Source organism: Tiliqua scincoides, chromosome 3, assembly GCF_035046505.1.
Source record: "Tiliqua scincoides isolate rTilSci1 chromosome 3, rTilSci1.hap2, whole genome shotgun sequence".
NCBI classification, from domain to species: Eukaryota; Metazoa; Chordata; class Lepidosauria; order Squamata; family Scincidae; genus Tiliqua; species Tiliqua scincoides.
Window position 1 is genome coordinate 239,087,697 of NC_089823.1, and position 62,500 is coordinate 239,150,196.

Below are 62,500 nucleotides of genomic sequence, written 5' to 3' on the forward strand. Positions count from 1 at the left end.
CATGATGTTGAGGAGGGTGCCAAAAAATAATATCAGAGGCCTCAACTTTGAAAAGCACTACAAATATCTTGGAATTTTGGAAGCATGATCAAGTTGAAAAAAATACAACTGCTGAATATTACTGATAAGTTAAAAAGATTTTATGAACAAAGTTAAATGGTAGTAACACAATTAAAGGAATTAATACTTGGGCTGTGCTGTTCTTCACTATACTGCTGGCATTGTTGATTGGACACAGGTGGAAGTGGAAGCAATTGACCAAAAGACCCAGATTAGGACCATGTAGCACTTGATACAGCCTAGAAATCTTGTTGATAGACTTGACCTACCAAGAAAATCAGGTGGAGGAAGCTAAGAAGAAGTCGTCTTTCACAAGCTAAAAAAACATTTGGGGAAGAAAAATGAGCACTGAAGAAGGACTACAGGTTGAAGTTTCTGAAGGTAACCTACTGAAAGTCAAGAAGGGGGCAAAAAGGCTGAGGTTCAAACATGTCTAGAAAACTGGAAAGGAAAACAACTTCATGGGCGTTGTTTGAAAGGCATTGAGAATTGATAGGGAAAACACCTGAAAATGGCTGCAGAATGGGCACTTAGAGAAAGAAATGGAAGGTCTCATCCTAGCTGTACAGGAACAGGCACATGCAACAAATAACATTTATTTATTTATTTATTTATTTATTTATTTATTTATACAGGTATTTATATACCGCCTTTCTTGGTCGTCAGATTTCTCCTCAGACTTTAATCCAAGGCGGTTTACATAGGCAGGCTGCTCCAAACCCCGTAGGGATTTTTACAATTGAACAGTTCTAGTCTTTCATAGAACTCCTCGCTCCAGCTGTATTCCTTCCCGGTCTGGCCTCTCTCTGGCCCTTGGCCTCCCACGCTCCACTTGACGGCAACTCCTCTCTGCCACCGAGGGTCAGCTCATCAGTATATCAGTGTCGTCAGTTCTCGGGTACTTCCGGTTGTTTCGAACTGGCAGCCTCAGATCTTCAGGCATACAAGGCGGCAGCTCTACCAACTGAGCCTGACCTCCTGCCCTTCATCGAAGCAAAGATTCAAAAGACCAGTGATAACAGCAAATGTCAACTTCGTAAGATGAAACTGTTGACCATCTAGTCCACTGGTTCCCAACCCATGGTCTGGGGACCCCAGGTGGTCCGTGAGATTCTGAGAAGTGGTCTGTCTTCACGGCAGAAGACCTCGGGCAGATACCGCTGCCCGAACGGCCCCTCCTGACCGAGGAGTTAAGTCAGATAGAGGTTAAAAGAGAAGATGTTTCAGACCTCATTGATAAATTAAAGATCAATAAGTCACCGGGCCCTGATGGCATACACCCAAGGGTTATTAAGGAATTGAAGAATGAAGTTGCAGATCTCTTGACTAAGGTATGCAACTTGTCCCTCAAAACGGCCACGGTACCAAAAGATTGGAGGATAGCAAATGTCACGCCTATTTTTAAAAAGGGAAAGAGGGGGGACCCGGGAAACTATAGGCCGGTCAGCCTAACATCTATACCGGGTAAGATGGTGGAATGCCTCATCAAAGATAGGATCTCAAAACACATAGACGAACAGGCCTTGCTGAGGGAGAGTCAGCATGGCTTCTGTAAGGGTAAGTCTTGCCTCACCAACCTTATAGAATTCTTTGAAAAGGTCAACAGGCATGTGGATGCGGGAGAACCCGTGGACATTATATATCTGGACTTTCAGAAGGCGTTTGACATGGTCCCTCACCAAAGGCTACTGAAAAAACTCCACAGTCAGGGAATTAGAGGACAGGTCCTCTCGTGGATTGAGAACTGGTTGGAGGCCAGGAAGCAGAGAGTGGGTGTCAATGGGCAATTTTCACAATGGAGAGAGGTGAAAAGCGGTGTGCCCCAAGGATCTGTCCTGGGACCGGTGCTTTTCAACCTCTTCATAAATGACCTGGAGACAGGGTTGAGCAGTGAAGTGGCTAAGTTTGCAGACGACACCAAACTTTTCCGAGTGGTAAAGACCAGAAGTGATTGTGAGGAGCTCCAGAAGGATCTCTCCAGACTGGCAGAATGGGCAGCAAAATGGCAGATGTGCTTCAATGTCAGTAAGTGTAAAGTCATGCACATTGGGGCAAAAAATCAAAACTTCACATATAGGCTAATGGGTTCTGAGCTGTCTGTGACAGATCAGGAGAGAGATCTTGGGGTGGTGGTGGACAAGTCAATGAAAGTGTCGACCCAATGTGCGGCAGCAGTGAAGAAGGCCAATTCTATGCTTGGGATCATTAGGAAGGGTATTGAGAACAAAACGGTTAGTATTATAATGCCGTTGTACAAATCTATGGTAAGGCCACACCTGGAGTATTGTGTCCAGTTCTGGTCGCCGCATCTCAAAAAAGACATAGTGGAAATGGAAAAGGTGCAAAAGAGAGCGACTAAGATGATTACGGGGCTGGGGCACCTTCCTTATGAGGAAAGGCTACGGCGTTTGGGCCTCTTCAGCCTAGAAAAGAGACGCTTGAGGGGGGACATGATTGAGACATACAAAATTATGCAGGGGATGGACAGAGTGGATAGGGAGATGCTCTTTACACTCTCACATAATACCAGAACCAGGGGACATCCACTAAAATTGAGTGTTGGGCGGGTTAGGACAGACAAAAGAAAATATTTCTTTACTCAGCGCGTGGTCGGTCTGTGGAATTCCTTGCCACAGGATGTGGTGCTGGCGTCTAGCCTAGACGCCTTTAAAAGGGGATTGGATGAGTTTCTGGAGGAAAAATCCATTATGGGGTACAAGCCATGATGTGTATGCGCAACCTCCTGATTTTAGGAATGGGTTAAGTCAGAATGCCAGATGTAGGGGAGAGCACCAGGATGAGGTCTCTTGTTATCTGGTGTGCTCCCTGGGGCATTTGGTGGGCCGCTGTGAGATACAGGAAGCTGGACTAGATGGGCCTATGGCCTGATCCAGTGGGGCTGTTCTTATGTTCTTATGTTCTTATGTTCTTATGGTCCGCAAGATCTCAGGGAAAAAGAATAGCTTTTGATCACTTCCAGTGTCTCACTGAGTGAGCAGACCCCCAAGGACCACCAGAGAGGCCAGAGAACGGACTGCCTGCAGCTGGCAGCAAAAGCAGCAAACCACAAATCTTCTCTTTAACTAATAAATTTTACAGGATAAATAAATTAGTCTTACAGGATGCCCATGTAACCCGTGGTGTGGGCCTCTGGCTGGAGCCTCTGGAGGCAAAGGGGGCTGTGCTCCTCTCACCTCTGGAGGCTCTTCTGAAGCCCACAGAGGCTGTGTGCATCTGCCCACGGCCTCTGCCAAAATGAGTCCTTTATGTCACCTTTAAATGAGTCCGGGCTTCATTCTGAAGCCTGCAGAGGGTGCGGGCAGATGCTTATGGCCTCTGTGGGCTTCAGAAGAGCCTACAGACTGACTGGAGCTCAGCTCCAGTTGAGTTGGGGGGCAACCACAGGTTTTGAATACCCACAGTTTTCCTTATCTGTGGGGGTTCCGAAACCCCCATGGATGATGAAGGCTGCCTATATTACAAATTTTAATGTATTTTTTGTGTACGGGGGTGAGGGGTTGCATGTGGTCTGCGACAATTCCAATTTTTGTCTCAGTGGTCCACGGTCTCCTAAAGGTTGGGAACCACTGATCTAGTCGGTGCCTGTAGTAAGATCGCCCAAACTGACTAGAAAAAACATCATGGAAGAGTTGCAGCTCTTGTGCACTGAAATCTTTGAAAATATTACAATTTTCCTTCACACTGAAATTCCTGGGATCAGAAACCTGATAAAAACATAGAGAACAACTAAGCAAAGATCCTTTGAGACTTCAGACTGCAGACTAACAAATATCTAGAACAGGGGTGCCCAAACCCTGGCCTGGGGGTCACTTGCGGCCCTCGGGGGCTCCCAATCCGGCCCATGGGGAGCCCCCAGTCTCCAATGAGCCTCTGGCCCTCCAAAGACTTGCTGAAGCCTGTGCTGGCCCAACACAACTGCTCTCAGTGTGAGGACAACTGTTCAACCTCTCACCTGAGCTGTGGGACGAGGGCTCCCTCCACTACTTGCTATTTCACGTCTGTGATGCAGCAGTGGCAGCGAAGGAAAGGCTGGCCTTGCTTTGTGCAAGGCCTTTTACAGGCCTTAAGCTACTGCAAAACCTTCATTCATTCATATAAGTTCCATGTCTAATAAATTCATTTATATAAATTTATTCAAATTTGAAATGTAAATTAAATTTTTTTCCGGTTCTTAGTCATGGAGTGGGGGGAGGGTCCAAATGCCTGCATTCCTCTGTCTAGTCTGGGGGAAGTAGAGTGGCATCTGTGTGTGTTTCAATCAGGGCGTTGTGTGAGCCCTTTGGTGGTGGGTTGTGGTCTCACACTGTCATCTTACCCAAGGATCATCACCATTGTCTTCTTCCTTCCACCCCCAAAAAGAAAAAAGCCACACTTGATCAGTCAAGCTTTGTCTCCAAACATGATTAAAAAATAAAAATACACATTACTTTTCAGCCATCCCCTTTTTTTCTCCTGACTTTTCTCTTTTTGGCATCCCACATTGGCTGCTACTATAAGACAAACGGTCTCTGGAAGCATGATCCTATGCATGCCTACTCAGAAGTAAGCCCCATTGTGGTCAATGAGTCTTACTCCCAGGAAAGAGTTTTTAGGATTGCAGCCTGGGTCTCTTTTTCTCATCAGTTTGCAATAAGCAGAATCACTCAAAACAAGTCCCCCCCAGCAAGTTTCTTCACTTCTCCCCTCCCCCTCACAAGAAACAAAAAAGTCCCTTTCCAAAATCCTCCAGGTTTGCTGCTAACAAGCCCAGGGTCCTGGCAGCTCCACTGCAGATTTGACTTCTCCAGTTTTTTGTTCCTTGGTGCCTTCAAATTCACTTTTTCTATGGCTGTCTGTATAATTATAACACCTTTATCCCAATCTGGGGGGGGGTAATTGAAGTGGGGTGATGTAATGGGGAGCTGTGGCCAATGGCCACAGGGATCATGGGAACCACAGGCTGAAAAAGTCTGAAAACCACTGCCTTAGAGCAATGCTTAGAAGTCCGAAGAAGCACCTTGACATTCTTGGCCTTGGGCAAATTACACCAGCTCAGGTCCAGAAAACAAGGTTGCTTGGAAAATCAAGAATAATTCGACAATATCTCTGTGGTTCCCAGGATCTTGGCTAGATTCTGAATTGCAGAGTATAACCAGCCCAGTATAGGTTGTAATGAAGTAAGACAACAACAGCAACAAACAGAAGGGGCTTTATAAATTAAAAAACAAACAAACCCATATTCAAATATACAGAAAATCCTGAGAGTTCCATGAAAGTCTGATGGCATTGTGGGGGGCAGGATTTCTGGGGCAGGCATCTTAAAGATGAATTAAACTATTGTGTGCACCAATTGCCTCTTGTTTTAAAAAGTTATTTTTAAAAGTTGTACCCCACTTTTCTTACAAACCATCGAAAGCAGCAAACAAGAAAATGACTAAAAACAATAAAGCATCAAACAAAGTGGGATGAAAACAAAGAGTGGCGGAACAGATGGATATGATCACCTTCACAGAAACTCAAATGCCTTCAACAATCCACAGCCCAGAGAGGATTCCCACAAAACGGTCCAGCAGAATCAGCCCAGGCAGATTCTTCCCTCTCTGCCCCACCCTGAGGCAGCACAGCTGAGAACAGTCAGGTCAGTCAGTGGGACCTCCTTTGGGACTTCGTCTGATCTTCTTTCAAGGCATCCAAACTGGGGGCCATCAGCACATCTCCTGGCTGCACAGTACACCTATACAGTACACCTTGCTATACAGTACACCTTCATTTATTTAAAAGATTTATATGCCGCTTTTCCTATGTTCAAGGCAGTGTACAATTAAACATAAAAATGCAACAATAAAAGTATATGAATAAAAGGGATTAAAGCAATTAAAAAATACAGGGTTAAAGAATACAAATATTAAAACAGCAGCAGCAGCATAAAAACAATGGCATAAAAGCAGGGACAAAAGGGTCCCTGGAGATTCCCCCTCCCTCCTTAAAGGCCAAGTGAAATAAATCAGTTTTTAGACCCCTCTGGAAACAATACAAAGGGAGACTGTTCTCAAATATCCTGGTAACAGCGTCCAGAGAAGTGGTGCCACAACAGAAAAGGCCCTGCACCTTGCCGCCATCGTCTTGGCTTCAGATAGGCGTGGTATCCTAACCAGGGCCCTCTCTGATGATCACGAGGGGGGGGTGCAGAATTATCTGACAGAAGGTGGTCCTGAAGTTGTCCTGGATTTATGCCATATAGGCTTTATGAAGTCAAGACCAACAACTTGAATTGGGCTTGGAATGGAATAGCAGCCAGCTTAGCTACCAGAACAACAGCATGGCAGGTTCAACCCACCGGGTCCTGGCAACCACTAGCTGCAGTTTCTGAACCATTTACAAGGGTAGCCCCACATAGAGTGCATTACAGTAGTCTAATGAGATGCTACTCTAGGGTAGTGATTTTCAACCTTTTTCATCTCATGGCACACTGACAAGGCACTACAATGGTCAAGGCACACCATCCGGTTTTCGACAATTAACAAGGCACATTGTACTGCCAGTGAGGGGCTCACATCCCCCATTGGCCCGACTAATTAATGACCTTCTCCCAAATTTCTGTGGCACACCTGTGGTCCACTCATGTGCCATGGCCCTGTGGTTAAAAATGGCTGCTCTAGGGCATGGACCAGTCCTTTTGGTTGCCCTTTTCTGACCCCCCTCCCCTTTGTAGAATAGGTTTTCCACTTAATATTACAAACTGGCGCCCTCTCCAGCATATGGAGTCCTGGTCTCTTTGAAATCTGCGGGATTTAGGAACATGGGACTCCATGCTGGGTTGCAGCCATCTAGGAGATCTGCTAGAGATCTCCTTGATGTCTGCATGATCTCCCATGTAGCTCTTTCCTGCCCTTCCGTATCCTGGCCAAAGCATCTAGTTCAGTTCACCAGTGACAGTAAGGAGACTTCTGAGCCTGGTGTGGCCCTGTTTGATTGCGGCACTTCAGAAACAAGGCCTGCTCTGAACGGCAGCCTTGTGTGTTGCATTTCTGGGCAGTTAAGAAACTGGGTGTTGCGCTGCCCTCACCTGGACATTGGGCCACATAGCAGGTGTTCAACATTTCTAAAATTGAGGACCAGGAGCAAAGTTCTGGGGAACTGGACAACCTGCTCAGGACTTTGTGATGGATTCATTGGCACTAGTATGGGTATCCAGTGTCACTGTAGCTCACACCATGACCTGCAGTTTGGGTCTGCTTTGGAGAATGGCCAATTTAGCAGTACAGGAAAGGAGAACAAGAGGAAGATCATCTGCTGCTACCTAATCAAGAGACTTTGTCCCAGGGAAAAATAGGCCCTCCTGAAATGTTGCCTTCTACTGACTTAATGCACCATCTAAAATTAGTCTCCAGCTTTGCTGATGTATGGAGGACCTTGTTTCCCCCTCCCCCCTTAACTACTGCTCTCTGCTTTACCAAGGAAGGGGCCCACCTGTTCCGAATCCATGTTGATGGCAGATCAAGATAACTGCTGGCTTTTATCTTTTGTAAGACAGACCCTCCCATTTCACACCCATCCTGGAAAGAAAACAGGATAATAAAGCAAACATGAAAAATAGTGCAATGATAAATATTGCTGAAAGCTGGGTAAAAAATTGGAAACAGGAAAACTGGAAACCTTTGGCAAATGGGTTTCTAAAATTGGGCCCTTTTGCTTCTCCGTTGGTGCCAACAAAGGCCTGGTCTGGGGCCCATGGATGGGTTTCACGGTCCACAAACCAGGTGCAAAATGTGTGTGTTTATGACCATTTTACCAGGGAAGGGGTCACAGCTTTCATTCTCAAAGGGGCCTGTGGCCAAAAAAAGGTTAAGAATCCCTGCTTTGAGGCCTGCCAAGAAGTAGCATTGGCTACAGGGGGTGGGAGAGGCACCACAAGGTGCCATGTAAGCAGCCCCTCCCCCTCACTTTCAGAACCACTCTGAGTTATGGCGCTTGCAGTTCTTAACATGCCACCCCCCCATAGCTATGCTACTGCTGCCAACTGCTGGTCTGACCCCTCATGTATCTTGTACACAAGCACAAACCATGTCCCGTACCAGGAGGATCAGATGGCACACAAGCCTCCCTACTAAACTAGTCTCAACCTTCCGCTGGGGCCGGACAAATCCATAAAAGACCTATTTGGGATTCATTGGTTGTTGGGGACTCAAATCTTGCCCTAAATCGCCACCTTGTGGTCGTTTTAGAAATCACTGTTCTCTTCAGCAGCTTATACAATCCTTTGGTTTTTAAGATGAAAGTTGTTGAAAGGGATTTGTCATAAGGCACACATAGCAGCGATGCCTGGTCAGTGAAACTGGGCATGTTTATTTTACGGAACAAGGTTACATGGAAACAAAACATATTTCCTACAATAATATGCTCCGGATGAAAGGTTAGTTTGGCTTGAGGCAACAAGAGATCAGAGTGATGATCTTGATCAGAGTGATGGCCCATTCCTTCCAGCTGCCTGCTTCCTGGAATGGCTACAAGCAGGGTGTGAGGGCAAGAGCCTTCCCCTCCCAGCAACTGGTACAGGTTAGGGACGTGGGGTGGGTGGAGAGGCAGGTGAGGCAGAGCCTCCCTGCTGGAGTCCTTTGAAAAGCCCCGCTGCCGCGGGAGGCATGCAGGCTTTCACAACCAACATGCTCCTGCACATGGGTTGTGAGTGCTTGCGCACTTCCCACGACAGTGGCGCTTTTCGAAGGACCAGCAGGGAGGCTCTGCCTCACCTGCCTCTCCACCCACCCCACGTCCCTGGTACAGATGGCCCTGAAGTGGAAGGTTCCATTAAGCTGCTGCAGATCACAGTCACTCACACACTATCTGTCCCCCAGCGTTGTGTCCAAGCCCCTTTTAAGGCCATCCAAGCCAGTGGCTGTCAGCAGGCTGCTTCTCTGCAGGGACCGAGGTCCATATGTGGCTTTTGCAAAGACAGGAGCACCGCGAGGGGTATTGTGTCTTGTAGCATGAACTCAAGCCTGATTCTCATGGAGGGGGTGAACTTCTGTCCCGGCTGTGCTGCTACCATGTCAGCACATGTCAAAGTAGATCTCGAGCAGGAGTCTTTCAGTCTGGCTCCTGTTCCCCAAGCTGCTTGGTTGGTGTGGTTATTTTTCATACATGTATATCCCACCTTTTAGGATAGCATCTTCCCCAAGAGGCAACAAAGTGCAGAAAATTCAAAATGCACGCACAGTTGTCCATACACAGGGGCCGTTATGGACATACAGCCACCCGTGCATAGAGGCGTCTGTGTGCCCCAGACTCCTGCATGACCAGGGTTCTAGATGGTGTGGGGATGATGGTGTTCATACAACTGTGCATGCACACGAGGTCTCTTTCATGTGCCCAGGTCCTGTTGCATGTGGCCCTTCCATGTGCTCCCCAAGAATGTGGAAGGAAAGAGCGAAGGGGTGTTGAGGCAGAGCTTTCTTCACTGGATGGTAGCAGCAATTTCATTACAAAGTCCTGGGCTGAGGTCACACGCATGGATGGGGAGGGTGTTAAGCTGGGCCTGATGCTATACCAACATCAAAGTTCCAACCTTTGGATCCCAATTAGGATCAGCCCTATTTCCTAGTTTTAGTAAATCTCTGTTCCTATAACTAGCTCTTCAGAATGAACAGAAAGTGAGTTGGGTAAACAAGTCAAATCATGCTGGAATAATAAAATTTCAAAATATAAAACTTCCCCACCATCTAGAGCATGGGTCTCCAAACCCTGCCCCAGGGGCCAGATGCAGCGCGCAGCAAGCCTCTTTCTGGCCCGTGGCCAGCCTTTTATCCCCTAAAAACCTCTGGCCCACTTGGCCAAACATGACTGGAACTGTGCTCTGGTTGCGTCTGGAGGGTGTTCTAAGGGCCAGAGAGTTTGAAGGAATGAGCCCATTCATTTATTTATTCACTCATCTAAGTTTCCTCTCTAATTTATTTATATAAATTTTATATTTAAATTTTTTTTCCAGCCCTCAACATGATGCCAGATATTTGATGCAGCCCTCTGGCCAAAATGCTTGGAGACCCCTGATCTAGACACTTGTGTCCCGCTGCCTGGTGTCAAGCTATGTGGCAAACCCCATTAAGAACATAAGAACAGCCACACTGGATCAGGCCATAGGCCCATCTAGTCCAGCTTCCTGTATCTCACAGCAGCCCACCAAATGCCCCAGGGAGCACACCAGATAACAAGAGACCTCATCCTGGTGCCCTCCCTTGCATCTGGCATTCTGACATAGCCCATTTCTAAAATCAGGAGGTTGCACATACACATCATGGCTTGTAACCCATCATGGATTTTTCCTCCAGAAACTTGTCCAATTCCCTTTTAAAGGTGTCCAGGCCAGACGCCATCACCACATCCTGTGGCAAGTTCCATAGACCAACCACACACTGAGTAAAGAAATATTTTCTTTTGTCCATCCTAACCCTCCAACACTCAATTTTAGTGGATGTCCCCTGGTTCTGGTGTTATGTGAGAGTGTAAAGAGCATCTCTCTATCCACTGTCCATCCCCTGCATAATTTTGTATGTCTCAATCATGTCCCCCCTCAGGCGCCTCTTTTCTAGGCTGAAGAGGCCCAAACGCCGTAGCCTTTCCTCATGAGGAAGGTGCCCCAGCCCCGTAATCAGCTTAGTCGCTCTCTTTTGCACCTTTTCCATTTCCACTATGTCTTTTTTGAGATGCGGTGACCAGAACTGGACACAATACTCCAGGTGTGGCCTTACCATTGATTTGTACAACGGCATTATAATATTAGCCGTTTTGTTCTCAATACATTTCTAATGATCCCAAGCATAGAACTGGCCTTCTTCACTGCCGCCGCACATTGGGTCGACACTTTCATCGACTGTCCACCACCACCCCAAGATCTGTCTCCTGATCTGTCACAGACAGCTCAGAACCCATCAGCCTATATCTAAAGTTTCGATTTTTTGCCCCAATGTGCATGACTTTACACTTACTGACATTGAAGCGCATCTGCCATTTTGCTGCCCATTCTGCCAGTCTGGAGAGATCCTTCTGGAGCTCCTCACAATCACTTCTGGTCTTCACCACTCGGAAACGTTTGGTGTCGTCTGCAAACTTAGCCACTTCACTGCTCACCCCTGTCTCCAGGTCATTTATGAAGAGGTTGAAAAGCACCGGTCCCAGGACAGATCCTTGGGCCACACCGCTTTTCACCTCTCTCCATTGTGAAAATTGCCCATTGACACCCACTCTCTGCTTCCTGGCCTCCAACCAGTTCTCAATCCAGGAGAGGACTTGTCCTCTAATTCCCTGACTTCCTCTGGCCTCCATATCAACTTCAAAACAACAATATATATAAACAATATATATAAATGCAAACTTATTCAGACCCATCAAATCACCAGGACCGCTGGCAGAACCCCCCACAGCCCCACTGCAAAAGGCACTGCCAGGAAGACCAAAGTTCCAAGGTCCAGGTGCATGGCACAGAGCTGCACCTGCTTGGCCTTGTGTCATGCGCACCTAGAGCACATACAGGGGGATGAGGGAGGAAGGTGATACTTCAAGCCACAGTGCCGACTTGGTACCATTGCATGTGCATGCTGGTGGCGCCACTCTCCCTACAAACTCAAAGGAAGTTTCTCCATTCAGTGGACATGTTGCTGCTGCTGCTGCTCCTTGTTACTCTTTGTGTGTAGCTTTTTGCCCCCAGTGATGCTGCACAGTCCCCAGGGGAGCCCGCAGCCTGCCTGCCATGATCAGTGCTGCTGTTCTTTGAGATTGCTGCCCACCTCCTCCCAGACAGTTACTTGTGGTTTTGCAAACTCCAGGACAGACAGTGAACCAACTGGTGTAGCCAGACTCCACTAGCGGCTGTCTGTTGGATCACTTACAATGGAGCAGATGGTGGAAAAATCACACTCACATGTTTCATTTTCAGATGCTGCTCTATTGTTGAGACTGCAGCAAAAACTTTGCCTTGATCACACTTGTTGTCCTTTTATGAGCAGACAGGAATCCTGTCTTCCTATTCCGGTTGCTTCTCACCGCAGCTGGCCTAAGGGTGGAAGCTGCAGAGGAGTGGGGGAGAAGCCTCTCTACTTGCAGGGCTTGAGGTCTCCAGCATCCTCGTGCTCCTTAGTCTCCACTGGTGGTGGGGGAGACACACACACTCCCCATTGGTCTGTACTCTTGCTGTCATGGAGAAGGAGGGAGGGCAGCATCATATCAACCAGTTAAAAAGAGATAATTAGAAAAATGCAAGGAGCATAAAGGGGGAGAACAAAATGAAAGCAAAGGAGAAAAAGTGGAGCAGCAAATGAATGATTTTTTTTTTTTAAGCTAAAACACAAAAGTTTGTCAACTGGATGTAGAAAGGCTAGGGAAGCCAACAGAGATCATCGAATTAAGTGGGGGAGGGGATCCAGGTGTCTTGCTGGTACATACAGATAGCACTGCATGGAAGAATGCAAAGGAATTCATGTAAAGAATCCATGAATGAACTAGTGAGGTAACATTTTAGAAAGTTAGGAAATTGCTTAGAGCAAAAATCTTTTGAAGAACTCAAATCAAAGCCCCTCAGTTTTCCCAGTTCTGTTCCTTTGCCGTTCCCTGGGATCTTTCTGGACTGCATTCCTCTCTGCCCGAATTCCAGTATTCAACCTGGTATTTGGCAGTGGTGTTCCAGGCTGGGGGGGGGGAGGAATGTTAGGTTTTGTAGGGCACCTTGACGCACCCTGTAAGCTGCCCCTTCCCCTCACCAGCGGTGCCATTTGAGCCCTGAATGGCGCTGTTGGCAATGGCAGCTTACAGGGACGTTGAGGCACCCTGCAAAACTTAGCACTTTGCCCCCCTCCCCACAAATGCCACTGGTATTTGGAGCGGGATATGCAGAGAAACTGGAACCACCTTTTGATCTGCCCCATTTGTGGAATGTGTTACATCAAAAGTTGAACAAGTGCTCAATAACCCTTCCCAGGCAACGCAGCTCTTTGAGGGCAGGGGGAACTGGGGAGAGAAGAAAAAGAGTCAGGTAGAGGCTCGGCCAGGTCTGCTTTTGGCCATTTTATTCTTGGATTTGTACAGCTATATTTTTACAGAATGCATGAATGCAGTTTGTCACAGCCCAAACCCTGTCACCCGAGATCGACTGATTGTAACACAAGTGTATAAAAGAAGACAAAAAAAGTTTTTTAATAAAAGAAAAAAAAAAAAACACCTGACAGTCTCCATCAAGAGTCTGCAAAGACCCCTTTTTGCAATTTCATCCCGTACCTCAAACTGGGCTTTCGTTTTAGTCCGTACGCTGAAAAGAAAGGCACTGCGAGAAAACAAAAATAAAACCCCAAACATTGTACATATATACAGACTGCAAAACAAAACAAAAAATACCCTTTATATTATTTTAAATTCCTTCCGCACCTTTGTTGGTTTAATACACACTTTTTTTGTAAATTGTAAACCGTCACTTGCAAAAAAATACAAATACACACTCAAATGCTCTTAGACAAAATATTTTCTCACTAATACGGATGCAATACTTTAAAATATCTTGTTAAGTGCTCTGTCACAATAAAGGCTCTTAGACAGTTGTCTGCCTGCAGACACTGACTTGAGACTTTAATGCATTATATATATATTTAATATATCTTTTTAAAGGTTTATATTTTAATATAATTTTAATATATATATATTCATATATTTACAACTCTGCCATAGATTCCTTCACCTTTGGTTAAAAAGTTAAAGCCCTCTCCACTTTTATAGCATATACAATCTCTTTCTCTTTTGTTAAAATGTACAATTTTGCATAAAAAGAAATATTTGTTCCCATAAAATAATATACATTCCTCATCTTCTGGTCATGAAGGGTGAAAGAAAGGTCTTTTTCCCAACCTCTCTCTCTCTCTCTCTCACACACACACACACACACACGCCCCTGTTTTTTTAAAGAACAAAATTCACATAATTGGGAAACAAAGCATAATAAAATAAAACCCGTGTATTTTTTTCCCCTCTCCACCTGTCTGCACTCTGGGCTTCTAGAGGCACTCCATTGTGTGGCCAAAAACAAACAAAACACAAAAACGCAGCCAAACAAGTTCTCTAAAGTGTTATGAGTCTCCTTTGGACAACATTTCTCCCCCCCCCCCCATCGTCCTTCCTAGGCCGGCCCTCCTTGTCCAACAGAGGCACAGTTCCCTCCTCTTCAGCAGGCCTTGGGGAGCTCCGGGGCAGGTTCTGCCTGTGAAACGCGGTATTGCACCTTGGTGTTGGTGATGGCGCCGTGCTTCTGGCGGAGGTGGAGGCGAAGTTGGCTTTTATGGCGAAAATGCAGATTGCACTTTTCACACTGAAAAAGGAGGGGGAGGGAGAAATGGAAAGCAAACAAAAACAATGAAGAAAGAGCTGCAACATTTAATTGCTTAACTCAGTATTTCTCAAACTATGGGTTGGGACCCACTAGGTGGGTCATGAGCCAATTTCAGGTGGGTCCCCATTCATTTCCATATTTTATTTGTAATATATTAGGCTTGATGCTACCGTGGTATGTACAAATGTTCCAGACCTGTACTTTTGACAAGCTACTTAAGATTCTCTTAAGTCAATGGGACTTGCTTCTGGGTAAGTGTGGGTAGGATTGCAGCCGAGGATTGTTAAAACTTTCCCTGCTTGGTCATGTCACTTGCGGTCATGACATCACTTCTGGTGGGTCCTGACAGATTCTCATTCTAAAAAGCGGGTCCCAGTGCCAAAAGCAGCTGATAGTCACTGGGATGGCCAGCAGAACACAGAGGACCAACTTACATGGTAGGGCTTCTCTCCAGTATGGATCCGCAGGTGACTCTTGAGTGTCTGCAGGTGCCTGAAGCGTGTCCCACAAATCTCACATGGGTAGGGCTTTTCGCCAGTGTGGATCAGCACATGAGCTCTGAGATGCGCTACCTGGCAAACAAATGGTGGAGTTAGGGATACGGTTCCCCCGGCACGCAAGGCTTTTGAGGGTCAGTTCTGTGGCTGGAGACAGGCAAGGTGATGCTCAAACCACTTGCCCTGAAAGGCAACAGGCAGGTGGCCAAACCCACCTCTGCCACACCCAAGAATACAGAACTGAATTCAGCCAGCGTTTCCTGCTGGGCGTCTAGACTTCAGAGGGTCTGGAGCCAAGAAGACATTGCCTGCTCGTCCATCAGAGCTGTTGCCTTTCAGGGTTACACAGCTCCGAACAGGAATCAAGAAAGAATCCTTCCAGTGGAAGAGACACCAAGACAAAGATCCCACAGGGCAAACCCACCCTTCTGCCCAAACATGAAACTCCCCATAAGAGGCACATTAGGGCAGCGATTTTCAATGTTTTTCTTTTCATGGCACAGAGGCACTGACCTATACGGTCTTCTCTGTGGTTATTGCCTCTTGTGATGTCACTTCTGGGAGACTCTTCTGGTTTCTGAGGGCAACTGTCTGTAGTAATGAATTGTCAGCAGAGCCGGTGGAGGAAGATGGGCTGACAATTTATTATTACAGACAGTCGCCCTAAAAACAGAACCCTGAAGATTTTCAGTGATTTTCTACTGCTGTGCTCCAAACTCCCACGGCACACCTGCAAACCTTTTGCAGCACACCAATGCACAACAGAACCCTGGTTGAAAATTGCTGAGCTAGGGAGCTGCCCTATCTGTGGTTGCACCCACGTGGAATGCTGCTGAGCTGTAGTGACTGATCAAGTGGGCCTTATCTCCCCTTGCTACTAGCCAGGGGAAATTGTCCAGCCAGGGATTGTGTGAGACAACATCATGAGAAGACAAGCACACAAACTGTGGTACAAGGTGCAAAAATCAGATTCTCAAACAGCTCTGCTTTCAATTTCAAATAATAACAAGCCTCTAGTCCTGGAGGCTATAGAGAAATGACTGACAGTTTGTGGAACAATGATTGGTGAAATCTGAGTAGCAGGAAGGGTGATGAGTGACAGGATGTGCCCTTGAGTGTCATTCACTCTCCATGGAGAGCAGAGCCAGAATCAAATGTGCATACTGGAGAAAAGACAATAGAGTTGCAGAAACTAATGCAGATTTTTTTGGTGCAACATTTTAACTGCACAGATAGTGAAGATCCCTGAATAGGTAGCTTTGTTTCATGGTCAGTGACAAGACGAACCAACTTTCCACCTGAATGAAGCCACACCATGGCAAGAACAGGAGAATCACTGGGTCAAAACAGTTGACTCTCACTGACTCTGACTCTCCAAGGTCTCAGGCAGAGGTCTCGCCCTGGCCTGCTATTGGTCAAGCCAAGACCCTTCTGCCTGTAAAGCAAGTGCCTGCATGAGCCTGCCACCAGGTTATAGTCCTCCCACCACAGGTGACCATTCTGGAAGACCTTCTGGAAACCCGCCTTTGGCACCGTGCCAAATAAGTTTGGCAGCAACAACTGAGCCTGCCTCACCTGCCTCCAGGTCCCTCCTCTCCCTCCATCATTATCCCCGAGTCAAAAACGAAGATGGGAAGCCCCTGGAGCAGGAACCAGCAATTCCCTCAACAAAGTGTCAGGTATGTGAGTGGTGCTGTTCAAACCAAACACTGATAGGAGCATCTTCTCCCTCCAGCACACGAACCTGGACAAATCTTGCACCACAGGTCTCACACTTGTAGGGCTTCTCTCCAGAGTGGATCCGGGTGTGGGTCTTCAGGTTAGCTGGCCGGTTGAACTGGGCTCCGCAAATGCTGCAGCGATAAGGTTTCTCGCCTGTCTCAACAAACAAACAAACAGGGCCTGTTTAGCACCATCAGAGATAGACACCGGGCAGTGCATCCACAAAAAATCCGTTGGCATTTTCAAGCAAGCAGTTTAGAAGTTTTACACAGCCTCAAGTTCACAGAGCACACAGAACATGAGCACCTGAGCTATGACAGTTTCAACTGAACACGCTATCAAGGAAGGGTTTCAGTTCAGTCCATTTTAGAGGAAATGTGGAATTATTAATATAGCAGCAGCTTTTTTTTGGGGGGGGGGACGCACATAAGTTCCAATCCTCAGTGTTGAGACTTGCTGAAAACACAGATGCATGATGATGCAGACTTGCAGCGGGCAGTTTCATTGCTTTCTGCGCATCTCCCAGACCACCCCCTCTACAGTATCCAACTTCTTACAACTTGCAAAACAGACAAAAAAGCCCATCAGCCACATCAAAATCCTGCAGGGCAGCCCATATTTTGACATTGAATTGATACCATTTGCTGAACATTTGTTTTCCCCGATAGTTTTAACTGATTGTAATACCAGTTATTATTGTTGTCCTGTCTTAATGCAGGAAGGTCCTCCTGCATTAAGCAGCCAGCACTCAAAGTGCTTCCAGCAAGGGGACAGCAGTTTCTTTTTGGGGGACCAGCAAGATATTTGCTTCACTCATTTACTACACTTGGCCCTGCTGTAGCCTGAAAGAAGGGGTACCCACTGTTCCTGTTTTGCACGGGAGGGAAGGGACGGCCAGACTGGCATCCTAGTGGTGGTGTAGCTGGAGGGGGGCAGAGCGCCCAGCCTGGCGGGGACCCTCAGCGGGAATGACCCCAAAGGGAGAGGCCACTTGCCCACCCCACCGAGGGTCCCCACCAGGCTGGGCGCTCCGCCCCCCTCCAGCTACACCACTGCATCCTAGCCCGGGCCACACAGCTCCTCAGTTAGTTTCACTCCCCACAACGGACAGCAGCTCTGGGCCAGTTCCTTGGGTCACCTGAAGCACATTTCATGAGGCAGTACCTGTGTGAACGGTTTTATGGCTGGCTAGGTTCCCCTTGTAGCGGAAGGAGGCCTGGCAGCGGTCACACTTGTAGGGTTTGTCGCTGTGCATTTGGAGGGAATGTCTCTTGAGAGAAGCCTCTTCCGAAAACCGGCAGTGGCACTCGTTGCAGAAAAAGGTCCCGTTTTCTGTCAAAGACCGAGAGAGGAAGAGGGGACGGCACGTGAGAGGAGCTCGTCAGAGGCACACAAAGGGGACACCTGCACGCTTGCTGGGGCGGCATTCACCGAGCTGGAGTTCCAGGGGAATTCCAGAATAAATACTCAGTGGCACTTGGAACACTACTCGCAGAAGGGTCAACCCTGCTCTCCCATCCTGGCCAGTGGCAAACGGTGTGCTGTTGTTGATGTTGCTTTATACACAATAAGCATAGGACTCAGCAAAGCAGGAAGTTCCTGTTCATGTTCTGCTGGCGTCCCCCTAGTATGCAGGCTGCCTGCCTTATAGAAAATAATCTATAAATTTCAAGCTCATTGCATCCTGAAAAGCAAGAGACATTCATTCTTGGAGCTCCTGGTATGAATAAAAATGAAGGTCGGGGTGCAGCAGGCACAGAGATAAGGTTCCCCTGCATTCGCGGTTTCTATATCTGAAGGGGACCCTGGAACGTATCCCCCATTGATAAGGGGGGGGCACATGTACATGCAGAAACATGTCTGCCCTGGCAAGAGAGGTTTGTGCGGCACCTTGTGATCTAGCAGGATTGCAAAGGGCTCTGCCACCCCACCACCCAGCCTGTTGCGCCTGGTCCGAGAGCAAAGGTCAAAGATTTGGACTCTTCAGATTGGACTGAACAGGCGCACGTTTCAATGTAATTAACACATTCAATGTGATGGATTTCTGTTACTTTAGCTTCAAAAGGCTCCAGACCTCAAAAAGCATATTTGGAATGTGGAGAAAAAACCTGTGCAGGACGCAGGCCGGGTGGGTGGGTGTTGGGCAGCGGTTCCCAAACTTTCGTGTCGCGTAGGCACTCCTTGGCCCGCTACGTATGGCTTGCGGCAGCCGCCGTGCATCCAGCATCCCATGTGGGCAGCAAGTTCAGACTGAGATTGGAAAATATAAGATCCCAGAACATTTCTGGGTCCCCTCCTTTGGCTCCTTTTTTGACCCTAGGCCCAGGTACAAATTACCCCTTATCCCCAATGGGCCCTGCCTGCAACCCCCACCCCTTCACATAAAAAATACCATTAAATGTGTCAAAATGAGAGATTTATTAGATGTATTCTTTACAGTGAAGATTTGAGGGTTGCTGATTTTGTTGCTGGCTGTGAGTAGTTCATTCTCTGCGGGTCCATGGGGGGGCACACTGGAAGTAATCAAGGGCAATCTTTTTTTTCTTGGGACTTTGCAGACCACTTCTTGGGGTCTTGCGGTTGGGAACCAGAGTTGTAGCGGAAGATTATTTTCCAGCAGCAAACCAATAGGATTTTGCTGTTTCAAACTACTGCATAGAAAAACCCTCCAATGTTAACATTTTTTCTCCACCCACAGAGGTGGTGCAGGAGAGCGGTTCCATCTGGGCACAATTCTGTTCAAGAACAGGGATTCATCTGTGGGTGCTGGTATGTTTGGGAGAACAGGTGGGAGGAGGAAGAAGAGGGTAAAATCAGGGTAGGTCTGCTCAGCAGGGAAATCACACTAAACAGAAAGGCCTAAACAGTCCCTGGACTTACCACAACTGGAATCCGAATATTCGGACTGAGTTTCCCCCATCTCCTCTCCGAAGTTTGAGCCAGGGGTATGAAGGCACATCTCAGAATGCTGGGGGGATTGTGAACCACAGGAACTGCACTTGGATGAATGCAGGTACAAAGGGGACTGACCCTCACTGCTCCGAGGGGACCCATTGAGTGACCTGTGCAGGAAATAAGGTCATGCAATTAGAGTCTATAAGTAACTTGCTGCAGGAGACTGGAAGGTTGTCATCCAGTTAAGAAATCTTCAGCTCTGATCCTAACCCTTCCCCACACACATACTGAACTTCCTTCCAAGCACATACAAGACTGTGCTTTCAAAACTCCATTTGATTAAAAACCCAATTTGCATACATGCGCACATGAAGAGGACACTTGTTCCTCTGCTCAATGGTGTATGCATCTCTCCTATTTCGATGCATCTCAGAAGCATTCCCTCTGGTGAGCAAGTAAAGGACAAGGAAATGCTTCCCATTGCTTATTACTACATAACAAATTATTCATTAAAAATCAATCGTTAAAAATCAATCGTGTTGCCTGATTAATGGGGGAGTTGTTTTTATCACTTTGAAAAAGTTTTTAATCCAACAATTCATATGTTAAAGGTTAAATACCCTCAGAAGGCCACAGCATATCAGGATAGGATTTGAATTCAATGTAATAATGGGGCAGGCATATTCATTTTCTCATTCCTAGCCTGCCTTTGACTGACAAGACTGGAGGGACTAGGCCGACCCTGCTCCAGGTCTATGGCCCCCATGATGGGAGGAAGAGGACTCCTGCTCTCTGTCCTGTTCCAACATTGGGCCTTGCATGGCATCCCTATCTACCCCCTGAAGGCATGCGAAGCACTGGCACCTGAGGTTCCAAGGTCAGCCTGGTCGGTTGGGCCTTTTGATGGGTGTGGATTCTTGGCCAGCGCCCGTCCTAACTACCCCCAACACCACCCTTTCTCCATTCTTCTGCTTCATGCCAAAGTCACTGAATTTTCAGCCAGTTTAAACCCAAACAACTAACCACATTTGTACCTGTTGACAATGTTGTTCAGCCTGCTTGCTTGGGGGATGGTTGAGTCTTCTCCACCGACGCTCATCTTGGTTGGCGACTGTGCATCCAAGTTCTCTGGCTCTGTGGGCTGTTGGCAGGTCAGGGAGGGCATGTAGGGAGAAAGAGTCCCTGGCTCATTCTGCTCAGGGCTGTCTTGCTTGGCACTCTGGTTGAGCGAGTTGAGGACAATGAACTTGTACTTCTTCCAGTTGCAAGCCTTGGGGTCCGTGGGGCTCTTGGCAGAGAGAGAGCCAGCACTCTGACCAATGCGGGCATTCTTGCTGCTGCTGGATTCGGTTGGCGAATTGGGCTGGCAGTCAGACTTCTGGGGGCTCTGGGGGCTGATGAGAACCTTGCGGTTCATCAGTGCGTTGGTTTGTTCAAAATGCTGGCCCATCTCCTCCTCCGTTGGGGGTCTCTCCTCTTCCTTTCCAGCTTTATCACAGGCAAAGTAGACATTGTTGCAGGCCAGAGGGGCAGCAGACTTTGGAGCAGCAGAGGTGCTGTAGCGCAGGTCACTTTTGACTTCTTCTGCAGCAGTTTCTTTGGGAGAGTAGACAACGGTGTGGCACATGCTAGGTGAGACGTCAGTGACAGCTCTGGTGTACTCGGTGACACTCACTCGGGAGCCAGTGCAGGGTGGCGCTCGTTCCCGGGGGAAAGGGTTGGCTCTTGAAACATCCGATAGGGGCAGTCTGGCCTCTCGGAGATCCTCATCAGAGAAGAGGTAGCCGCCGACAGGCATGGGGCTGTATCCAGTGTAGGCGATGGGGGAACCTGACAGGCCACCGTACAGGCCAGGGGCAAAGGGTCGCCCATCGCAAATAGGCCCGTTCCGAAGGGGCATGCTGGTCTCTGACAGTTCCCTGGTCCTGTAGGTCATCACGTCTGGGTGGCTCAGCATCCGGTTGGCCAAGAACTCTTCCCGGGGAGCTTTCGCAGCAGAGATCATCTCTGCTTCACTACATCCACCAAGAGAAAAAGAAGGCGGGGCAGGGGGGACGGGACAGCAAGAAATGTATTAGTCACAGCCCTTCTGTAGACCAATACAGGCATTTTTGCCTTCCTGCTCTGGGGAAGGAATGGTGGGAGAGGCCAATCTCAGTAGCTCAAGCAGAAAAGGATTTGGTAAATCTGAACCTGGGAATACAAGGAGCACAAAACACTCTCCAAAGATGTTCCTTGATGCAGTTTTTGTAACTGAGCCAGGGAATATTTTAGAATGCCCCAGATTCGTCAGTCCACCCCTAAATTTAGACGCGATGGGCAAGAGGAACTCTAGAAGGGAGAAGAACAGCCTGTTCGCTACTGTAGGCACTGAACAGCTGGAACATTAACCCCTGCTGGTGTTACAGCTGCTCTGCATCCCAAGTCCCACCCAAGGGCCCCACCTCAGCAAACCGGTCCCCTCCTCACAGGCAAGGAGTGATCCAAGGCCTGAGTCATTGGGCAGCACACGGGGACTGACACTTAGAACAGAGTTCTTGTCATTCCATTACATGCTTTCCCAACTCTTAAGGCTGATGCATAAGAACATAAGAACATAAGAACAGCCCCACTGGATCAGGCCATAGGCCCATCTAGTCCAGCTTCCTGTATCTCACAGCGGCCCACCAAATGCCCCAGGGAGCACACCAGATAAGAGATCTACAAGGCTTCCTGGGAATTGTAGTTAAGAACATAAGAACAGCCTCACTGGATCAGGCCACAGGCCCATCTAGTCCAGCTTCCTGTATCTCACAGCGGCCCACCAAATGCCCCAGGGAGCACACCAGATAAGAAATCTACAAGGCTTCCTGGGAATTGTAGTTAAGAACATAAGAACAGCCTCACTGGATCAGGCCACAGGCCCATCTAGTCCAGCTTCCTGTATCTCACAGCGGCCCACCAAATGCCCCAGGGAGCACACCAGATAAGAGATCTACAAGGCTTCCTGGGAATTGTAGTTAAGAACATAAGAACAGCCCCACTGGATCAGGCCATAGGCCCATCTAGTCCAGCTTCCTGTATCTCACAGCGGCCCACCAAATGCCCCAGGGAGCACACCAGATAAGAGATCTACAAGGCTTCCTGGGAATTGTAGTTAAGAACATAAGAACAGCCTCACTGGATCAGGCCACAGGCCCATCTAGTCCAGCTTCCTGTATCTCACAGCGGCCCACCAAATGCCCCAGGCAGCACACCTGATAACAAGAGACCTCATCCTGGTGCCCTCCCTTGCATCTGGCATTCTGACATAACCCATTTCTAAAATCAGGAGGTTGCGCATACACATCATGGCTTGTACCCCATAATGGATTTTTCCTCCAGAAACTTGTCCAATCCCCTTTTAAAGGCGTCTAGGCTAGATGCCATCACCACATCCTGTGGCAAGGAGTTCCACAGACCAACCACACGCTGAGTAAAGAAATATTTTCTTTTGTCTGTCCTAACCCGCCCAACACTCAATTTTAGTGGATGTCCCCTGGTTCTGGTATTATGTGAGAGTGTAAAGAGCATCTCCCTATCCACTCTGTCCATCCCCTGCATAATTTTGTATGTCTCAATCATGTCCCCCCTCAGGCGTCTCTTTTCTAGGCTGAAGAGGCCCAAACGCCGTAGCCTTTCCTCATAAGGAAGGTGCCCCAGCCCCGTAATCATCTTAGTCGCTCTCTTTTGCACCTTTTCCATTTCCACTATGTCTTTTTTGAGATGCGGCAACCAAATGCATAGACTACATAGGATGCATAGACTATGATCCCCCTCCCACCACTGGAGCCCTGTGTGCCAAACACGGGGTCATCCCAATGGCGCCGATATAAGAGATGCAACCGAGTCCCAAACCACCTTCTGCAAGGCTTCAGAAGCAGCCTTGAAATCTAGAGGGCTCCATCGGGCAAGGCTTTCTTTGATACTGGGGAAGCCTCCAAAATGCACCGTCCTGTGTGCCCGTCCTTGGGGCTTGAACTTGTTATAGCAGTAGTACAGGCAGCAGTACAGCACCATATCAGCCTTCTGGGTCCCCAAGTGTATACAAGGCAGGAGGGCAGTCTTTGGTCTACTCTGCATTTGGGAATAAGCTGCATTAAAGTTCATGGTGACCACCACCTGAGGTGCCCAAGCTGCAGCTCACCTGGAATTGACCAGCTTCCGACAAGTGTCCACAACGTGTTCCATCTGCAGGTAGAGGGCAGTGGTCATGACAGCCATGATGTTGCTCTCCCTCAAGTTGAGGCGGGAGGTGTACATAAATTCCAAGAGGATGCCAAATCCTTCGGGGTTGATCTCAGGGTCCAGATTGACAACGCTCAAATTGCACTTCAGCTGATCCGTGAAGATGCTGTAGAAAAGGCCACTGGAAGGACAGAAAGACAACATCCTCAAAGCATTTGGATTTATGAAGGAAGGAAAGAAGAAGCAGGACGCAAGATTATTCTGAGTGCACCATTCACATGATTCCTCCTGCACGGGAGCAGTTAACAGCCCAAGCGTAACTGGGCTTCGTGATAGCAGAATAGCAGTTCCGCGGTTGTAAAAGGTCATATGGTGGCTGGCGCAGTGTGCCACCAGAGGCCATACTGGACACGCTGCCACAATCAACAGCAGTACTGGGACCTGCTACAGGCTGCCAGGAGGAGTGCAAGGAAGGCTCTGCGGGAGGTGGGCAGCAGGACAAATGGGGCAGGGAGAGGCAGGGAGGGGCGGATACTCGCAGCTTTGACATGCATCGTGATCAAAACCCCATTCCTTCCCCCATTCCCTCACCCTTACTCTCCGTGAACCTGTGCCAGCAAAATGGCTGGTGCAGATCTGAGGAGACCCATTGGGACAGTAGAACCTTGCCCCAAGGTAAAGGAAGAAATGCTCTTTTACCTTGAGGAGGTTTCTTGGGGAGTGTTTGGATCAAAAAGCAACATATAAGATGACAAACAAAAGAGACACCGGTTGACACCGGAGTCCTTTTGGCTATCAAGACTATCACCTCACAAGACAGCTGGAGCAGGTTCATCAACTGGCACCCCCACAACTGGCCACCTCAGTCCAACTACTCCACCCACCATTTCCCTGGTCAAGACTGGTCCTTTGCCGCTCCTCACCTGCAGGCCATCAGGACAGTTTTGTGGGCTCTGAACTGTTCCCGGTTGACGATGATCACAACATCAGTCAGGATGTCCCGGCTCCTCAGGCGATTGAGATTTAGCAGAACGTCACTAGCATGTCGGGTGAACTGGATGCAGCTGTCTGCCGGAGAGGCCATCTTGTGTCTGTTCTGAGGGCCGACAACAAGGAGAAAAGGGAAGGCCGTGAGCAGGCGGGCAGCCCTGAGAAGAATCTTGCCTGCTGATGGACATGGGCACATGTTTATCAGAGTAAACCAGCCCCTCTTTCGCACCGCAGCGCTCTCCACCGCCTGCCTGGGCTCTGGGTCTCTCCACCCTCCCCCAGTCACTGGAAGCTTCTAGAAGCATGGCCATTATTAGTACCCCTCAGCTCCACCCTTGTCATGAGCACTTGGAGGACAAGCAGCCATTTGCTAGGAATGAAACCCAAAATGAGCCTCCCATGCACAGAAGCAGGATACTCCCCCCAACTATCATGCACCGATGTGGGAATGCCCTGCCTGACAGCCTGCTCAGCTGGACAGAGCTGTGGCCTCACCCAGGAAGGTTGGGCCATGACAGAGGCCAGCTGGCAGCCTGGGAGCCGGGCGCTTTCAGGAGTGGGTCCTCCACTGGCTTCCAAGTACCACTTTCCTAGACCCCTACCCTGCCCCGCTTGCTTTGTGCATTCAGGGAGTCATTCAACCCTTTTTGTCTTCTTCAGCCCTGAACTGGGTGGCAAAAACTGCCAGCTGGGCCTTGGTGGTGCTTCAGTGCCTGCTATTTTTCCTGTTTATTGCTGGTTCCAAACATTCCACATGCTTCTTATTAGCCATATTTTTGTTTGACTCTGACAGTTGGTTGGAGATGAGAACCACGTGGGCTGGAGAGCGGCTTCTGAGCGCAACCTCAGCAAGGAAGGTGCTGCCAAGCAGATCCCTTCAAGGAAGAGCCTCCTGCAGCGGAGCGAACGTGTGCCTGGGAAGCAGCCGAGATGCCACGTTGCTCAGCAGCACACATCACACCCGCCCATGCAGCTCCCACCAGACGCGCCGCGCCTTGTATCCAACAAATGCCCTCCACAATACAGCTTCCAGCTGGGCCCAGTGAAATATTCCAGGCAACACACTTCTTAGGGAAGCCACTGACATACCTCGTGCTTCGATTCACAGTCCAAAAGTTACTTTCAGACCTGCAGAGGCAAAAGGGAAAAGAGAAGGGAATGAGCAAGAGCCACACGAGATCCTGGACTCTGACTCAGAAGCTGAGCCAGGACAGGCCATAGAGAGTGCAACAGTGTTTAGCGTCAACAGAGCATCTACCGTGGGGCCATAAGCCAGGGAGCCAATGTCTTCTTCTGGACCTTTATGCCAAGAACATGATGCAGCATCAAAACCATGCAGTACCCAGTTACTAGAAGTTCCACCCACAAGTTCCATCTCTGGTCAGAGAGCGGGGGGGGGGGGGGGGATTCAACACCTCGACACACACATTTCCCAATTTCTGTCAAGCTGGTGCCCCCCCCAAACCCTCTAAAATAATACAAGTCCCAACAGACATGAAATGATTCCATAGACTTCCATACATGGAATACATTGCTCACAACACCCGAATGTTCTGATCTCAGGCTAAAGGGGTTTGGAAGAAGTCTCAACAAGGCACCGTTCCTTAAGCTGACCAATTCCATGTGCAACGAGTGGGAAACAACCAGACTGGGTGACCTCAGATCTGACCAACTGGACCCTGAACTTGCTCCAGCCGTGTGGAGGGCTGCAGGAAGAATGCCGGGCATCACATCCTGCTTCAGGGTTGCAAAGAGAGTGACAGCTCACAGTTCTTAAAGCCTGCCTTGGGGCAAATCCTCTCTCCCCAGTATTAACTTTGCAAATCTTGACTGCCACCCCCACCACACTGGGAGGACATCAGTGCAGCCTTCTTGGGTTAGCAGGATCCCCCTCTGACCCCACACATGTGGGTCACAAATTGGTGCGGTCCACCAACAATATGACCTACATCTACAGGCAGGCCTAAACCCCTCCACCCAACATGGTTTCATCACCTGCACTGTCAGTGTAGCTCATGGCCTTCCCCACAGAAGCCTTGGGATCCAGCAGTATCTCTGGCTACAGGAACTGCATCCTGGTCACCCTGCTGGGTGACTCTTGTCGGGGACTGGATGGGGGAGTGCATCCGCTCCTTCTAGGCTCAGACAGTGGTGCTGAAGGGCACCTGTTCAACACTCTGGCCACTGGCTTGTCTTGCTATTTAACATCAGTGTGACACTGCTGGGAAAAGTCAGGTGGGGTGTCACCAATATGCTGATGATGCTTGGCTCTCTCGCTCTCTCCTTTCTATCACATACAAAGGGTCCTGGAGTGCTGCCTGGAGGTATTAACAGGTTGGATAGGAGTGAATTTACTGACGTTAAATCCAGACAAAACAGAGGTTCTCTTGGTCCAGAAAACCACAGTGCAGGTGCTGGATGATGGACTTGTTCTGAACAGGTTTGCACTCCCTCTGTATGATTCAGTCCACAGCTTGGGGGCCTACTGGATCAACAGCTACTCCTGAATTGCCAGGTGGTGGCTGTGGCCTGAGGGGTTTTTTGCGCAACTTCAGCTGGTGTGCCAGCTGCAGCAACACCCAAGTCAGTTGGACCTGCCATGGCAGTCTATGCCCTGGTGACATCTCAATTGGAAGCCCATAATGTGCTCTACATGGGGCTGCCATTGAAAATTTAGTGCAGAATGGGGTGGCCTGGGTGGTCACCTCGTTCACTTCTATAGTAGGCTGCTGCTCCAGTAGTTGATTTGTTTCTGGATACAATTTAAGGTGCTGGAGTTCACTTTCAAAGTCTTATATGGCCTGGAACTGGGGTATCTTAGGGACTGCCCACTTCCATGTAGTCCAGTCCATACCCACAGGTCATCAGATAGGGCCACTGCCACCATCAGAGGCAAGAAGGGCTGGCAGCAAGAAGCAGGGCCGTTTCTGCTGTGGCACTACATCTCTGGAACTCTCTTCCAGAGAATAAGAACAGCCCCTTCACGGGAAAATCTCTGGTGAGAACTGAAGACTTTGGGGGTGGACTGGAGTGTGGGGCTTTGATGGCTTTTGCCACTTTTGCTTCAGCTTAAGGTTTCATTTGCTTATTTTACTGCTATTTGCCTGTCCTCCATGATGCCTCTCTTTTATTTTTTTAATCTGCTGTCATGATATCTTGTATGGATTTTTATTGGCTGCCTGATGGGTTGTGCTGGGGTCGAGTTTTAATTGAATATTATGCTTGTGGTCATTGTTTTTAGACTGAAAAGCTGAACAAGGCAGCTAACAACAAAAATACTGGAAAGGCAGAATATACATCTTTAAAATAAGAAAAGGATCTGCTCTTAGGTAGCAGGGCTGAGAAGGGGACCTGGCCAGGTGTCCTGCCTAACTGCTGCCAGCCGCTGAGCAGCCAGCACTGGACTAGAGGAACAAGCAGGTCCAAGTCCATACAAGGCAGCTTCTCAGTTGCAACAGGAAGAAGCCATTTGCCAGTTTCAGCTCTTAGAGAAACTGACCTCAGATGCTGCAGGCTGGGAAGCATCATTAACTTTGACAGAGCTGGCAAAAGTGTCCCCTTGCTCTTCGCAGTCCTATACATTCCTGTTGCCCAAGTACAACTTCTCCTTCAGTTCCATAAGGGGTGCATCCAGTGTCATAGCTACAGGGGGTGGCGCAGTAAGTACTGCAGGTGCCACAACGCACTGTGTAAGCGGCCCCTCCCACCAGCTGCTGCAGCCATTCCGGGCAGTAACAGGACCGCGCAGGAGCGCAGAGCACACTCTGACCGCTTGCCATTGGAGAGGCTGCTTACACAGTGCATTGCGGTACCTGCAGTACTAACTGCACCACCCCTCTGTAGCTATGTCACTGTCTCCAGGTGTCCATCATGTTGTGTGTGATAAGCCCAGCGATGCACTTAAATACAGCCTCTGTGTTCCATATTGGACTAGCTGGGCCTCATTCACAGAAAGAGGATGGAGCTCTCCATCACTTTCAGTGTTCTTATTCACAGGCAGTTCTTCGGGTTTTATTGTCAACAATGAAACTGTGGAGGCGGGTTGCTCATCTCCATTTCACAGAGGGGGAAAACCGAGACAGAGTGGAGAGCAATACTCGCTCAACGAGCCCAGTTGCAAGGGACTCACTCTAAGCAGTGGGCCGAGTCCACGTCTGTAAAAATATATGCAAGTAAAGCAGCATTCTGGATGCTTGGCAGTGTCTGAACTGACCACTCACCCCTTATTTTGTCCCCTGCCAAGTGAGTCCCACTCTCCAAACCCCCTGAGCCTCCAAAAGGGGTGGATCATGTCCCATGATTTCTACTCCTCGTTCATTGGCCTCTATTATAACCCTCCTTCATCACTTTGGTCAAAGAAAGGAGCTCTTTTTCCATTTTCTCCAAGCAGATCAGCTGCAGGACACTCTGGAGCAGCTCCCCTAACCAGACTCTAATTAGTGAAGCAAGTGGCGATTGGGGAGGGGGCAGCAGAGCCTTCTTAGTCATGGCACCCGATTTCGTGAATGCTCACCCTCTCCAGGCAAGCAAGGTGGGCACATCCACTAGCATCATTCGAATGTCAGGTAAAAAACCAGCACCACCTGTCAGGACCTTGAAGGATTGATCTGCTGCCATGTCTAGTTTTGCTGTTCCTGCAAACTGTTATTGCTGGTATCTGAGGGTTGGTTTGCTGCATTTGGACAATTCTACTTGAGGCTGGATTTAGGTAGGAGAGCCTGGCATGAGGTGTGTGCACCTGCTGGATCTTTCAGTTACTCTTATATTTAAAAAGCTTCCATATGAGATTAGAGGAAACTGATGCATTTTTATTTGCTTATTACACCATATGAGCAACAGCAGATTTACAGATTCATGCAGACAAATGTGTCACCTTCTGTGACCAGATAAAAGCCTGCACACAAGGTCTTCAAAAACCGAACAATGGAGAGGGTGTTTGAGTAGTTCCTTGCTCAGGACTGTTTGACCAAGGGACAGCCTACACTGCACCAATAGTTTGTCATAGTTTCAGAGGGCTTTCAAGACCTTGAAGAGTGGCAAGCAGACAAGCACCACTACACACTGTATTCTCTTTCAGATATTTAAATCAGACCTCATGTTAAAAGCCAAGGAAAATTCTGATGTCCCCCCCCCAAACACCCCCCCAATACTGTCTATGGCATCATTATAGTTATGAATTGAAATTATCTTGATATGTAGCCTGAACTCACCCATCACAGGATTGTTAAAAGAATAAAATGGCAACTGTGTGCCACCCTAAGCTTCGTAGAGGAAGAGACTGCTTGCATTCTACACTCACCTTTAAAACAAGGAACTATCACACTTTCTATCAACCTGTTACCTCCTGACCAGGCTAAGGGTGCCATCATCACTCTCTCCACCAGAGGACACTCCTGCATAAGGAATGGCCATGTCCCAGCTGGCTCTTTTCTTGCAAGCATTTAGACAACATGTGCCAATCTCAAAATCACGTACAAGTTACCTACTTCTGTTGGCGCCGTAAGTATTTAAGCTTTCAAGTTCCACAGGCTTCAGGCCGAGTGGAAAGCTACCAGATCCCCATCCAACCAGCTGCCCTTCTATTCTGACAGATGACACAGCCCTTCCTAACCCATTTATTTTGGCACCAACAGAAGTGGGCCCAATAAAGATGTTGGTACTCAAGGTAAATATATCCATTTCATTTATCACTTGTGCACAAGGTCATCAAGATCTTGTGGGCCTCAGGAAGCCAAGTACATTTTTAACAGGGGCCGAGTTTATACTCTGTGACCTCAGGCACTTTGTTTTTGCTGTACCAACGATTCTGCTGGATCCAACTAGCCCAGCGCTGTTGAAAATGGGATGAATAACCAGATGCTTATGGGGAGGCCACAAGGAGTGTGTGAAGGCAAGAGCCTTCCCCTCTGTTTGCACCTCAGCAGCTAGCATTTAGAGGTAGAGTGCCTTAGAACTTGGAGGTTCCACTGAGCACAGATAAACCTAGCCTCTGCACCTTGCACTGTATTATGGAATACTAGTGGATTTCCTCTCTTTCACAAAGTTGCAATTATCTCCCATCTTTTCAGCACTTTACAGAATACTGACCGCCCTTCAGTTCCAGGCTCACAAGCCCCTTGCTCACAAGTGTTGGGCCGCTGTGAGATACAGGAAGCTGGACTAGATGGGCCTATGGCCTGATCCAGTGGGGCTGTTCTTATGTTCTTAAGAGCTTCAGTCAGCGACAGTCTCGGACCTGAATCTCTGTCAGCCACACTGAAACAGGATATACTGCAGGATCTGTCCCTGAAGGAGTAGGTAAAAGTGGGGGTCTGCTGAGCCAACACTCTGTCCATGGGGCCTCACATTTCACAAAAGGGAGCATTCACAGCCTGCAACTCACACAAACCCTCTAATGCAACCCAGTGCTTGAAGGTGGCACTGCAACACGTGCAGCCTACCCTGTGATGCTCTGGGGCCAGAGTAATGATGGCCTCTCGCAGTGGTCTGCAAACCATGTTCCAGGGAACTCCAGCCTCTGAAATGATGCCCCCAAAAGAGGAGGTTTGTAAATGGCAGGTTGGCAGCTGGCCAGCACAAGCCAGCACATCATCCCCTGCAGAGTCTAGTCATTAGTGTCACCCAGGTCACGCTCACTGGTCACACAGGGCTGTGGACAAAACCTGCACCCTGCTGGGAAAGCCACAGGAAGCCCGGCCTGCCATGAAACCCCAGCACAGAGCAACCTGATGTGGAAGGGATTCTCTCAGAGCAGCAAGCTTGAAAGCCACCGATCTGGACCAGAGGTCTTTTAAAGGTCTCCCCTTCTCTGGGCAAGTCTTTGGCCTTCTCAACTATACAGGCAGACACTGAGCCAAACAGACACAGATTTACAAAATAGGAAAACGTGGGGACGGGAGTGGGAGGAAGCGCTCCGCTGAACACTGCTTTGTCAGCACAGATCAAAGCAACTTGCATTCTGCCAGCTCCCCCCACCCCATCCCCACCCCCACATGCAGGTTCTTGTGGCTCAGGAGCCTAAATAGAGCATTCTGTTCCAAGTTCCAGCATGATCCTGCTTCCTGCCCAAGCAGACAAGTGTTTCTAGGAAATACAATATAGGGGAGAGTTCATCATCATCATCATGTGGTTTCCACTTAAATATGGAAAGGAGAAGAATGAGGGGGGAGGAATGCAAATTCTCCGCAAAGTCATTAAAGAGAGAGTGTGCAAGAGAACCCAAGACCCTGGGAATTCAAAGCGTGACCACTGACAACAGGTGGGTCGCTGGCTGTGGGGCACTCCCTCCTCATCTCCAGCATTTCCTGTTAAATGAGTCAGATAGTGGCTGGTGGGACAGATCTTGGTCAGAGCAGGCAATGCTGGTCTTGATGAACCAAAAAGGACCCGGCCCTGGCTAAGGCAGCCTCTTGGGGACAGATGATGCACGTATGGGCCACTTGTATACCTTTAACACAATCAAAGCCCATGGACTGTGCGGTGCTTCTAGCACCCCAACATCACATGGCTGAGGAGCCTTCCCACAGCTGCTCTGCAGTGCCCCATGATACAGGCATCCCATGAGGAGAACAGTGCAGTGCACCAGGCCTATCAAAACCAAGTAGCAGCTTCAAGAGTACGTGCAACTCCTTCTCTGTATTATTCCATATATTTTTATCCTGCCTCCCCAGGGCATTCAAGGCGTCCAGTGGCAGCAGAACCTCCGGCTTGGGTCCATCCCCTGCTGCCACTGCTGCTGCCGCACTCAGTTCTTCGAGCTAAGAATTCAAATTACTGCCAGCATTTGTATCTGTAATGAAAGGGTGTGGGTGGGTTTCCCATCTCAGCCGAAACATCTTCCTTGACACAAGTTCAGAGGAAACAAAAATTTGGAATTTCGGGGGGTGGGGGTGGTAATCAGTACCCCTCTGCTCCCTGGAGATGCTGCCCAATTCCCTTCAGCTTAGTTCTGTTCCCCCTGAAGTGTTACAGGGGCTGCACAGGAGACACCAGTGTGGCCTGGGGACATCACTGCCACCTGTGTTCTCCAGGAACAGCAGCAGGGCGATGGTGCAACCCCATTACCCTGCAGCAGCAGGTCACATTTGGACACCGAGAAGTCCAAGATCCAAGGCGGGGCAAGGAATCAGCAGGTGCAGCTCCAATGTCAGGCCACTGGTCCATCAAGATCAGTCTTGGCTAGACTGACAGGCAGTTCACCTGGATCTCATCCAGCATCTCCTACCCAGCCCTACCCACGGGATTCAAGGGGTTGAACCTGCTTCTACTTGCAAAATAAAAGGCAGACCTTCAGATGAAAAATCTAGTGAGTGGAACCTGTGGCTCTGCCAGCCATCAAGGGGTCAACACCAGGCAGGAGCATTTCCTGGTTTTTCACTGATGGTAAAACTGGTCCCAGTTAGTTCCTTCCCTGTGTTCTTCAGTTCCGGCTGATTAACTCACGCTGCAGCCCAACTTTGGCTTTGAAAGGGAGCCGTCAGCCCCATTTCTTTATTTAAAACATTTACACGCCACCTTTTCAATGCCCCAGAACTTGCCCCGGGCCCTGCTCATCATCCCGTTGACCACTCTTTTCATTGCACATGTGCACCATGAAGCCAGTGGTGACTCTGTCAGCAGGGAGAAGGCCTGGATCAGAAGCAGGTGGCAAAAACTGCTCCTGTGCTGTGAGGGAGAAACGGAGACAGAGAAGAGTACAGACTGGGCAGCTGCCATCCCTGAGCTTTGCTTGCACGGCTGAACTAGGTCCTTGAGTATGTTGAGCCGGAGCGGGGAGGGGAAATGCCAGCAAGGCTGAGAGACTGCCCCTAGCAGCAGCCGCTGCTTTGATGAAATGCTCTTTGGCCCAATATCCCACCTGTTCCCATCACCTTTATTTACGTGGCCAGCTTGAGGTTAGCTTTCCAAAATCCCATTCAATGAAGAGGTGCAGTTTTCTGTTGCTATGAAATTAATGCCTTCTGGGGTGCTCCCCTGGCAGCTGGTCTGTCCTCAGACCTCATCCTTGGCAAGCAGAACTAAGCCGCAGCTTGCTGGACATCAGGGATGCCACATTAAACTTCGGATAAGACTACCTCCTAAGTGTTGTGAGATGTGCTCCTAAAAACAGTCAGGCACAAATAAGTGCACCTGAGGGTCAGGGACTGGCTGCAGCAATCTGTAGAATTTGCTACCGTGTGGATGCTCTAGTTTAGGAATAGTTGTCATTCCTGTTCCTACACAGAGAGGCCTGGAGCCACCAGGCTGGTGAAGGATGTTCCAAACTCATTGTTACTCCTTAACTTTTTTTAAGTTTTATGGAGAATCGACAGGGATCAGTCACGCTCCTTCAGCTTTGTATCCTTAGCTGGCAACCAGACATGGAAACCCAGGGAAGTGTTGCACACACACTCCCCAGGCATTTGGTGGGCCGCTGTGAGATACAGGAAGCTGGACTAGATGGGCCTATGGCCTGATCCAGTGGGGCTGTTCTTATGTTCTTAACTACAATTCCCAGGAAGCCTTGCAGGTGTCTTGTTATCTGGTGTGCTCCCTGGGGCATTTGGTGGGCCTCTGTGAGATGCAGGAAGCTGGACTAGATGGGCCTATGGCCTGATCCAGTGGGGCTATTCTTATGTTCTTAACTACAATTCCCAGGAAGCCTTGCAGGTCTCTTGTGATCTGGCGTGCTCCCTGGGGCATTTGGTGGGCCTCTGTGAGATGCAGGAAGCTGGACTAGATGGGCCTATGGCCTGATCCAGTGGGGCTGTTCTTATGTTCTTAAACTACAATTCCCAGGAGGCCTTGCAGGTCTCTTGTTATCTGGTGTGCTCCCTGGAGCATTTGGTGGGCCGCTGTGAGATACAGGAAGTTGGACTAGATGGGCCTATGGCCTGATCCGGTGGGGCTGTTCTTATGTTCTTAAACTACAATTCCCAGGAAGCCTTGCAGGTCTCTTGTTATCTGGTGTGCTCCCTGGAGCATTTGGTGGGCCGCTGTGAGATACAGGAAGTTGGACTAGATGGGCCTATGGCCTGATCCGGTGGGGCTGTTCTTAACTACAATTCCCAGGAGGCCTTGCAGGTCTCTTGTTATCTGGTGTGCTCCCTGGGGCATTTGGTGGGCCGCTGTGAGATACAGGAAGTTGGACTAGATGGACCTATGGCCTGATCCAGTGGGGCTGTTCTTATGTTCTTATGTTCCCAAAAAGCCTGTTCTGATAAATGGGAGTCAGTCTGGGACAGGGATCTGAATATCAACTCAGTCAAGTCCCTGACAACGGGGTGGGGGTGGCAAGCCACTTCCATTCCACCACAGTTCCAATTTGAGGAATGGGAACACTGGCAGACAACCCCAGCGTCAGTGTGGCAAAGATGATCAGGTCGACGAAGATCAGGTCAGCCGAAAAGACCGAGGGCAAGGCCCAGTGCCACGTGCGGGGGGATCCTGGTACTCAGAATGTGCAGCTGTGCCACACTCCTGCTACTCACTGTTGCTCAACTGAGCCCCACACCTCACGCCACCTGCCTCCTAGCTCAACGTGGAGGATTTCCAAAATTCATTTTTGAATCGATACAGGTACTGTTTGCCATTCAGATATTTGTGCCAAGGAAAGACCCTCTGTGTGACTGCCTTTTGCGCTGCAGTTTAATTCACACATGTGTTCATGTGCATGGGAAAGAAAAAAGCCACAAGCAGAAGAATATGCACAGTGGCCTCAACCAGAACTAGAAGAATGGCGGACTCCCAACACAACTGTGCTATTCTGCAAAGACGATCAGGCCATCTGGAACCCCCTGCTCAAGGAGGACATTTGGGTGGGAAAAATTTCATATGCCCTCCTTCCTGACAGCCTTTGGGGATCTTAACATTGCACAGCCTTGCACTGTCCCCTACTCCTGTTTCAGTCCCCTCCTTGCCCAGGGACACATCTATTAGACAAGCAACAGCAAGTGAAAATGTTTAGATGGGGGTTTGAGCAGCTTAACCAATAGGTACAGTCTTTGTAACATGACTTTGTGGAGGGCGGGGGGGGGAGAATAAGAGTCTCCAGCTGGAATAGTCACCTTTGTAAAAACTCAAGATGTAATGTGGGTGGGTTAGACTGCACGGTGGGTTAGACTGCGAGAATAGCCCAAAGTCACCCAGTGAGCATGCTAACCAAACCCTACACTCTCAGCACTACACCTTTGTGGAAGGTTGAACTTGGGAGCCCCATGAAAAGCAGATTTGAACAAACAAACCCAGAACACCCAAGGCACTGAATAAGAACAGGGTGGAGGGAAAGGGAAGAAATTTGCATCCATTCACACTCAAAGGAGGAAATTAAAAGGCTTTGACTTAGACACAGAAATTTATGCAACTTGGGGGGAAGTTAGAAGAACAGGACTCCTGCGGCCATAACCACTTCCTCAAAGCCAAAGACCCCACTCTCCACCTCCCCAGCCACCACAAGTGAGATTGACCCCAAAAACACAGTGAAAGTTTGTGGGTGAGAAATGCAGAAGAAGTAAACATGCTGAACACTGAACAGAAGAAGCCTTCACTGAATTTTACTGGTGGCACCACAGGGATTGCTAAGGGATTTCTCCAATGAGCCAACAGCCCTTACCCTGATTCAGAATTGGCTCAGTACTTCCAAGCTCTCTCTGCGAGTCTGTCAAAAAACACCGTCCAGGTCTCCATCAAGCTCATCATACACAATTCAGCATAATTGTTTGCCAATCCCACTTTTTTCAGTGGGAACAGAAAACATACACATCACTTCCACTGAAATTAGCAGAACTTTAAATGAAATTTATGCCAGCAGGATGGCAACCAGTAGATGCATTTTTTCCCCAATTTAAAAACTAATTTTTGAAGCTCATTTCTAAGGATCCTGGCAGATTCTGTTACATTTCTGGATTCTATTTCAAAAGTTAAACAAGAACCACCATCTTTTCCCTTTAACCGCTGAAGACTTGGTACTTCCACAAAGCAACCCTGACAGAGGCACCTTTGAGCTGGGTTGCCAAGATCTGCAGGTTCTTCCACAGCTCCCATTCGTTTGAGTGGCAGTTGTGCAAGAGACCTTCCCTTGCACAGCTTCTGCTTCAGGATGTTTCCTTCCCCTTTGAAGCAAGCACCTTTGGAGAACCTGGTATCTTTTCTGCCACTCTGATTTTAAAAACCCAAATATTTACAACAGTTCAACCTTGGACTGAAGAGGAGTGGCTGTTGGCCCCAACCAAACAGAGTCAGATTCCTTTTTTTCCTCCAGGCAAAGTCTGACTATTTTTCTCAAGAACAGAAAATAGCAAGAGGGCTACTACTTGATAAGAACCTTCTGGAAACAATCTTTTATTGAGGCCAGTTATAACAGAAACAGAATAGTGGTCTGCAAATTTTAAAAGCCTCCACAGAGTCAGTTTCTTTTCCCCCAAAAAACCAATTGCCTAAAGTGACTCTGAGTTGCTTCTTGGCTGTCAAATGAAAGCTGCACAGAGGCATCTTTGAAAGAGGTTCAAATAGCCAGAAGTGACTTTTTATATATGAGCCTTTTGGGTTTTTGTTTGTTTGTTTGTTTAAACAAAATTTTGAAATCCTCAGGACAAGATTTGCCACTCATTTAAAATGAATGACTGACCTAGTCAGACTGGGCAGAAAATTAGGTTGCCAAGTGCCAATGTCTTTGGAAAAGCACAAGTCTTGCACAGAATGGAAGAGGGTCCCTGTTCCTCTTCCTCCCCTCATGCCACCAGCAGAACTCTGGAAGATCTTGGAGAATATTTTTGTTAATATCAATAAGAATACTACTACTAAAATGAATACATAAACTAAAGCTCCACAAAGCTCCTTTCCGTTACCTTATTTAATCGCCTAGTTTCCTCCCAACCAGGGACATGCAGTAAGGTCCAAGGTTGGGGAGACAGACCTGGAAGTTTGGTGGTGACAAAAGGTTGACATCACCCCATGAGGCATTCAGGGGGCTACCCCAGCACCTCCACAATCATCGCAGAGGCTGAATTGACATCTGCCCACAACTGTATTCTCTTGGCAAGTCTCTTGGAGAGACTACAGTTTATGGCAATGACCACTCAGTCTCCTCTGTGATTGTGCATGCGGGGGGGGGGGGCTGAGCTGTTGTTGTCAGAAGCTCTAGTCTCTCCCTACTGTGGAAGGCTATTTTCACTGGAGGTACATGAGGCTCCGAGGCTCACTGGGGCAGGGGAGGGGAGGCTCTGCCTCCCCAGACCACACATCCCTTTCTATACCCACACGATACAAAAGACACGTTTTAAAGTGGTGGCTTTTTTATTTAGCAATGAGAGAGCAATGGTCCTGATTCAGCAAGCTTGGCAACTTTTCCAGCAGAAGTTTCTGGCATCACCTCTTGTTTCTTTTAAGGGCGCAAGCCCCTCTGGGGCAGAGAACCACCTTCACATTTCTTTTGCAATGTAAACCACTACAACAAAATAAAAGGTTCTAAAAGCAGTTTGCCGCCTACATCTTCGTCATACTCAGGCAGAGTGGTTCTGAGGACACCTGAGAGGAGACCCGGGTACAAAGTCAAGGGCACAAGTCACCATCTGTACAACAGGCCTTAATGTGACTTGGTGGACAGATAGGGACAGAGTTCAAGGCACTTTCATGTGAGTAGGTGGGACTGCTGTTGCAAGAGCAGTAGCACCAAGCAGACAAGTCGTTAAGACTTCCAGTGTCCAATTTCAGAAGCACAGGGAAAAATGCCCTGATTCAGATTCCACAGCACACACCCCTTTCCCAGCACGTCAAAGCTATTTCATAATATTGAAGTTAAAAAAAAGAAAAATAAACCACAATGGTGCCAAAGAGGGAAAATTACAAATGAGGGCGAGGTGGAAGAGAACCAGAGGTGCCACTCCACAGTCCAGCGCCAGAGGGCACTCGGGAGCCACAGTCAGGGAAGCCAGGAGAAGTTTTGACAGCATTATTTTCTGGAGTCTCCGCCCCCCCCCCCCCAACCTCTGGGGAGACCAGGCCCTGCAGCCAGGCACTTCTGTCATTGACAAGCACTAATCCTGGAAAACCTCTACTTCCACACATGCCTGGGACGTTGAGGCAGGGATGTGCAATGGGGTGGGGAGGCAGGGGAGGCAGTGCCTCCCCGTTGGAGTCCTCTGAAAAGCCCCGCCGCTGTGTGAGGTGCGCAAGCATCCACAACCCGAGCGTGGGTTGTGGGTGCTTGCGCACCTCACAGCGCGGCGGCGCTTTTCAAAGGACTCCAACGGGGAGGCACTGCCTCCCCACCCCATTGCTTGGGGAGGCACTGCCTCCCCTGCCTCCCCACATCCCTGATTATTAGAGGAAGCACCAAGAGACCACAAGAGAAACTTGATCCCCCAGGAAGGAGGGTGAGGATCCCAGGCCACCTGCCACTGATCGAAGCCCCCCCCCATCCCAGAGACGTTGCACAGGCGACTTTGCCGGCCCCTTCCAGGAACCGCCAGCGGACACTGGCAGCCCTTGGCAGAGAGAGAGCACGGGGGGAGGCAAGAGCCGAGGTCGCCTATCCGGGGCTGGTTCACCCGCATTAAGTCACTCCGGATCAAGGGAAAGAACGCCGGGCCGCCAGTCCGGACTCCCTGCCCGTGTTGTGCAACCAGCGCTGCTGATGTGGCTTCCCCTGCTCGGTTCTTTCCCAGGCGGGGGGGGGGGGGACTCGCCAGCGCCCCCTTCGAGGCGGAGTCCCCCCACGCGTGGTCCCGGAAGCGGATCTGCTGAGACCGGGGACCAGGAGGCCGCCTGGAGGACGGGCCGAGCCCGCCTGCCCTTCGGGAGCCCCCAGAAAGGAGCGCAGGGCACACATGCAGAAGGCGCCACGTTATTTGCAGGAGGGGCGAGAAAGGGGGCGACATCGGCCCCCATCACCCCACCTGCAGCCTCCCTCGGAGGCCTGGAATCCCCTCCAAAGGGAGCCCCAGTCCCAGCTTCCCCCCTGCAAGCTCCTCGGGGGCAGGGACCCGCTCGCTTCTCTCCAAGGCTCCGCGGTCTCCGCCTCCGTGTTTTTCCCGGGCGACCCCCCCCCCAGTCGCGCACGGTCCACGAAGTCCAAGCTGCCTCCGAGCGAGCCCGATCCAGCCCTCCGAGTGCCTTCGGAGCCGCGACCAGGCGCCCAGCCCCGGGCCAGAACACAACCCCGACCTGCGCCAAGACGCGCCTGCAGGTCCCACGCACGGCAAGGAGGCGCTCCTGCCCCCTCCAGAGAAGCCGCCAGCAGGTCGGCCGGGAGGCGCTTTTCTGCACCGTCATACCTCCGCCGCTCGCCCCGCAGGCCCGTGCCCGGCTCCGTCAGCCCGCCACCCACTCCCCCGGCGGTTCTGCCAGCAGCCTGGGACGTGCGGCGGGTGGGGAGGCTGTGCTGCCCCGCCGGAGTCCCTCGAGCAGCGCCGCCGCCGTGGGAGGCACCCACAACCCACGCGCGGACGGCGCTTCTCGAAGGACTCCGGCGGGGAGGCACAGCCTCCCCCTGCCTCCCCACTCGCCGCACGTCCCCGGGCTCCAGCTCCAGCCCCAGCTCCACGAGGAACAGCCGGCCGGCCAGCCGCCCGCCCGGCCATTGGGAGAGCCGCGCGAGTCACGCAGCAGCACAGCCCGGCCGCCCGCCGCGCACACGCCAAGCCCCAGCCGGCCGGGCTCTCTCCCGATCGAGGCAGGTGCCGGGCGCTCCGCCGCCCGCAGAAGGCGACCGTTCCCGGGGCCCCAGTCCCTTCCGCCCGCCCGGAGGGACGCTTGGCCGGGGAAAGAGCCCAAGCGCAGCGCGCTCCGTGCCGGGGGGGGGGGTCTGAGCCAGGCAGGGCAGCCCAGCGGGGCAGGATCAGCCCCCCGAGCCGCGTCGACAGCATCGCCCCGCCGCTCCGGCGGGTGGAAAGATCCACAACAACAACAACACGTCCGTCCGCCCCCCCCCCCCCGCACAGACACCCAGCTCCAGTCGCGTCCCCTCGCGCCCGCCCTGGGGAGCTGCCCCCGCGCCGGGCCGGCCGGTGGAGCCGCGCCAGGAGCGGAGCGGAATTCGTGGCGACCCCGGAGCGCCGAGGGCAGGCAGGCAGGCAGGCAGGCAGGCGGGACGAGGAGGCTTCCCCCCAGCTCCCCCTAGAGCGGGCAGCCCTGCAACCGGAGGGCGCCCCCAATGAACCCCGTGATCGGAGGCGGGCAGGGGCACCACGCAGCCCGGGCCGAGGTGGAGCGAAGCGCAGCTGCCCCTCCACTGCCCCTTCTCTCCCCCCTCCCGGCGGCAGTTCCTCTCCGCCTGGCCTCCGCTCCCCGCGCCGTCGCCTGCCAGCCTCCCTCCTTCCGAGCAGCAGCCCCGGCCTGGAGGAGAAGCCCGGGAAAAGGAAAGCGACAAGCCGAGCCTGGGCACCGGGAGGGGAGGGAAGGGAAGCGGGGAAGGGAAGGGAAGGGGGCGAGCGCCTGCCTGCCTGCCTGCCACCTGCCCCGCCGGGCAGCAGAGCTCCAGCCCCTGCCCTGCGCGCTGAGAGGCGGCGGAGCGCACAGGGACAGGCGCGGACCCTGCAAGCAGACCCGCGAGGGCCGCATCGACCACCCCGACATCATCATCATCATCATCATCGCAGCAGCGGGAGCCACGGCGCAGCGCGCACTGCAAGCGGCGGCGGCGGGCGGGCGGATCAATCACCTGGTCTGCGCGCGTTCCTAGAAACTCCTTGCATCACCACTTCTAAGAAGCCCAGTTCTAAGAATCAACATCGCTCAATTCTCGGAATTTGAGCTGTCGGCCCTACCACCGCCCGGCGCCCGGGGGGGGGCCGGGAGCGCCTCTCCCCCCAGGAGCCCTCGCAGCCCCCCGAGCCCCGCCCGCAGCCGCGTCCTGAGGAGAGGCAGTGCCTCCAGGGGGGCGCCCCGCGCGGGGACCCCCGAGCCCCCGGGGAAAGGGGCGCGCCGAAGGTCCCGGGAGCGGGCACCCCCGCCGCCAGTGGTAGGCTCCGCTTGCCCGGGATCACGTGGGGCCTGGCCCATTGTGACGTCACGCTCGGCCTCGTTACAGTGTTGCAGAGTTTGGCCTCCTGGAATTCTGAGAACTCATTTGCTAGTCGCTGACATAAGAGGAGCCGGATGCGGAGAGCCCAGGGACGCCCCCGCCCTGCCCCCCCCACAGACTGCTGTCCCGGGCAGAGCGGGCGCATCGAGGGAGACGGGTTCCTTGCAGCCCAATCCTATGCATGACTACTCAGAAGTAAGTCCAGTTGTAGTCAATAGGACTTACTCCCAGGTAAGTGTGGATAGGATTGCAGCCTTGCTGACTTCGTGATGAGAACCCAAAGAGCAGGAGGAAAACGGGGGGGGGGGAGAATTTGGAGTAGGTCCTGCTTTGCCAACAAGGACCCCAGGGAGCCAGCCCTGCCCGCCCGGGTGGGGGCCAGAAGCAAGCGGCGCTGCAGCAGGACTGAGTTTTGCCAGGATCTGGACTTGTATGGGACGCTCCTTGAAAGAGACAGCCCTGGCTCGGCTTCCCTCGGCTCGCCTTCTTCCGCTCAGCGCTTCTTCGGGGACCTCCAAAGGATTCACTGTGGGTGCAACAACAAAGTCCAGCGTTTTCTTTCCTTTGTAGATGATTTTTATTTTGCAAAATAATTTTTGATTTTCCAATTTTTTTTCTTTTTTGCATATATATAAGGAATAATCTCAATCAAAATAAAATGTATGAAGACTCAGCTTTCTTGTGAAGGATTCCTGCATGGTGGGTCAGTTCTCTGTGGTTCCCCCCCCCCATCTATCTTTGTGAAACAGACTAACATTCAGGGTCTCCCAACCAGAGGCAGCTACCTCTCTGGTGTAAGAGAGGGATGTGGAGCCGGGGAGCCCAGAATGCAGTGTGCTCCAGGGATGTGTGGTGGGTGGGGAGGCAGGTGAGGCAGAGCCTCCCCACTGGCGTCCTTTGAAAAGTGTCATCGCCGCTCTGTGAGATGCTCAAGCACACTCAAATGTGCTTGAGCATCTCACATGGCAGTGGCGCTTTTTGAACGACTCTGGTGGGGAGGCTCTGCCTTACCTACCTCCCTACCCACCACACGTCCCTGGGGTGTTCTCTGTCTGAACAGCCTAGGTAGGGGAAATGGCAGCAGCCAGCTGGCCTTCTTGAGCTCTCACCTCAGGAGGGGGCAGCTGGTTTGGGTGGAAGGCAGAGGGCCTGGCCCAGATCCTGCTTGCACCTCGCTTGGCCTTGCAGGCCCTTGCACCAGGCCCAGATCCAGCTTGGCCTTGCAGGGCAGTGAAGGATGGTGGGTTTCCATTCCTGGAGCAGGACGGCAGAGCCCCTGGAGAGTCTCTCTCCGTGAAATAAACCTTTGAGAATCCCTGGCTGTCCACACAGTTGGCTGTGCTGTTCCTCACAAGGTCATTCAGTCAGACTGGAAAGCAACCCTCTTTCTGCCTGTTCCGGTGTCTGTAGGAAATCCCTCTCACTGAGATGTAGACATTATTAGTAGTGGTAACGGTAGTAGCAACAATATTAATTGTATTATGCTTGGAAACCACTCAGAGTCATATTTCTAGCAGGGTGCTTGGAAAGGCCTTAAGGAGGCGTTGAAGCGGGACAGGCACGGCCACCTCCAACTTATATTGTAAACAGGTTTGCTGCTTTTCAGGGATGGGGGAGGCAGGGAAGGTTGAGAAGAAAAGGTCACTGCCAGAGGATGAGGCTGAACCTTTGTGGTTTTGTGTTGTGTTTCAGTTATCAACACCAAATTGCACGGAGTGATCTTTCTGCACTCTCACTGCAGGGAGGCCTAGTTTATGTGGAATCACAGCAAGCCAATTTATCTATTAGTTGTTTATTTAATGATAATAAACCCATTAATCGGGGAGGGAATGGGGAGGATCTAAAAATAACTCAGAAACTCCCCCCCCAGCAGGGGGGGGAAGAGGAACAAGGGGGGGACGACGACGACGACGACGATTATTTACAGTAATCTCGCAAGTTCTGAATCACAGCTCAGTCACTCCAGCTAATCAAATGGCTTATTAGGAAAACTGATTAAATGACATGCAAAGTGTTTGAAACACTCAGTTGCAACTTCATGTTTCTTGTTCTGTGCTGTGTGTGCTTTCGTACAGTAATTTTAATTTTCAGTGTACAGATGCGCTCAGATTTTTCAGAAAGGACTAAACAAGCAAATAGATTCTAAAACATTTTTTTTTTTTTACTCTGAGGACTTAAAGGTTCTGCTGCTCCCAGAATGCAGTTTAAAATGGACTGCAATGAAAAAATGTGGAAATTGGTTGATTGTGGGATTAAAGCAAACAGGAGAACACGTTTGGGGATGTTTGCCTAGATCTACAAACATCTACAGAAATTCATGGGATACAATGTCAGTGATGTATCGCTCTCATTTTATATAATTATATACGTAAAATGAGAGAGAGAGAGTCCATGTCTCTCTGCAAAGATATTCAAATATAACTGCATGTAACTATATTTATGAAAATAAACATTTCTGTATCTGCAATTTAAAGTTTGCTTGCGATTAATCGCCTGCTTGAAGGCAACATTTGCAGGAGCCTGATCAAAAGTGGGCCACTTTCTGTTGACTACAACTGTGGTTAACAAAGACATTTCCATGCAGTGAAATTCCTATTATGCTTCCCTGGCTAATGGGACATCACAGCCAGCACATTATTTGAAACCTTGCCACCATCCTTGAGATTGCAGGACGTTTTACATGAGCTTGTACAATTTGGGAGCAAGAAATCTCTCTCTCTCTCTCACACACACACACACACACACACACACACACACACACACACACTTTGAATGTCCTTGTTTACTATTTTATTCACTTGTTTTTTCCTCTCACTCTTGCAGCCTTGACTAACATGAATGCCACATATTGCACCTCTCCTCAATTTTATAGATGAATTCCATCCCCCCATTCCTTTCTCACAGGGCTCTGTGTGAGGAAGGTCTGCCTTCTGCAAGAGCTCATGTTGCCATTCCTGAAGTGGCCAGAGGAGGCACTCTAGAGCAAGAGGAAGCTTTCCTTATCAAATTCTTAGCTAACTCTCCAGAGTTACCTGTATTAGGAAGAGAGACCAGCTTTCTCCTCTGCCCCCCCCATCTCCATCAGTAGAAAGGCATCATTTAACACTTTTGTCATCCTTGCTTCCATTTTTTTAAACTTTGGTACAGGAGCCTCAGAAAATAATTACAATTGCAACTCTATGCATACTTGCCTGGGAGTAAGCCCACTGAACATAGTGAAACTTTCTGCGTAGAGATGTATAGGATTGTGCTGTAAATGCCACCCCTCTAGGCAAGAAAGCAGTGGCTGAGTATCTTTTTTCATGACCTGAAGACATGATATTTGCAAACAAGCGTGCAAGATATTATCTGGTACTCCCCCCTACCCCTTGCACACATTGGAGGGAGAATGTTCATTCTCTGTATTCAACCAATGTCCTGCATTGGTAAGTCTGGCCATTTTGCAAGCAATGCCTGTGTGTGTGTGGGGGGGGGGGGGCAGCTACATGCAATCAAATAGACTCCCAGGCCGTAGGCAAGCCACAGTCTCTCAGCCCCCTCTCTCCTCCCCTCTATCTGTAATACTGGGTAAGAATATTAACCAACTTTGCAGAGTTGTGGCACTATTAGTGAGAAAGAGACAAAGGTTACATTCTAGACCAGCCATTTTCAACCACTGTGCTGTGGCACATTGGTGTGCCGCAAATGGTCCCCAGGTGTGCCATGGGAATTTGAGAGAGGGTCATTTATTAGTAGGGTCATTGGGGATCTGAGCCTCCCATTGGCAGTACAGTGTGCCTTGTCAATTGTGAAAACAAAAAAAAACCTGATGGTGTGCCTTAATCCTTTTAGTGTCTTGTCAGTGTGCCGTTAGGTTGAAAATCACTATTCTCATTTTGAAAAAGGTTGAAAATCACTATTCTAAATGCTAAGCAAAGTGCATGTGGGATGCGAATGTAGAGATGGGCCAGGCAGCAACAGCACTGCCATAGGAGTGGCTTGGATAGTGGAGTGGAGATTTCAACACTAGAAATCCCTCACTTTCTCTCAGGGTGCTGTGGTGCTCTGGCCCACCTCTGCACTTTCACCCTGAAAGGGATTTCAACAAGCCCACTTGGCAACACACACCCTCACAGCTCTTTCTCTCTCTCTCCACACCTCTGCACATGTTTGCCCCCAAGCACAGGAACGTGCGGGTTCCCCAGTGAGACCACTGGGAGTCCACCTGGCTAAGCACACCGGATGACAGCAGTGGCTCTCCAAGGGGACGTCAGGCAGTGAAAGTTCTTTCCCAGTCCAGGAACAGAAGCAGGGGCCCCTCTGAAGGCAAAGGCGGTGCTTCGGTGCTGGGCCATGGCCCATCCTGCTCCCAGAGGAGACAAGCACTGTTTTGGGGAAATGGCTGGCTTACTAAAGGGGACTTGCTGCCCTTGGCAAAGAGGTTCATGCTGCTTATCCAATCTTGACAAATGCAGCCAGGAAGAAAACTGTGCTTGACTTCCAGTCACTTCAAGAGTGTTCCTGACTGCAGCTGGCCTTCCTGTTCCATACAAGTGGATGGAGAAGAAAAGGCAGGGGCTTGTGCTTTCTTCTCTCGCATGGAATGAGGGACAAGAAGCCACAGTCAGATCTCGGACTGTATTGTCCCAAGGGGTGCGTGTGTGTCTCATAAAGAAAGCATTTGGCCAATTATCCCAGAGCCACTAGAATTCTTGCACCCAAAGCAGCTGCCTGGACTACCTCTTGGTTGGACTAAGGACATGCATCTGCTTCAGGCCCTGACTTCTGATCTCATGGAAATTAAAGAGGGGGCACGCTGAGCTTTGGCACCCAGACCAGCTCTTCTCAGCCTGCCCACTCCCTGGCCTGGAGAAGTGAGCCTGCTGTCTTTTGGAAAAGCTCTAGGCAGACTCCACGCAAAATGAAACAAGCCGTTTCATTGCCGTTTAAGTGTCTGCTTTTAAGCTACTGTCCAATTAGCAGACAAATTAAAACACATTACAGAATTCCAAGAAAAGAAGCTCTAAATATCACTCTTTAGCAAACTTTTCCTTGGATACGGGAAGCCTGATCCAGGAGAACTTAAAGGAGAGATCTTTGACAAGCAGCCCAGTCCTGAACAGGCTTACTCAGAAGCAAGTCCTATTGATTTCAAAGGGGCTTGGACAGGCTTCACAGGGCTGCAGACATAAGCAGATTTTAAATAAGCCAGTATACTGCACTGTTTTGCACTGAGTTATTATAAAAAATATATTGTTCTCTTGCAGACATGGTCTCAGTCACCAGAAATACACAGAGTAGGACTGAAAGGGAGACAAGTATCTGTAAATATTTTAAATTCTCCAGTATTTCCAGATTCATCATTCTAAGGGAGGACCTGGAACTTTCAAAATGTGAAGTGAAACAAGGCAGCTGATTGGCTGGGCAGGCCTGGGACACAAAATAGCATAAGCTGTCAGTTGTCAAATGCTAAATGCTTCAGCATGTCACTGAGCAAATGCAGGCAGATACTCAGTATCATTGCAGGTCAGCTATCAAATGGTGCTGAAGATCAGCTGTAAAGTATTAAATACTGAAAATGGATATCACCACTCTGTGTGTGTACATGAGATGGGACTGTGGTGACTATATGGTAAATATTTGACACAGAGCTGTAGCTAGAGGGGGTGAAAAGTGCTAGGTTTTACAGGAAGCCTCAGCATCGGGTGTTTGGCCACTCCCCCTCCCCTTCGAAGCCAGTCTGTGGAACTCCTTGCCATAGGAAGTGGTGATGGCATCTTGCCTAGATGCCTTTAAGAGGGGATTGGACAAATTTCTGGAGGAAATGTTCATCACAGGGTTACAAGTCATGGTAGGTATGTGCAAGCTCTTGGTTTTAGAGACAAGCTGCCTCTGATTGCCAGATGCAGGGGAGGGCACCGGGACACAGGTTGTGTCTTGCTGTCTTTTGTGCTCCCTGAAGCATTTGTTGGGCCACTGTGAGATACAGGAAGCTGGACTAGATGGACCTTTGGCCTGATCCAGTGGGGCTCTTATGTTCCCTGCAAAACTTAGTGCTTTGCACCCTCTCTAACTATGCCACTGATCTGACATTTCATAAAATATTCAGGGAATTTTTGACAACAAAACTTACAGGGAGTGAATTTTGAGAGAGTACTTGTGGACATGAAAATGTGTTCCAACTCAACACCTTTCCAGGGCACTCATACAACCCTAACGATGATTCAAGATGGCCTGGTGAGTTCTTTGTCTTGGTCCCCACACCTGCTGGGGTGGCCCAAGTGATGGCTCAGGACTGGGCTTTCATGGCAGTGGTGTCAAGACTGCAGCGCACCATCTCATAAGAACAGCCCCACTGGATCAGGCCATAGGCCCATCTAGTCCAGCTTCCTGTATCTCACAGCGGCAATCTCGGGTTCTCTATAGATGATGCCTCCACTCTAGGCCTTTCAACCCCCCACATAGAGACATTTTTTCATTGGTGGAGGCATTTCAATTCCCTATTCTAATTGAGTGTTTCACATTTGATTGTTGCTTTATAGATATATATTCACCCTGCACTGCAGCTGTATTTTGTGAGATTTGAAGTGAGTTAATTTCATTATCTTTTAATTGTTATTTTTGTTTTTCCTTCATAAGCTATCTTGGACAATATGGGACAGAAGGGTCTACATTGATTAGTTAATATTTATAATTAATAGTTAAATAAATATTGCAGGAAGAGATAATTCCACCTTCCCATCACAACAACAACAACAACAACAAAATTAAAATTAAAGCAACCTTGCTCTCTATTAGTCTGACCTGAAGGAATGTCCTAATTGAGCTCAAATATGACCATTCAGATGTTCTCGATGGCAACAAAACTCTACATGCAGCTCCATGCTGACAACCATCCTGTTGTTGATTGTGGTGGCTCTCAATACTCCACATGGAGGTGGCAGATTTTCACACCTCTCTTGAGGGTGGAAAATTGGGTTTGAGGTACAAAATGTGCTTCAGGGGACACAGTCAAAATGTCGGCTTCCACCCACCCACCCACCAGCCAGGCCTCCAGCTCCAGAAGTCTACTTTCACATGCAATCTCTTTCCTTCCAGAGCATGTAATAATTTCAGAGGTTACTTAATTTAAGTTTTTCTCTTTCTAACCTCTTCCTACAGTGTATTTCTTGCTCTTTAAAAATACATATTTTAATCTGCAAATTACAATCTAATTTAATCTTCAATTACAATTAATTAGAGAAGGAAACATCAAACCATTCTGTAACACAAGCTCACAAGTTAGGTTGGTTTATGCAGATTGGTTACTTAACAGTAATACCGCACCCCACCACCCTTCTTATAGATCAGGGGTGTCCAAACATTTTGGCAGCAGGGCCACATCATCTCTCTGACACTGTGTTGGGGGCTGGGGAAAAAAAGGAATTAATTTATATGTTAAATTTGAATAAATTTACATAAATGAATATATTAGCGATGGAACATATGAATGAATGAAGGTCTTGCAATAGCTCAAGGTCTAATAAAAGGCACAAAGCAAGGCCAGCCTTTCCTTTGCTGCCACTGCTGCATCACAGACGTGAAACAGCAAGTAGTGGAGGGAGCCCTCATCCCATAGCTCAGGTGAGAGGTTGAACAGTTGTCCTCATACTGAGAGCAGTTGCGTCAGGCCAGCACAGGCTCCAGCAAGTCTCCAGAGGGCCAGAGGCTCATTGGAGACTGGGGGCTCCCTGCGGGCCAGATTGGAAGTCCCTGAGGGCAACAAGTGGCCCCCAGGCCAGGGTTTGGGCATCCCTGCTATAGATCCACAACTGGGGCTGTTTAATGAGTAATCAGAGAGGGATTTTTCCCCCCACCAAATACACCTTCTTTTGGTGCACACTTAGGTATTTATGGATGCTTATCTAATCCATGTAGGCAGTTGCTGTTATTTTTACTGTTATTCCTATAGATGCACTAAATTGAATGTGCATACAGGTAAAAGATAAATAATTTCATATCAATTAATCCAGACTAAGGAATGAGTGTGATCTTGTGCACACTGCATGGTGGGCAGAAAATCCAGGACAATGAAGCCTCCCTCCCGGCAACCTGACAGAGGAGAATATTAATATTATAAACCACTTTTCAACAGAAATACTTCACAAAGCAGTTATGAACTTTATTATGAGTTTTATTTTTAAATTATTTATTTTAAATCCTGTCTTGTGTGCTCTCTGGGACATTTGGTGGGCCACTGTGAGATACCGGAAGCTGGACGAGATGGGCCTTGGGCCTGATCCAGTGGGGCTGTTCTTATGTTCTTATGAGATTTTACCAATATTCTAAGCTTTATTTTAAGGGGTCTCTTTCTTGATGACTTCAACTGCTTTCTCATTTACAGAAGTGCAAGTGAGGGGGCATGCCTTCATTAACTTCATTTCTCAAGACGCACAAAGAATGTGGATCCACACTGCCAGTAACACACCCTGCCTGCATGGCATCAGTCATGTGTCAGTGGTTTGATTGCATGTTTTCCTTTTGACTTTTACATAAGAAAGGCAAAGTTGCACTGATGAAGAGGGAGGGGACTCCATACAAACTTAAGTTAATTCAGTATAGTCTTCATAAAATAAAATAGTATGGGGCTGTGCCTGTTTTCTGCATGCTGCCCTTCTGTTTTCAGACCTGATATAAATATAAAAATGTCTCCTCTCACACCATGCCTTTTATTTATTTATTTCCAGTGTAAATATAATTGCAGCGGACTGTGGACGGTGTCCAAGGATCTTATCTACCTGACATTCCAATTTTTTAAGTGCCTGTTTGCTTCAGGTATATAAACATCACATGATCCTATGATTTTTCTTTAATGTGGATTTTGTTTTTTTTTCTCCCACACACACACACACCCCTCCTACAAAAAAAAAAAGATTGGATTACTCTTAAAATCTGCACCCGGGTGAAACTGCAAAACTACAAATAAAATAAAACTAAACCACCATTGTAAACATTTCAGTACTCTGCATATATTTCTGGAATTCAAGAAATGGATGTCACATATTAACATCATGTTCTTCTTCCCTTCAGTTTGGCCATTTCTATAAGTTCTAATGTTTGTGTGATGGGCATATTTAAGAGGAATTGCCAGACTCTGCCAAGTCTTTACAACTCTTACATCAATTATTTCACTTCACAATTCCTAATGTCCTACATATTCGTACCTGAGAGTAAATTCCATTGAACTCAGTGAGGTTTACTTGTGAGCATACATAGGTTTGCACCATTAATTCTCTTGCCTGCTGTCATCACTAAAAGACCACCGAGTCCTACCACTCCACCAAAGAAACCTAATAACACGACCAATGGATCTGATGGTAAAGTCGACAATGTCATTTCTTCTATTTTTTTTAATTTCTAATTTCAATGAAATTGAATTTCTGGACAAATTAACCATATAAACTGCAAATATTTCCACCATTTATCAGTAGTGCCTCCATAAATGTTATTCCATTTTTGGGATGATAAACACCAATTGTAAGTATTACATCTTGGTTATCTCTCATGTTAGCAGAGACTGATCGTATAAAATCCTTCTGTAATAATCTGCAAAGTAATATCCTATTTTGCTTAGAACTGTTTCCAAGTAGATTATATACAGATATAAAATATTTGACAATACATCCTTGAGCTCCTTACTGATAATAATCATCCCTTGAAATGCATCTTTGTATTGTAGCGAACCACACTTAATATTCAGCATTAATTTTTGCCGTGTCAGTTACGATACTGACTAGTTCTTTACACAAAGAAAAAAAGCCTTGCCATTTAATAATTCCCAAAAGCATGAATAGGTTCAGTATTTGACCAAAAAGAAGCATCCTGCATGATGACATGTGAGTTTTCTCTGAAGCATGGGACCCACTCCGGGCAAGCATGCAAAACTTTGGGTACAGTTTTGAAATTGTGACCGAAAGGAAAATGAACAGGCTCAGGCTCGGCTGTGGAGGACACACAGGGCCCAATCCTTTCCAACACAGGTGCAACTGTGCCAATGGGGCATGCACTGCATCTTGTGGTGGGGCAGCAGTTACAGAGACCTCCTTGAGGTATGGGAATATTTGTTCCCTTACCTTGGGGCTCAAATGCTCTGACTTCTATAAAACCACAGAATAGGCTTCAAAACTGGTATTTAATATTATCTTGGTATTTATTCGATATCTAACATAGAAGGACTTTTAAAAAACCTCACGTTTTAAAAAATGTATTCATTCATTATATTCCTAAACATCCCACACCTCTAGACTTGAATATATAAATGGGTTTAGATACAGAATACAGTTGCTGTTTTATTTTTACCTGCATAATTTGGACTGTCTCCTTCTGCATAAACCCAGATGCACACGCCAGTCATCTGGCAGAGTTTGCGGTGTATCCCACTGTGACATTCAGGACAGGAGAACAAAAGAGGTCCTCTTCATGCAGTGCCCAGCCTGTAAAATTCACCCTCTTCTTCCCCCCATCCAGTCATCCCCTCACTTTGTGCATTTAGGCAGCAAGTTATAAAAAAGGACTTGCTAGGGCAAATGCCCTAAGGCCCAATCCTATCAAACTTTAAAGCGTTGATGCAGCCATATCAACGGGGCATGCCATCCTGGGGTGGGGGGCAGTCTTGGAGGCCTCCTCACCCTGGGGCTACATTGCAGCTGCATCAGTGCTGGAAAGTTGGATAGGATTGGGCCCCTAGTCCTGTCTGCCTCTTGATTTCTCTTTTGGTAGATTTGCTGCTTTAAGATTTTCCTAGGCTGAATTAGTGTCTTCATGGTTTATCATATTATAGGCCTTGTTTTCTATATGCTTTTGTGAACTGCTCTGGGGCGAGGCTGGCACCATAGTGATCCATATAGAAAAATGAATACAATCATGGTAGAAAGGACAGTGGGATAATACTACTATTCTGTTCTGTGCAATGCCATGGGAATGCATCATATTTGCATCGGCTCATTTCATATCATATGTAGACTGCAGCCCAATGAACGCTTACGTGGAAGTAAGCCGCACTGAACACAGTGGGGCTTCTGACCAACATGCACTGCTTGTCTCCTGGTATTTCACTCAACACACAAAAATATTTAGATATGTAATCCTGTAGTTTCATTTTCTTTGGGTTTCTGCAAAGCAAGCATTGCTGCTCCCATACAAAATTCTAAAGCATTTTGTATTTTGCCAGACTCTGGCAACTGAAATTTTAGCATGCCGAAACTGAAACTGAGACTTTCTTAAAAGGAGGGGCACTGGAAGCATATTCATCCTGAGACTGGCAGCTCAACCTAATCAGGAAACCTTCAGTGTGCCCATTTCAGTAAATCTTCTTTAATCCTATTTTCAATAACTTGCTCAATAGATCCTAAGCACACTTACTGGGGAGTCAATCTCATCAAATGCAGTGGAGTTTACTTCTGAGTAAATATGTCTTAAGAGTGCTCTGTGTATTAATCCGATGCATGTCTTCTCAGAAGAAAATCCATTTGTGTTCAATGGGACTTACACTCAGGAAAAGGTTATAAAATCATGGCCTGAGTATATTTACTTGAAGGTCTTCTGACTTGGTTGTCCAACAAATACTCTACTGATTTTGAAGCATAATTCAGATGATGCTGATTCATAATTTTTTTTATTAGAGAAAGTTTATTTAGCTCTATCTTACTCCTATTAGTCTTATCATGTAAGTTTATCCTTAACAAATACAGATTATTTATTAATGTCTGTTGGCTAGTCTCCCTCTTCTTTTTACATGCATTTTATTTTTCTAAATATAAACTACTTACAGCAAGACTGATAGCTGCATGGACAATATATATAAAAGTAAATAATTCCCAATGCTCAGAAATGGATCCCAGGTCTTATGAAAATTTCTGTTTATTCAAATATAAGGTCACATTTTAAGTAACCATCAGTCAATACCTCATATTGCAACTTCAAAAATAAAATACATAAAATGTATTTAAATATTTGAAACTATTATTTTTATCATGGCAACGATGCTACCAACTATATCTTTACAAGAGAAATTACTTCCTCATTAAAAAATTTCCAAAGGCATAATGCCATGTGAAATTACATATTTGTGAAATAATGCTTCAAATCTGAAATAATAATTAATTTTCTCTTGAATTCAAAATAGCTTGAAACAATGTAAAACCAAAGCAACAAAAAAACTGACTAAGATCAAGAGTAGGGCCAATTAAAAAACAGCAAGTTAAAATCTGCCGTGATTTGAAAATGGTTTGAGAGACAATACTTAGTTATGGCTGAATCAGTATGATCAGCAGATTAATCAACTAAAGAGGGCCCAATCCTATTCAACTTTTCATTGTTGATGCAGCCCCAAGGAAAGAGAACAAATATTACCTTTAGGAGGTTTCTGTAACCCCCCCCCCCAACCCGCATTCAGGATGCAGTGTTGGCCCAGCAAGAAAGATGGATAGGATTGGATCCCCGAATGTGTTAATAGGGTGGTGGATCACAGCCATTAACAGCACTGTGTATTGCATTTATTCAAAACATTTCTGTGTTGCTTTTCCAAGACCTTGAAACATAAAAATGTCAGCAGAAATAATAAATTAAAAAACCAAGGGAAGAACAGAAAAACAGCCACCAGTTCAACCAGCTTTTGGAGGGGGGGGGGGCAGAGTTTGACTATGAAATAAGCCAGATTCTAAACTGGTGACTATTTACTCACAAGTAAGTGCCTCTATGTCAGTGGTTCCCAAACTGTGGGTTAGGACCCACTGATGGGTTGCAACCTGATTTTTGGTGGGTGGCCAAAGGGTGATGGAAAGAATAGCCTCAAGCCCTGAGACTGTTCAAAAATCAGATACTGTAACTGCAAATTACCCTACAAAGAGCTCAGCTCCTGCAGTTTGCAAGGACAGGGAAATTAACGTTTGAGGGTCATTGTTTCTGGTTATTATTACTTGTAATTAAGTAAGTAAGTAAATAAAATAATCCTTCTAGATTTTTTTTAAGTTTCAAGAAAACTAGGTGGGTCCTGATAGAGTGTCATTTTAAAAAGTGGGTCCTGGTGCTAAAAAGTTTGGGACCCACTGTGTTGAAAGGGTGAAGCTTACTTCTGAGTAGAAGTGTCAGGGTTACTCTTGACTGAAAGCAGAAGGCAGCCAGCTGATGCAGGGGCTCTGATGTTCAGAGATGGGGCGGTGTTCTAAGGAAAGCCTGGCTCCTTGCTGTCAGCTGCCCAGTCGGGTCCCTGGCGGAGAGGTGCGGGGCAGGTCTTGCCATAAGGAATGCGAGCTGAACTGGGGGAAGAGGAAGGGAAAGGGTGGTCCCCAGTTCGTAGCTGGTTTTGCGCTGGACATTGCTCCAAGAGGCACCCGGCTGCTTCGATCCACCCCCAGCTCTTTCCCCGGACCCCAGCCCTCCTCCCAGTTCCTGGGCGCCCCATGCCCAACACAGCTGGGAAGGGGAGGGCTCGGCCACGACCCTCGTGGCCAGGGGGAAGACGCAGAGCCTCCGCTGGGCACCCCCCTGCCCCAAATGGCTCCGAGGGGCCGCTTGCACCCCCTTCTAGCTATGCCACTGCTCTGACAGCGCCCCCAGCCAGCAGGGAAGGGGGCGATGCCTTCCTGCTCTGGCACGGGGGTTCCGTCCTCTCCTCTTCCACCTGGCTGCGGGCGTCCCGAGCGGGGCCACGTGCTGCAGCTCCTGCGATCAGCCCGGCCAGTACTTTTCCGCTCACGTGGGCAGCGCGCAGCGCCCGGCGCGGCTTCCAAGCTGCAGCTCCATCAGGGGGACGAAAAGCAGCAGCCGGGGCTGAGGCCGCCCCCCCCCCCACGGAACAGACACCCCCAAACCAGTGGCGTAGCCAGAGGGGGTGCCAAGCGCTAAGTTTGGCAGGGAGCCTCACCTGGGCTCGCAAAGCACGAAGTGTTGCGAGGAGCCGCACCGTAAGTGCGCAAGCGCCCCCCACAGTGGCTCAGAATGGCTCTGAAGGGGAGGGGGTCACTTGCAACACCTGCACTGAAGCTCCCTGCAACACTTGGTGCTTTGCACCCCCTCTAGCTATGCTACTGCAACTGCACACACCATAGGCCGAGGAGCGAGTCCTCTGCCCTCAGTGGGTTCAGGCTGCTTACACACTTTCCTGAGAGCAAGCCCCATGGAATTCAGTGGAACTTACTTCTGAGTAGACATGCAAAGGCCTGGGCTGTCAGGCATGACTAACAGCACCATCCCTTCTTGCCTGGTCTACTCAGAAGCAAGTCCCATTGTGCTCAGTGGAGGTTAACAGCCCACCACATTTTCCTGGGAGTAAGCCCTATTGACTCTAATGGGACTTACTTCTGAGTAGGCATGCATAGGATTGGGCTGTAAGCCCCGGACAGCTCCCTGTGTCCAGACTGCAGCCTGAAATGAATGAATTTAGGTTGCAACCTTACTGACACTGCCCTGGGAGGGGCAAGTCCCCCATTACTAGAGGTGTTGGTTTCCAGTGAGTAAGACAGAATTATGGCCCAAGTCTTATAGAGCACGATGGGTGCCTGAGAGCAGCAATTCCCAGTTTCACAATGCCTGCACAGGGCTCAGATTCTTCTCTTACATCCTTGTGGGCAGTTCTCACTCTCCAGTGATCAAAGGCCTCCAAGTTCTTGTTTTCCCAGGCGCAACCCCCATCACCTGAGTTTGGAAACTAACTCTGAAGTCTCCTTAATTAGCTGTCACTTCCTGAACACTGGAGATCACCTCTCCTTTCCCCTGACAAGCATATTGCTGGGCAGTGATGAGCCCGCAGTGTGTGTTTACTACCCATGTATATGTGTCCATCAGCATCAGATACTGAGGATGTATTTAACTGTCCAAGAGCATACTTTGACTCCCAGGGATGGGAATGGAAAGAAGTTGTTCCTCTTGCTTGAAAGGAAATTCTCTCCCCCCCCCCCATTTGTTCAGACCATGTGGAACCACTGTTGAACCCTTGTTCACTGAACATGGTTCACCAAACTATTGTTTTTATCATATATAAATTTTTTAGTATTGTTTTATTTGTAAGCCACCCTGAGTGCCCTTATCAGCGTAGAAAGGTGGAAAATCAATCAATCAATCAATCAATCAATCAATCAATCAATCACATACTTCCAGCAAAATGTTATGGGGTACACATGATCTACACAGGGTGTATCTATAATAAAATTTTGTTCACCTTAAATAGTTGTGGCTGGGGAGGTCCTGAAAAGGACCACGGCATGTGGAGAGCAAGCAAGAGATGAAACCCACACTCCTGAAGCTTCCCTAGAAAGAGCTATTTCCAACAAGTGGCCTATATGGGTGGGGGGCTGAGAACTGTTTTGTGGAGGTGGGATTTTCAGTGGGAAATCTTGTAAGGGGAAAGCCCCCTGCAGAACAAGAGCCAACTTTGGCTAGAAACATTTGTGTGTCTACCTGGGTTGACCTTTACAGTTGCCTGCATCTTTGAGTGGATGAACAGCCTCCATCTGGAAGGAGGAGGTGATTATGTGTTACAGCTGCAAACCTTTAAGTGCTTTAATCAGTAGATAAATCAACTCAAGCTTCAGCTGATTAACCAGTGGTGAAGGCTTTTAAATAGTGACAGTGGGTGTTAACTGGTAAAGTTGGTTATCTTTGAGCCTGTGTTTTCTGGTGTGTTACTGTAATGAGAAAGGAAAGATTCATGAACGGGCTGGTCCTTCTCACAGTAACTGGTATCTTTTGTTTATTAAATTTGCTTATCTTGCACTTCTCTGATTGCTTCAACAAGACAGCTATATGGATGTTTTGGTGACATGTAAATTACCTTGGTTTACTTACTTAACAGCTCAATCCCATCATTAGCCAGCCAGCATGATACAGCAGCAGTGATACAGCCTCCTCTGCTACTCCCTGGTCCCCAGTGGGCCTACTCAGAGCTATGCCTGCTGTTTTGCAGGTGTAAATCTATTAGGTCTAAAGGGGAAGGTCAGGCCCAGGTTGGGGGCTTTGGATCTCATGGGGTCACTGCCAGTGGCAAATCTAGGGGAAATGGTGCTCATGGCAAGCACTGAAATTGTGGCCCTGCCCAAACTAAAGGGGAGATTACGGTGTGGGAAGCCAGCCCTGTCCTGTTCCACCAAGTGAATTTGTGTGCTCAATAAAACCATGGGTTTTGTTTTGGGTTTTCTTGAGAGAGGTCAGCTTCCATTATTTACAGAAGGATCTGTATGTCAGTAGCCTAGACAGTACTGCAAAAAATGACTCCCCTTCCTACTAGCGTTGCACATTTGCAACACCTCTGTTTCAGAGTGTATGGAAACGCCTTGCATTTTTTCTGCAGGTATATACCTCTTTGGGGAGCTTGCCTGAAACTGGTGCAAAAACACACCATTGGTAGAATTAGATATGCCACTGCTGAGATCCACCCCCAACCTACACCTGACCCAACCCAGGCTGGCCTGATCTGTGTCCTGATCCCCCGCCCCACTCCCACCAATCGCAGGGCTTACTGGCTTCTGTTGGTAGAAGCTGCCTGCCATTAGTGTATCTCAGGCGAAGGCAGCCAATGTATTACAAGGGCTGATTGATTGTGAGATCCACCATCATACTGTAAGGACAGAATTGGGCTGCTAATTATTTTAACATGGGTATTGGGGTGGGTCTCCTTTTATAAATTGGGATTGGACAAATTTCTGGAGGAAAAGTTCATTACCGGTACAAGTCATGGTAGGTATGTGCAAGCTCTTGGTTTTAGAGGCAGGCTGCCTCTGATTGCCAGATGCAGGGGAGGGCACCAGGATGCAGGTTGTGTCTGTTGTTTTGTGTGCTCCCTGGGGCATTTGGTGGGCCGCTGTGAGATACAGGAAGCTGGACTAGATGGGCCTTTGGCCTGATCCAGTGGGGCTCTTCTTATGTTCTTAAGCAGGGGCCAGAAACCTTGAACTCATAGTGAAATGGCTTATAAAAGAAAATTTTCTCCTTTAAGAAATGCATTTATTTATTTGTGCCCTACTTTTTCTTCCTGAAGGGCACCCAAATACAAGGTTGCAAATAAGGGTTACGATGGATTAGCAGCTAAGATAGCATCTGCGCAACAAATTCAAATATCCAGGGAGGGCAAGATACAAAGGCTGCAATCCTATATACATTTGCGTATAAATGTGTACATTAACCTTTTATGTAAATGTGTACATTTACCTCTCCTTGTAACTCTAATTAATGGTAATGCACAACATCAAAACACAACAAATGCCAAAACTGACCATGCAATAATGAAAATAATTTCCTTTTTTGAGCTCAGAGGGTGGGGCAGCAGAAGAAGAGCAGGTGCGCACAGCAATGACTGGATGTAATTATTCAGTGTTGTCCCTTTAAAAGCTTGAGAGAGCCTCTTTGACTACAAGGGCAAGGCATCTTGACTGTCCAGGGATCCCCTGTAACAACTATTACTGGGGAGGGCAGACAACCAACCTGGGAAGGTCGCTGCCTCTGGGAAGCTTCATTGCTGCTTTGGAAGGGGACAGCTCATTCTCACAGAGCTGTTGCACCCCCACCTGAGCAGAAGAGCAGGCAGAGTTCCAGAGGCCATGATGGTCTCTCTTTCCCTCCAGGCACCCCTCATTGGAGGGGCTGGAGGAGCCAGCAACCAGCCTCAGGCAGTTGGCTGTTTTATGGTTTGCTGCTCTATGCCCAGAGCTGCTAAGTTGCTTGGAGTGCAGCAGGTGTCCATGAAGGAAAAGGGGTATAAACAAGCACATCAAAGAAGCCTGTGTCATGTGGTGACAGCTGTCATGGGTAGTAACCAGCAAAACATTTGGGGAAGGGCTCTAACTCAGCAGCAGTGTACATTGTGTAGGAGCAGATCGCAGGTTCCGTGCTTGTCTCGGGAAGCAGGGCTGGGAAACTTGGCCTCTGCTTCCCAGAGATGTTGGAGAGACAAAAGGCACTGAGACAAAAACTGGGGCTTGTGTCCCCCGATGCGAGAGCTCATTGCCTCCCCCCCCCCATGATGGATCTCCTTCTATACCAGACCAGACAGAATAAATCACAAGATCATATGCACAACCTAAATGCAGTGGCATCACTATGGTTGGTGTTACCCCCAATCACTTTATTTTAATATATAACAGTGCAGGTCACCCAACAAGTCAGTAACCAACAAAAAACCTTTGACCAACTTGATGACACACAATTAAGAGTTTTAGTATGAGCTCTGATACACGGAAATGAGAGCTGACCCCATACTAACACCTCATTGGTTCCCTGCTGTGTCATAACAACCTCATTGGCTCTCAGAACAATCTGATCAGTTTTGAGTTTAAGAAATGCACTTTTTGTAACACAAGGCAGTTGTGTTTTCCTTTTCTGGTTATTTGGCTATATTTTTTGCTAGAATACAGATATTTGAACATGGCTTGTTACATTGCATTTGGTATTAAAGTACCCATCAAATGATATCTAACATGATGGGGTTATTCAAAAATGCCAAGATTTTCACAATTTAGACTTTTACTGGTGTTATCACCATCTCTGAGTCTGTCACCCCCTACCCCCCCCAGCGATGCTACTACCTCTTCCTACTTATGGGAATAATTGGGAGTTTCAAGACAATGGAGCGTTCCACTCCTCGGAGACACAGGGTCAGTGGCATCACTAGGATTCGCGTCACCCGGTGTGGGAGGCCTGCGCGTCACCCCATGCAGTGGGCGGGGCAACACCCAGGTGGTGGGCATGGTGATGCACCATCGCCCCACCCCCACTGGTTTTTGGCAGTACCTTTTGATAGAACACAGATATTTCAATGTGGTTTGTTTCATTGCATTTTGCATGAAATTACACATTGTTTGATATATAACATGATGGTCTTATTCCTCCAAATTCTGATTTTAGTGATTTTGAAAAATTGTGGAGTCACACACACCCTTACCCCTGTGTCAACTTACTAACACCTTACTGCAGCAGTTCTCAAACTTTTAGCACTGGGACCCACTTTTTAGAATGACAGTCTGTCCAGGACCCGTTGGAAGTGATGTCATGGCTAGAAGTGACATCATCAAGCAAATTAAAATAAATAATTATAAATAGTTAAATTAAAATGAAATAAATAATTAAATAAGGGGGAGCCAGTCCTGTTCCACCAAGTGAGTTTTCTCTGTAGTCTGCCTGCAATAACACACCCCACAAAAGAATCAGTGAGATTTCCAGCCCTCCCAGTGCCCAGTTTAAAGTCCTTCTATTTCAAGCACATCAATACAAAGACCCACCAGGCTTTACAAGTCTGAGAGCCCAATCCTATGCCTGTCTACTCAGAAGTAAGTCCCATTAGAGTCAATAGGGCTTACTCCCAGGAAAGTGGGGTTAGGAGTCCAGCCTCAGAGCCCAATTCTATGCATGTCTACTAAGAAGTAAGTCCCATTAGAGTCAGTTGGGCTTACTCCCAGGAAAGTGTGGGTAGGATTGGGCTGTGAGGGAAACTGCAAGTGCAAAATAGAAAACTTTCCCCTTACCAGTTCAAGCCTCTTTGTTGGTCCTTTCTAGTGGGGGGGGGGGAGGCTGCCTTCTGGGGCTTTTGTTGCACTCCAGTCCCATCGGATAGGGACCATTCTGGTGTCCTCACATTGCCTGGCCTGACCACCCACCAAGGCACGTCTGCCTACTCGTGAGTAAATGCTACATGAGGCTGCTTCGCTTCCCATAGGGCTCCATACATAAGAACAGAAGAATAGCCCCACTGGATCAGGCCATAGGCCCATCTAGCCCAGCTTCCTGTATCTCACAGCGGCCCACCAAATGTCCCAGGGAGCACACCAGATAACAAGAGACCTCATCCTGGTGCCCTCCCTTGCATCTGGCATTCTGACTTAACCCATTTCTAAAATCAGGAGGTTGCGCATACACATCATGGCTTGTACCCCGTAATGGATTTTTCCTCCAGAAACTTGTCCAATCTCCTTTTAAAGGCGTCCAGGCTAGATGCCATCACCACATCCTGTGGCAAGGAGTTCCACAGACCAACCACACGCTGAGTAAAAAAATATTTTCTTTTGTCTGTTCTAACTCTCCCAACACTCAATTTTAGTGGATGTCCCCTCGTTCTGGTGTTATGTGAGAGTGTAAAGAGCATCTCCCTATCCACTCTGTCCATCCCCTGCATAATTTTGTACGTCTCAATCATGTCCCCCCTCAGGCGTCTCTTTTCTAGGCTGAAGAGGCCCAAACACCATAGCCTTTCCTCACAAGGAAGGTGCCCCAGCCTCAGTAATCATCTTAGTCGCTGTCTTTTGCACCTTTTCCATTTCCACTATGTCTTTTTTGAGATGCGGCGACCAGAACTGGACACAATACTCCAGGTGTGGCCTTACCATCTATTTGTACAACGGCATTATAATATTAGCTGTTTTGTTCTCAATACCCTTCCTAATGATCCCAAGCATAGAATTGTCCTTCTTCACTGCCGCCGCACATTGGGTCGACACTTTCATCGACCTGTCCACCACCACCCCAAGATCTCTCTCCTGATCTGTCACAGACAGCTCAGAACCCATCAGCCTATATCTAAAGTTTTGATTTTTTGCCCCAGTGTGCATAACTTTACACTTACTGACATTGAAGCGCATCTGCCATTTTGCTGCCCATTCTGCCAGTCTGGAGAGATCCTTCTGGAGCTCCTCACAATCACTTCTGGTCTTCACCACTTGGAAAAGTTACACTCGCAGTTGGGGGGGAGGGACCTCCTCCTCGGATGTTTTTGGGGCTGCATTCATTGGATCAGGACCATTCTGACATTGGAGTCCTCTCAGCCTGCCC

The 62,500-nt window shown here is 48.5% G+C and overlaps 1 protein-coding gene across 3 annotated transcripts; it reads right to left on the minus strand.

Moving 5' to 3' along the window:
* Positions 1 to 13,100: 13,100 nt before the first annotated feature.
* Positions 13,101 to 41,505, minus strand: BCL6 (BCL6 transcription repressor). Of its 3 annotated transcripts, none has more exons than XM_066621117.1 (10): positions 41,369 to 41,505; positions 25,822 to 25,860; positions 24,666 to 24,838; positions 23,702 to 23,923; positions 20,571 to 21,551; positions 19,522 to 19,703; positions 17,806 to 17,973; positions 16,664 to 16,794; positions 14,857 to 14,994; positions 13,101 to 14,401 (listed from the first exon to the last, which is right to left on the minus strand). In XM_066621117.1, the coding sequence occupies exons 3-10, from the start codon at positions 24,824 to 24,826 to the stop codon at positions 14,258 to 14,260; spliced, it is 2,127 nt and encodes a 708-aa protein (XP_066477214.1). In that variant the 5' UTR covers positions 24,827 to 24,838; positions 25,822 to 25,860; positions 41,369 to 41,505; the 3' UTR covers positions 13,101 to 14,257. The 3 variants fall into 3 exon arrangements, with proteins under 3 accessions (XP_066477214.1, XP_066477215.1, XP_066477216.1); XM_066621118.1 differs by lacking the exon at positions 41,369 to 41,505 and adding an exon at positions 41,241 to 41,361; XM_066621119.1 differs by lacking the exon at positions 17,806 to 17,973.
* Positions 41,506 to 62,500: the final 20,995 nt, after the last annotated feature.

Coding starts and splice junctions, on each gene's coding strand:
- BCL6 (XM_066621117.1), bottom strand. CDS start 24,826: ATGGCCTCTCCGGCAGACAGCTGCATCCAGTTCACCCGACATGCTAGT. Junction 23,924..24,665: donor ACTGTCCTGATGGCCTGCAG/GTGAGGAGCGGC, acceptor CTGTCCTTCCAG/TGGCCTTTTCTACAGCATCT. Junction 14,995..16,663: donor GTGGTGCAAGATTTGTCCAG/GTTCGTGTGCTG, acceptor TTTGTTTGCCAG/GTAGCGCATCTCAGAGCTCA.